The sequence below is a fragment of the Lethenteron reissneri genome, chromosome 64 (genome assembly GCF_015708825.2).
Source record: "Lethenteron reissneri isolate LAM-NWPU_2019-01 chromosome 64, ASM1570882v1, whole genome shotgun sequence".
Classification (NCBI taxonomy): domain Eukaryota; kingdom Metazoa; phylum Chordata; class Hyperoartia; order Petromyzontiformes; family Petromyzontidae; genus Lethenteron; species Lethenteron reissneri.
In genome coordinates, this window is record NC_083842.1 from 1,222 (window position 1) to 72,633 (window position 71,412).

The following is a 71,412-nucleotide window of genomic DNA, read 5'->3' on the forward strand; positions in this document are numbered from 1 at the left end:
TTGTGGCTGGATGGGTGAATTGGTGAGTGGATGAGTGCGCTGGGAGGTGGGTTAGTGGATGGGTTGGAATGTAGGTGGGGTGGGTTAGAGGGTGCGTGAGTGGATGGTTGGGTGATGTAAACTGGTGGGTGGGTTGGTGGGTGAGTGACCAGGTGGGTGGGTTGGTGGGTGAGTGAACAGGTGGGTGGGTTGGTGGGTGAGTGAATAGGTGGGTGGGTTGGTGGGTGAGTGAACTGGTGGGTGGGTTGGTGGGTGAGTGAACTGGTGGGTGGGTTGGTGAGTGAACTGGTGGGTGGGTTGGTGGGTGAGTGACCTGGTGGGTGGGTTGGTGGGTGAGTGAACTGGTGGGTGGGTTGGTGGGTGAGTGACCTGGTGGGTGGGTTGGTGGGTGAGTGAACAGGTGGGTGGGTTGGTGGGTGAGTGACCTGGTGGGTGGGGTGAATAGGCAGACTGATGGGAGAGAAATAGGTGGGTGATGCGGGGTGCTTTTCTGTGTAGGCGGTTGGGCTTCGTGAGCGGTCGGGTTAATGAGTGAGCGAGGTGATGTCGGGTTGGATGAGTGGATGGTTGGGTGCAGTGGGTCTCAGTGGATTTGGTGGGGTGCGTGTAAGCGTATTGATAAGTTTCGAGGTGACTGAGATGATTGGCCAACCCATGGCACCTTTAGGGTCTGTCCGTACCCTGCACCTAGCCTGGCACAGTAGGGGAGCACAGGTGGTGCATCGGCCGGTCATCTCAGCCAGTCAATCCCATGGCACCTGCAGGGTCTGTCCCGTGACCTCCTGCTCGCGGGCATTCGACCACATCACGTGGCACTCAAGGTGCACCTAGCCTGGTACAAGCGCCGTGGCGACGTCACCGTCGCTTTGTGGCGAATGGCAGTTGTTTTTGTGCGGGTGAATGAGTGAGTGAGTCTGTCTGTGTCCACCCGATATTTGGGGAGCGGTGGTGCAGCGGTTAGCGCTGCCCGGCCACCCGAGTTTGATTCCCATTCACGGCCACCGACACCACAGTGATGGCGATTGTCTAAACGGGGTCCTGGGATTCCCCTAGGTCGACTCTGCCTCAAATGAGTTGCCTGGTGCAGTGGTAGTGCAGTTAAACATCGCCACTAGGGGAGAGACAAAGGCGGCCGGGCGTGGTAGTGCTGGCCACCCACCCCCTCGTGTGCCACGTGCTGCTGCTAGTTACTAACAGCACTTGCCCCTATAGCCCTGCTAGAGGTTACCTGGGGAAGCTTTGTGTATATGGTACATAGGCACTACTGGTGCTACTCGCGACTTACAGCACTATCCCCCAACCGATCTGTGGGAAGCAACACGGTAATCTTTGTGTGCTGTTGGGTGTGGATGTTTGTGTAGGGTGCGACGGTGTGTGTGTGTATAACGGTGTGTGTGTCTCCCACACTCTCACTCTCTCCCCACCGTGTCTCTCTCCCCCCCCCCCGTGTCTCTCTCTCCCCCCCGTGTCTCTCTCTCCCCCCCGTGTCTCTCTCTCCCCCCCGTGTCTCTCTCTCCCCCCCGTGTCTCTCTCCCCTCTCGTGTCTTCCCCCCCCCCCCGTGTCTCCCCTCCCCCCCCCCCGTGTCTCTCTCTCTCCCCCCCCGTGTCTCTCTCCCCCCTCGTGTCTCTCCCCCTCCCCCCCCAGTGTCTCTCGCTCTCCCGCCGTGTCTCGCTGGGTGTTGTTCTTGTGGAATGTTCATCATCCCCGCGGGGTTCAAAGTTAACTCCCCCCCACCTCATCCTCCCCCATAGCCCCAGAGAGAGATTGAGGGGTAGAGATGTTCACACAGCGATAGGAGCTCACACGGGGGAGGCTACACGACCGCCGCTCACGCACAGACAACAACAACAACAACCGCCATTCGCCACTAAGTGGCGGTGACGTCACCACGATGCTTGTGCCAGGCCAAGTGCACCTTGAGACCACGTGAAGTGTCGAAAGCCCGCTGGCAGGAGGTCACGGGGCAGACCCAGGTGCCACTGGTCGACTGACCGAGATGACCGAGATGACTGGCTGATGCACCACCTGTGCCCCCTACTGTGCCAACTTGCTGTGCTTTAGCCACCCGGCGCTCCGCTCGTTGTTGTGAGCGTCGCTCCTCCGCCCTCCGTTGTTGTTGGAGGGCGACTGCCTCCAACTGCCCAGTAGCGTCCTTCACGAGCCTCCTCCACTGAGGCCGATCTTGACACACACACACTGACACACACACTGACACACTGAGACACGGAGATTGACACACACACCGCGCCAGGTGTACGATAGAGGAATTGCACCCCGCCCCCTCCATCCTCCCCCTCACCTCCCTCCACCTGCTTCCCCCTCTCAATCCCTCCCACCCCCTACCCCTCCCTCTATCACCCCCTCCACCCCCCCTCGCCCTCACCCCCTCACCCCGTGACCCCCTCCCCCTCAAACCCTACCCCACTCTGCGGGATTTTCCCCACCCGCAGGCGAATTCCTTTCAGATCCGTTACCTGCCGCTCCCCCCACCGTGTCAGATAAGAGGATTTCCCTACATATAGCCGAGTCTGTGTGTGTCGGATCAGAGGGTTTCCCTCCAGATAGCCGAGTCTGTGCGTGTCGGATCAGAGGGTTTCCCTCCAGATAACTGAATCTGGCAGTCCAGGTGGGTGAGTCAACTCTCCTGGTCTGAGGACTCACCTGGTGACAGAAACTCCACTTGAACTCAAACCCACTCGCCTGCTCACCCGCTCGCTCACCCGCTCGCTCACCCGCTCGCTCACCCGCTCGCTCACCCGCTCGCTCACCCGCTCGCTCACCCGCTCGCTCGCTCACCCACCAACTCGCTCACCGACTTGCGAATTCAGCCACTCCCTAACCCACTCGCTCACCCACCCACTGACTTGCTCGCCCATCCACTCGCCCATCCATTGTCCCCTCCATTGTCCCACCTGCCTACTCGCCCAATAATCCACCCACCCATCCACTCACTCACCCACTCACTCACTCACTCACCCACCCACTGACCCACCCATCTACTCACCCATTGACTCGCTCACCCGCTCGCCAATCCACTCGCCCACTTTCACCCATTCCACCCACTGACTTGTCAACTCATCCCACATCTATTACCAGACCATATTTTTGTCTGCATGTTCACCACAAGTATGATTTAATGCAAACATCATTCCTTGCAAAAGGTTTCTGTCTGGCGTTTTAACACTCACCCCTCTTTCCCAATTATGACTCCTTGTGCTGTAATCTTTCTGTGTCACTCCGAGTTAATGATAACCGCGTACGAGTCTGTGCCCTCAACTGACCGCACCTATGGGCTCACCTCGCCTGACCAATTTGCTCACTCCGCCTGCTGCAGTAGCCAGAGCCATTGCATGCACGGGCAAGTCTATGGGTCTTTGTGTGGTGAGTCTGTGTCTCTGTGTAAGGAGTGAGTCTGTGCGAGTCTATGGGTCTGTGTGTGGCGATTGAGTATAGATCATCAGCCACTCGCTCACCCACCCACCCACCCGCTCGCTCGCCCACCCGCTCGCTCGCTCACCCACCCGCCCGCTCGCTCGCTCACCTGCCCGCTCGCTCACCCACCCGCCCGCTCGCTCACCCGCCCACTCGCTCACCCACCCACCCGCTCGCTCATTCACCCACCCCCTCGCTCGCCCACTCACCCGCTCGCTCGCCCACCCACCCAGTCGCTCGCTCACCCACCCGCTCGCTCGCCCACCCGCCCGCTCGCTCGCCTACCCGCCCGCTCGCTCACCCACCCAGTCACCCACCCAGTCACTCACTCACCCACCCGCTTGCTCGCTCATCCACCGTCACTCACCCACCCAGTCACTCACCGGCTCGCTCGCTCACCCACCCAGTCACTCACCCACCCACCCGCTTGCTCACTCGCTCATCCACCCAGTCACTCACCCGCTCACCCGCTCTCTCCTGATGGTGACCAGCGCCTAGCGCCGCACTTCGAAGCCCCAACAGAGTCGAGAGTTTCGTCGCTGCCCATCCCCTAGGTCGACTCAGCCTCAAATCAACGTGGTGGTGTCGGTGTGGATTCTTTGTGTGTCAAATATCAGCACTGGGAAGAGACGAAGGCGGCCGGGCGTGGTGCTGGCCATCCACCCACCCTCGTGTACCACAGCGCCGACCATCAGAGGCGCTGCTGCTACTCGCTACTGACAGCACTTGCCCCCAAACAGTCTGTTAGAGGCTATGTGGGGGATCTTTGTCTGTGTGTGTCTTAATAGGCGCTGCTACTCGCTACTTAACAGCACTTGCCCCTACAGTCTGTTAGAGGCTACACGGGGGACCTGTATGTGTGCGTGTGTCTTTGTTGCATTTCAGGAATGTAGACAGACCGGCTAATGAACTTACGAGAGCGCCTCATTTAATAGGGGCAGGTTGTGGGTGGGTGTAGCGGTTAGCACGCTGCACTACAAACCTGGCGACCCGGGTTCGATTCCCGCTGACGGTCAACACCGGTGATGAGTATCTGGAGCGGTGGCGTAGTGTAGTAAACATCGCCACTGGGGGGGGGAGACGAAGGCGGCCGGGCGTGGTGTTTCCACCTACCCCCTCGTGTGCCACAGTGCCGGCCTTCATAGGCCATGTTACTCGCTACTAACAGCACTTGTCCCTACAGTTTGAAGGCCACACGGGGGGTGCGGGTGTGTGTCGGTGGGTGGGGGTATGTGTGGATGTTTGGGTGGGTGGGTGGGGGTATGTGTGGATGTGCATCTGCCTGTCATCTCTGTCGGTCAACCCATGGCACCTTGGTCTGACCCATGACCTCCTGCTGCACCTAGCCTGGCACAGCGGTCAACCCATGGCACCTGGGTCTGACCCATGACCTCCTGCTGCACCTAGCCTGGCACAAGCGTTGTGGTGAGATCACCGCCACTTAATGGTGAAGGGTGTTGTATGGGTGTGTCTCGTTTTGGGGTGTGGGTGTGTGGGGAATGGTGGTGCAGCAGTTAGCGCTGCGATACGAACCCGGTGACCCGAGCTCGATTCCCGCTCACGGTCACCGACACCACAGTGATGGCGATTATATAAACGAGGTCCTGGGCCTCCCCTAGGTCGACTCTGCCTCAAATGAGTTACGGTGCTGGCGAACCCACCTAGCGTGCTACAGTGTCGGCCTTCATAGGTGCTCGCTAACAGCACTTGCCCCAACCAGTCTGTTCCAGGCTACGTGGGGGATCTTTGTCTGCGTGTGTCTGCGTGGGGTATGGGGTTGTGTTGAGTGCACTGTGGGTTCTGTTTAGAACACAGGACCTCGTATCTGCTGCTCGTCAGCAATGTCACGTTCTGTGCTGCAACGTTAACTGTATGTGTGTCTTGTCGTTTATATTAACCCATGCAATGTTTGTGTGTGGCTTCACCCTGCGTTGGCGCTCGTCAGCATGGCGGACCCCGTGGACCCCGTGTCCCTGCTGTCCGTGAACCGCTCCACAGCCATTGACTTGGCGGCCCAAGCTGAGTGGGCCTCCAAGCGCCTGCTGTGGGTGCCCTCGGAGAGGCTGGGCTACGAGAAGGCCTCCCTCAAGGAGGAGAGCGGAGATGAGGTTAGTGGGTGGTGAGGAGGCGAGTGGTGAGGTGAGGGGGGTGAGTGGTGAGGGGGGGGTGAGAGGTGAGTGGTGTGGTGAGGGGGGTGAGTGGTGAGGGGGGGGGTGAGAGGTGAGTGGTGAGGTGAGGGGTGGGGTGAGTGGTGACGTGAGGGGGGGGTGAGTGGTGAGGTGAGGGGGGGGTGAGTGGTGAGGTGAGGGGGGGTGAGTGGTGAGGGGGGGGGTGAGAGGTGAGTGGTGAGGTGAGGGGGGGGTGAGTGGTGAGGGGGGGGGTGAGTGGTGAGGTGAGGGGGGGGTGAGTGGTGAGGTGAGGGGAGGGTGAGTGGTGAGGTGAGGGGGGGGGTGAGTGGTGAGGTGAGGGGGGGGGTGAGTGGTGAGGTGAGTGGTGAGGTGAGGGGGAGGGTGAGTGGTGAGGTGAGGGGGGGTGAGTGGTGAGGTGAGGGGGGGTGAGTGTGAGGTGAGGGGGGGTGAGTGGTGAGGTGAGGGGGGGGTGAGTGGTGAGGTGAGGGGGGGGTGAGTGGTGAGGTGAGGGGGAGGGGGGTGAGTGGTGAGGGGGGGGGGGTGAGTGGTGAGGTGAGGGGGGGGGGTGAGTGGTGAGGTGGGGGGGGGGGGGTGAGTGGTGAGGTGAGGGGGTGGGGGGTGAGTGGTGAGGTGAGGGGGGGGGTGAGTGGTGAGGTGAGGGGGGGGTGAGTGGTGAGGTGAGGGGGGGGGTGAGTGGTGAGGTGAGGGGGGGGGTGAGTGGTGAGGTGAGGGGGGGTGAGTGGTGAGGTGAGGGGGGGTGAGTGGTGAGGTGAGGGGGGGTGAGTGGTGAGGTGAGGGGGGGTGAGTGGTGAGGTGCGGGGGGGTGAGTGGTGAGGCGAGGGGGGGTGAGTGGTGAGGCGAGGGGGGGTGAGGGCGAGGGGGGTGAGTGGTGAGGCGAGGGGGGGTGAGTGGTGAGGCGAGGGGGGGTGAGTGGTGAGGCGAGGGGGGGTGAGTGGTGAGGCGAGGGGGGGTGAGTGGTGAGGCGAGGGGGGGTGAGTGGTGAGGCGAGGGGGGGGTGAGTGGTGAGGCGAGGGGGGGTGAGTGGTGAGGCGAGGGGGGGTGAGTGGTGAGGCGAGGGGGGGTGAGTGGTGAGGCGAGGGGGGGTGAGTGGTGAGGCGAGGGGGGGTGAGTGGTGAGGCGAGGGGGGGTGAGTGGTGAGGCGAGGGGGGGTGAGTGGTGAGGCGAGGGGGGGTGAGTGGTGAGGCGAGGGGGGGTGAGTGGTGAGGCGAGGGGGGGTGAGTGGTGAGGCGAGGGGGGGTGAGTGGTGAGGCGAGGGGGGGTGAGTGGTGAGGCGAGGGGGGGTGAGTGGTGAGGCGAGGGGGGGTGAGTGGTGAGGCGAGGGGGGGTGAGTGGTGAGGCGAGGGGGGGTGAGTGGTGAGGCGCGGGGGGGTGAGTGGTGAGGCGAGGGGGGGTGAGTGGTGAGGCGAGGGGGGGTTAGTGGTGAGGCGAGGGGGGGTGAGTGGTGAGGCGAGGGGGGGTGAGTGGTGAGGCGAGGGGGGGTGAGTGGTGAGGCGAGGGGGGGGTGAGTGGTGAGGTGAGGGGGGGTGAGTGGTGAGAAGGGGGTGAGAGGTGAGTGGTAAGGGGGGGGGTGAGTGGTGAGGTGAGGGGTGAGAGGTGAGTGATTAGGGGGGGGTGAGAGGTGAGTGGTGAGGTGAGGGGGGGGGTGAGTGGTGAGGTGAGGGGGGGGTGAGTGGTGAGGTGAGGGGGGGGGTGAGTGGTGAGGTGAGGGGGGGTGAGTGGTGAGGTGAGGGGGGGGTGAGTGGTGAGGTGAGGGGGGGGTGAGTGGTGAGGTGAGGGGGGGGTGAGTGGTGAGGGGGGGGGTGAGTGGTGAGGTGAGGGGGGGGGGGTGAGTGGTGAGGTGAGGGGGGGGGGTGAGTGGTGAGGTGAGGGGGGGGGTGAGTGGTGAGGTGAGGGGGGGGTGAGTGGTGAGGTGAGGGGGGGGGGTGAGTGGTGAGGTGAGAGGGGGGTGAGTGGTGAGGCGAGGGGGGGTGAGTGGTGAGGCGAGGGGGGGTGAGTGGTGAGGCGAGGGGGGGTGAGTGGTGAGGCGAGGGGGGGTGAGTGGTGAGGCGAGGGGGGGTGAGTGGTGAGGCGAGGGGGGGTTAGTGGGGAGGCGAGGGGGGGTTAGTGGGGAGGCGAGGGGGGGTTAGTGGTGAGGCGAGGGGGGGTTAGTGGTGAGGCGAGGGGGGGTTAGTGGTGAGGCGAGGGGGGGTTAGTGGTGAGGCGAGGGGGGGTGAGTGGTGAGGCGAGGGGGGGTGAGGGGTGAGTGGTGAGGGGGGGGTGAGAGGTGAGTGGTGAGGGGGGGGTGAGAGGTGAGTGGTGAGGTGAGGGGGGGTGAGAGGTGAGTGGTGAGGTGAGGGGGGGTGAGAGGTGAGTGGTGAGGTGAGGGGGGGTGAGAGGTGAGTGGTGAGGTGAGGGGGGGGTGAGAGGTGAGTGGTGAGGTGAGGGGGGGGTGAGAGGTGAGTGGTGAGGTGAGGGGGGGGTGAGAGGTGAGTGGTGAGGTGAGGGGGGGTGAGAGGTGAGTGGTGAGGTGAGGGGGGGTGGGGGGTGAGTGGTGAGGTGAGGGGGGGGGGTGAGTGGTGAGGTGAGGGGGGGGGGTGAGTGGTGAGGTGAGGGGGGGGGTGAGTGGTGAGGTGAGGGGGGGGGTGAGTGGTGAGGTGAGTGGGGGGTGAGTGGTGAGGTGAGGGGTGAGAGGTGAGTGGTTAGGGGGGGGTGAGAGGTGAGTGATGAGGTGAGGGGGGGGTGAGAGGGGAGTGGTGAGGTGAGGGGGGGTGAGAGGTGAGGGGGGGGGTGAGTGGTGAGGGGTGTGCGAGTGGTGAGGGGTGTGCGAGTGGTGAGGGGTGTGCGAGTTGTGAGTGAGGTGAAGGGGGGGTGGGATATGAGAAGACCTCGCTGAAGAAGGATAACGAATATGAGGGTGAGGTAGGACCTCCTTTGCCAGTACCAAAATATGAGAATATCTTTTCCCCTCTTCTTGGTTCTTTCGGTAAAGGCACGTAGAAGGGAAATAATAAAATAATCAAACATAAAATAAAATTCTCATGACGTTTCGGCCACAACACAAGCAGCCGTCCTCATGTGAAGAAACAGCTGTCAGAAAGATAGCGTTCCAATGAACACTGCTAAGCTTGGCAGTGTATTTAAGCTGGGTGGGAGGAGCAGAGTGCCTTGACAAAGGAGTTTACATATCAACAGAGGAATTTAACATATTGACTCTAAAGAACTGCGACTACCCTACTAACAAGGGCCATACAAAATTTTGAACTTAAAAATGCGTCTGCTATATTTGGTCAAACATTTGATTAACTCGCCCCTAATGTGATGGCTGGAAGAGACCAAATGGGCCGGACGTTCCCCACCCCTGCCCTACAGGATAGAGCGGGGGGGCGGGGGGGGGGGTGCCAGCCTCGGAACGGGGTTCCAAGGGGCCATGGCACTCTGATTGACCCCGGAGGACACGTGATCAACCCCGGGGGGGGGCTGAGGGGACCACGTGTCCAGGTGGAGATCCTCCTCAAGGGTCCGTGAGTGGGACCGATTTCGTTGTTGCCAGTACCAATTTCGTTGTTATGGGATCCACGCTCTCCGTTCTACAACACGGGGACTCGGGCCCGAGTTGGAGTCAAGTCCGCTATAGGCTGCAGTGGTTAGCGTAGATAGCCTGGTGGTCTACCGCCAGGGGCAGTCCCTCCTTGTGTTAGCGTGTTAGTGTTAAATAAACGTGTTGCCTCCAATAGAAGCCTGAGTCTCCGTTTGAGCCCACTACACAAACAAAAAACATAATCTCATCAACGCTTTGTCTTTGAAACTGATTGGTCCACACCAGAGACAGCTTTCTTTTGAGCCTAGTCTTAAAACGGCGTTAGACCAAAGGACGCCACGAGGCGTACAGCTCAAGACAAGCACTATCAGAGTAATGAGAACTTGGGGTGAGCAGCGACATCATGGGACCTCCTATGCCAGTACCAATTCTGAGAATAGGTTTTCACCTTTTTTGGTGTGGACCAATCGGTTTCAAAGACAATGCATTTCTTATCAGTTTGTTTTTTGTTTGCATTCTGACCACAAGCATTGTGGTTAATGCAGACATGATTCCTTGTAAAAGCTTTCAGTTTGGTGTTTTAACATCTCAACACCTGCCATTAAAAAAGGGGAAAATCTATTTTCATGAGGTGAGTGGTTAGTAGGTGATTAGGTGAGTGGTGGTGGTCGAGAATTGGAGGTGGTGGTTGTTGCCAATGGCTGTGGTTGCCACCTGGCGCTCCCCAGGTGGTGGTGGAGTTGGTGGAGTCTCGCCAGCGTGCCACCTTCAACAAGGACGATGTGCAGAAGATGAACCCTCCCAAGTTCGAGAAGGTGGAGGACATGGCGGAACTCACCTGCCTCAACCAAGCCAGCGTGTTGCACAATCTGTGGGAGCGATACCACTCTGGGCTCATCTACGTGAGTAGATCGATCGCTCGTGCACGCACTAGCTCATTCGCTGCTCCACCACTCACTCGCTCCTAACGCCACCACTCACAGCTCCACCACTCAGCCACTCACTCACAGGTCCACCACTCACTCAGCTACACAGCTCCACCACTCGCAGCACCACCACTCGCAGCTCCACCACTCTCTCCACGTTTTAACGGTACTTGGGTTTGTTTCTGCGTGGTGATCAACTCATACAAGTCTGTGTGGTGGTGTCTGTGTGTCCTGTGTGGTGGTGGTTGTTAACGGTTGTGTGTCTCTCTGTATGTAGACCTACTCGGGCCTGTTCTGCGTGGTGATCAACCCCTACAAGGCCATCCCCATCTACACCGACGCCATCATGGACCTGTACAAGGGACGCAAACGGCACGAAGTGCCACCACACATCTACGCTGTGTCGGAAACTGCCTACCGTTGCATGATGCATGGTAACTACCACTACTAGTACCTCTACTACAACACATCTACGCTGTCGGACACGGCCTACCTTAGCATGATGCATGCTAACCACTACTACTACCACCACTACTATCACTCACTACGACTACCACGACTACAACTACTTAGACCACTACCATACCACTACTATCACTACCATACATCTACGCTGTGTCGGACACAGCCTACTGTAGCATGATGCATGGTGACTACTACTAGTACCACTACTACTATTAATCACCACCACTACTACCACTCACTACCACTGCTATCACGTATAATACCACTACTTCTATCAATCACCACTACTTCTATCAATCATCACTACTACCACCACCACTGCTACTACCACTCACCACTCGCTACTACCACTCCTACAACTACTTCCACCACTATCACCACTACTGCTACCACGTCACTACCACACATATACACTGTGATGCATGGTAACTACCACTATTACTACCACCATCACCGCCACTGCCACCACTACTACCATCATCACCGCCACTGCCACCACTACTACCATCATCACCGCCACTGCCACCACTACTACCATCATCACCGCCACTGCCACCACTACTACCATCATCACCGCCACTACCACCATTACTACCATCATCACCGCCACTACCACCATTACTACCATCATCGCCTACACTGCAACCACCACCAATACCATCATCGCCTACACTGCAACCACCACCACTACCATCATCGCCGCCACTGCAACCACCACCACTACCATCATCGCCGCCACTGCAACCACCACCACTACCATCATCGCTGCCACTGCAACCACTACTACCATCATCATCGCCACCACTGCCATATTGCTGCCACCGCGACTGCCATCATCGCCGCCACGCCATGCTGGTTGTGATATCTGTTTGGTCTCTTCCCCTGCCCCTCTGTAGATCGTGAGGACCAATCCATCCTGTGCACGTGAGTGCATTACAAAGACACAGACAAAGATCCCCCAGGTAGCCTCTAGAAGGGATGTAGGGTCAAGTGCTGGTAGTAGCCAGTAGCAGCGGTGTCTATGTACAACAAAGATCCCACGTATAGCCTTAACAGACTGTAGGGGCAAGTGCTGTTAGTGAGTAGCGAGCGCCTAATGAAGGCCGGCATGGCACACGAGGGGGTGGGTGGGCAGTACCACGCCCGGCCGCCTTTGTCTCCCCAGTGGCGATGTTTTTGCGCACCAGGTACTCATTTGAGGCAGAGTCGACCTCGTGGGGGCCAGAACCAGACTAGTTCAGGTAATCATCGCTGGTGTTGGCTGTGAGCGGGGATCAAACTCGAGTCGCCAGATTCGTAGTGCAGCGCAGCGCTAACCACTCCACACATTTATAGCCGAGTTGACCTAGGGGTAGGCACCAGGACCTGGGTGTGAGTTTGCACTCTGTGGTCACCTGATGTTGGTCGTAGGGTGGCAGTCCAAATCGGCCGGTCGTCTCTGCTGGGGTTCGTGCAGCATGCTAACAGCTGCGCCGCCGCTCGTTCACCCGCCCACTCGCTCACCCGCTCGCTCGGCCGCTCACTCGCTCGGCTACTGTCACTCGTTCACTCACCCTCTGATTTGTAAATCGACTCCAGCATCTTTCTTGATTTGAAGCTTTCGTGACTGCAGGAATCCAGACTCTTTGGTGCTTTCGGTAAGGCCACGTGGGTAAGAAAAAAAAATAGATCACGTGCTCTATTATTTTTCTTCCCTACGTGACTTTACCGAAAGAACCAAAGAGTCTGGATTCCAGCATCTTTCTCCTCCTGTCTCTCCACCAACCTCCCCTCGCCCTCTGCTTTCCCCCAGGGGTGAGTCTGGTGCCGGCAAGACGGAGAACACCAAGAAAGTGATCCAGTACCTGGCTCACGTCGCATCCCAGCGTGGACGCCCTGCTGCTCACGGACTACCGGTACTATGACTACTATCACCACTACTATCACGCACGACCACTTTCACTACCGCTCTCATTACCACTACCTCCGATACTATTACCATTACAACTAACACTGCTAAAACCATCACCACTAGTAGTACCACTCCCACAACCATTAACTACAACCACAACAATAACCACAACCACCACACCAGTCAACATCACCACAACTATGACCACCACAACTACTGCAACCACCACTACCACCACTACGACTACCACCACCATAACCACCGCCACTGCTGCTGCTTCTCGTCTTGTCTTTAATGCTACAAATTTGCTTCACTAACGCTTGACGCCCCCCCCCCCCCCTCTCTCTTTCTCCGTGTGTCTCTCTATCTCCGTGTCTATCTCGCTCGCCCCCCGTGTCTCTCTCTCTTCCCGTGTCTCTACCGGTTTCTCTCTTTCCCTGTCTCTTGCTCTCTCTCTCTCTCCCCGCTTCAGCCCGAGTCTCCACGGATCTCGAAGGTAAGAGCCAGTGCCTAAACAATCACGGCTGGGTGGGTGGGTGGTTGGGTGGGTGGTTGGGTGGGTGGTTGGGTGGGTGGTTGGGTGGGTGGTTGGGTGGGTGGTTGGGTGGGTGGTTGGGTGGTTGGGTGGGTGGTTGGGTGGTTGGGTGGCTGGGTGGCTGGATGGCGGGGAGGCTGTGTGGCTGGATGGCTGGATGGCTGGGTGGGTGATAACTCTAACGCAATGTTTTTTGTTTATTCCCAAACAGGCTTCTAGCGCGTTCACATACGTAAGTTACTCACTAACTCGCCCGCTCACTCACTCGCGCAGGATGATGATGACGACGATGATGATGATGATGATGATGTTGACGACGATGTTACCCCGCAGGGTGAGTTGGAGAAGCAGCTGCTGCAGGCGAACCCCATCCTGGAGGCATTCGGCAATGCCAAGACGGTGAAGAACGACAACTCGTCCCGCTTTGTAAGTCTACCACCAACATTACTATCACCACTACTACTACTACAACCTCTAAGCCACTACTACAACCACTAAGCCACTACCACCACTATGACATCCACTTCAATCACAACCATCACCAACAACCATTATCAACCACTCTAGCCATAGTGATCAACGTTCGTGTTGTTAATGTTGTTATCCTTCGTAATGCTGCTCATGATTCTATTGAGGTGGTGATGGTGATATATTGGTGGTGGTGGTAGTGACGTTGTTGTTGTTTCTTCAGGGTAAGTTTATCCGGATCAACTTTGACGTCACCGGATTCATCGTGGGAGCCAACATTGAGACTTGTATCCTGCAACATCGCAGCAGTGGTGGTTGCGAGGTGGTGGTTGCGAGGTGGTGATTGTGGTGGTGCTTGTGGTTGCGCATCGGTGGTGGTGCTGGTGGTGGTGCTTGTGGTTGTTTGTGGTTGTTGTCTTGACCTGGCGGGGATCTCAGACCTGCTGGAGAAGTCTCGCAACATTCGCCAGGCCAAGGATGAACGCTCATTCCACATCTACTACTACCTGCTGCATGGAGCATCACCCGCACAGAGAGGTGAGAAACGGATACTAACCAACTCGCTCACCCACTCACCCACCCACCCACTCACTCAATCATGATGAGTCTACTGCTGCTGAGTCTACTGCTGCTTTTCTTCCCACCACAGAGGAGCTCCTGCTGGAAGGTTTTCCGTCCTACCGCTTTCTCTGCGGTGGGCCCATCGCTGTGCCCGGAGCCCCAGACAAGGAAATGTTCCAGCAGACCGTCGAGGCGCTCACCATCATGGGCTTCACGCAGGAGGAGCAGATGGGTGCGTGCACCCAGCCTGGCATGGAGGAGGCGCCACACTTGTGTGTGTCTGTGTGTGGGAAGTGGTAGTGTAGTAGCGGTTAGCGCTACGAACCCGGTGATCCGAGTTCGATTCCCACTCACGTTCAACACCAGGTGACGATTATCTAAACTGGTCCTAGGACTCCTCTAAGGCGACTCGGCCTCAAATGTGTACCTGGTGTGGTGTGTAGTAAACATCGCCCCTGGGGAGACAAAGGCGGCCGGGCGTAGTGCTGACCAACCACCCACGTGTGTGCCGTGTCGGCCTTCATAGGTGCTACTCGCTAACAGCACTTGCCCCAACAGTCTGTTAAGGCTATACTGGGGATATTTGAATTTTGTGTCTGTGTGATTGGAAGGCTGCTAGACGTTTGTGCAGCCCATGGGCTTGTAATTACCAACACACTGTTCCGGCATCGGCACATCCACACAACATCATGGATGCACACCGGGTCCAAGTAAGAACATCTGCTGGACTATATAGTGACGGAACAGCGGAAGCAGGCCCATGTCCTTGACACCAGGACTTACCGTGGAGCTGATCTGCCCACTGTGACCATCGACTTGTCATCTGTAAGATGTGCCTGCCATTCTTCCACTCTGGTGGTAGGTGTACACCCAGGACCCCATTCAAACCCACAGTGGCCTGGTCTCAAATAGCTGATGAAAGTTGCAAGTGAGAGTGATTTTATTTTTTACCTACGTGACTTTACCGAAAAAACCTAAGAGTATGAATCCTTGCAGTCACGAAAGCTTCAAATCTAGAATGCAAGTGAGAGTTTCATCATCTCTTGCAGCTGGGCTTGGCATCGTCCCCAATTCCTCCTATGCCGAAGGGGAAATGGGCGAGGTTTTGGACTCTGGCTCGTGCAGCTGCAATTGCTGCTTTGGGTGCACAGTCCAGACCTCCCCAGAGACCATGGCTGATGGAGGAGGTGTTCCAGCTGGCTGAAAAAACATGACAGGCCCCCATTCTCACCATCTACAGCATTCTCACATCAGAGAATAAGGAGGCTTACCGCAGCCTTCGCTCGGCGGTTTGGAGAGCCGTATGGCACTGCAAAGATAGGTGGTGGTCGTGGGTTGGCCGACGCGATGGAGTCTGCCTCTAGCCTGTTATCACAAATCATTATTTAACTCCAAAAATGTTAATTGAAGCGCCACACCTATCACGGAACAGGTTTGCAGATTTGCGGAACATTTCTGTGAGGTCTTGGGGGAGGGGAAATACCTCCGTCTGGGAAAACATCATGGGGCAAAGTGGGGATGACTCTGTTGAGGCTGCAGTGCCTCAAATATTGGAAGAAGTTACCCCCTGTGAGTGGCTGGCTGAAATGCCACCTGTTGAGGACGTACAGAAGGCAATCCAGAGACCAGGAAAAGCATCGAAGAGGTGATCTTCCAAGCGAAATGCTGAGAGACTGCCCTACATAACACCATAATAACAGTGGACCACTGGATAGGTTCTGCATGATTGGAAGAATGCCCTGGTGGTTCCGCTCTTTAAGAAGAGTGACCGCAAAGACTAGCAAATACAGGGGAATCGCCCTCCTGTGTGTGCAGGGAAAAGGTCCTGGCAAGGATTTTTCAAGATTGTCTTGCCAGGCTAGCTGAGGAGATGCTCACGGAGCCACAATGTGGTTTCAGTAATGGGCGGTCCTGCACAGATGCCATATTTCCTGTCCGGCTGCTACAGAAGAGGTGTAGAGCATTCCAACAGGACCTGCATCTCTGCTTTATTAACCTGGTAAAGGCCTACGATACCATCCGTAGGCCTGGACTCTGGGTTATTCTTCGTGCTTTTGGAGTTGTAGACTCTGCTCAATCATTTTAAGGACCTTCATGATGGTGGGCAGGCCCGGGTAAAGCCACATGGCTGGGAGTCTGAACCATTCCTTGTTCACCTTGAGGTGTGACAGGAATGTCCTCTGACTCCCACATTATTTAACATCTATTTCGACCATGTAGTTTGTGAAGCCTTTGATAGGTGTACCAGCGGAATTTCCATCTGGTACAGATACAACGGGTGGCTGATCGATGCCCAGGTGTGGTCGAGGAATGGCTGCCTATTGGTCAACCATGTTACATATGCTGATGATCTGGGGATTGATGCTCACTCAAATGAGGAGTTTGAGGTGCTGCTGCTGAACCTGGAGCATGCCACTAAGAGGGTGGAGCCTTACCATCAGTCCCACCAAAACGAAGCACATGCCTGGGTATTTTGTGCCATCAGACAACTCCACCCCCACAACTCCCCATTGGTGATGGGGCAGTTGTTGAGAAAGTGGAGAGTTTCCATACCTGGGCAGTGTGCTCATGCCGTTGTCCAGATTGACAGCAGAGACCTAACTTTGAATCAATCGAGCGGCATTATCTTTTCATCGGCTGCGTAACACTGTGGCAGCTTCCAGGTTTGTCGCTCCACGAAGCTTCGGGTCTTCTTTGCCATGGGCATGCGATTTGTTCTCTCTGCTTGTGAAACGTGGACCCCCTTTAATGGAACATCTTCGCCAGTTAGAAACATTTAGGTTGGCCTGCCTACGATCCATCCTGGGTTTAACCAGGCTGGATTACAAATCTTTGAAAGATCTAAACAAAGTCCTATCGGTGAGCTCCTCCAGCAGACAAGGCTGCATTGGCTGGGTCATGTAGCCCACATGCCCAGCCACCGCATGCCTAAACATCTTTTGTTCGGCCGGATAGAGGGGGCTAAATGGGTGCGACACGGGCTGGAGAAGAAATGGAATGATGTGGTACAGGAGGACATGGAGCTGAGTGGACTTACCGATGACTGGTACCAGCGGTGTCAAGATCGGCCTCAGTGGAGGAGGCTCGTGAAGGCCCTACAGGGTAGTTGGAGGCCGTCGCCCTTCAGTAACAACGGAGGGCAGAGGAGCGACGCTCACAACGAGTGGCGCGCCGGGCGGCTAAACACAGCAATTTGGCACATTAGGGGGCACAGGTGGTTCATCGGCCAGTCATCTGTCCGCTAACCCATGGTACCTGGCTCTGACCCGTGACCTGCCAGCGGGCGTTCGACACTTCACGTGGCTTTAACTTGCACACAGCCTGGCACAAGCACCGTGGTGATGTAACTGCCACATATTGGCGAATGGCGGTTGTCTGTACGTCTTTGTCTTTGTCTGTTGCATATCTAGAATGTAGATGGACCGGCTAATGAACTCGTATCGGCACCTCATTTAATACGGGCAGGTTCACCGTGTGTGTGTGGGAGGTCCTCTGTCTGTCTTTGTGTGTGGGAAGCGGTAGTTAGGCCTCGCCAAGGTAAGGTAAGAGGTAAAAACAACGAGCCTACCTTTACCCTACCTTTTACCCTTACCCCATACAAATTACCCGATTTACAGGGTAATTACTGGGGTACTACTACACATGATAAAGTTTTTTAATGGTAAATGCTAGAATACTCGAGGATTCCAATTTTACACGCTGGTTGTTGTCGTTGTTGTATCCTCAAATCTTGTAAATCAATTTTAACCCACTTCCCAATGTGGTATCGACTGCAAACTTGATATACTTATGTCATACTGATGACAATACTATATTCTATCATAAAAAATGTTTATTTTTTTAAACATTCTTTTTTATGTTATGTTGCGGCTTGGGTCCAATTGTCCACAGTCAACTGACGTTGGTTGTAATTGGCCACGGTCTCTTACGTTACGGTAAGCTTTGCGGTCACTTCCTGGAGTCGTGGAGTTCTGCATTTACTAGTACATTTGTAATAACACGCTGGAGACGGCTTGTAGAATTGGTCCTTTTATTTCACTTCCTTTGCAGTTCACAAACACTCCCCGTTGCTGGCAGGCAATGGGAAGCGGGCAGACAGTCACCAGAGACCCACCACCACGTTGCACCCGGAGCCCCACTCGCGCGTGGCCTCTCCCTCTCTTAGTTCCGTGTCTGACCCCGTGTCTCTCCTCTCTCCCCTTATTTAATGCCTGGGTCACGTGGTACACTCCAGCCAATCAGCCTGCGCCGAATGTTCCAGATCCCCCATCAACTCCCGGGACCACGCCCCCGACTTGCCTTCCCATTGGCTGAGGCCAAGACCAACAAAACCAATCACCTAGCTGACATCCCGTGATCACGCCGGGGCCATGCTCCCAGGCTCTCCCCCCATTGGCTGTAAAGCGGGACCGGCAAAGCCGATCACCACGTGAATCTGACATAGGCTCTTATTACACATTTAATAAAAGCGTGTATAAAAAAAAAAGTTTTTTTTAAATATTACTTATTGAATGGAGGCCACGGACTGCCACGGAGCTTTTAGCGGTTAACAAGGTACCGTATTTACCGGGGAATACTTCGCGCTACCTTTACCCTACCGGGTAATTCTTCCGAGCTACCTTTACCCTACCCTTTACCTTACCCCTTGGCATGTCGACACCTTTACCCTTCACCTTTACCCTTTTACCCGGGAGAAAGGCTAAATTACCTTGCTGAGGCGTAGCGGTAGTGCAGCGGCTAGCGCATTGCCCTACGAACCAGGCCACCCGCGTTCGATTCCCACTCGCGGCCAACACCAGGTGACGATTATCCGAACCGGTCCTGGGCCTCCCTGCGATCGGCTCGGCCTCAAATGAGTCACGTGGTGCAGCGGTGTGTAGTAAACACATCACCACTGGGGGAGACGAAGGCGGTCGGGCGTGGTGCCGGCCTGCATAGGTGCTCACTAACAGCAGGCTATAAGGGGGATATTTGTCCTGTCTGTACGTATGGGTGTATGCACCTAGTCTGGCACGGCGTGCGTCTGTCATTTTAAAAACGGATCTCCCACCCATGTCTCTGTCACACCCGTGTCTGTTTATCTCTCACCCATGTCTCCTGTCTCTCACCCGCATCTCTCTCACTCACTCGTGTCTCTCCCTATAGCTGTCTTCAAGATCGTCTCGTCCGTGCTGCAGTTTGGGAATCTGGTTTTCAAGAAGGAACGAAACACAGACCAAGCCTCAATGCCTGACAACACGGGTAAGAATCTACTGCTACATCATCATCGCCACCACCACTACTGCTACCCACTCACTCATTCACTTGCTCGCCCACCCGGTCTCCTACACTCACTTGCTCTCCTACACTCGCTCACTCCCAATTCATTCATTTACTTACCCACCCAGTCATTCGCTCGCTCACCCAACAGATGAACGATCGTTGATTGCCTGCAACAGCAACACCACGACCTCCTCTCTCCCCGCGTCTCTCTCGACGTCTTTCTCCCCGTGTCCACCTCTCACCCCGTCTTTCTCCGTATCTCTCTGTCTCTCTCTGTCTCTCTCCACATCTGTCTCTCTCTCTCTCTCCACGTGTCTCTGTCTCTGCTGTAGCTGCCCAGAAGCTGTGTCGTCTGCTGGGTATCCCGGTCACGGACTTCACTCGCGCAATCCTCTCCCCGCGCATCAAGGTCGGCCGAGACTTCGTGCAGAAGGCGCAGACCAAGGAGCAGGTGCGTGCCGTGCTAGGGTCCGCTCAGCCTGAACGCGCACTGACACACGCGCACTGACGGTGTAACCACTACACTTAACCTGGTGACCTGAGTTCTATTCTCCTCCCTCCATCTCCATCACCACCACAATCTCTTCCCTCCTCCATCACTTCCATCTCTTCCTCCTCCTCCTCCTGCATCCACCTCCATTCCCTACATACCACCTCCACCACCACTTCCCACCACCTCCATCACCCTCGTCCGCCAGGCCGACTTTGCGGTGGAGGCTCTTGCCAAGGCGTCTTCGGAGCGCCTCTTCCGCTGGTTGGTGCTGCGCATCAACCGGGCGCTGGACCGCACCACGCGCCAGGGAGCCTCCTTCATCGGCATCCTCGACATTGCCGGCTTCGAGATCTTCGAGGTGACCCCAACGCCTTTCCCCCCCCCCCCCCCCGGCCTTGTCTCCACAACTCCAAGGAGTTACCTCCCATGTCTGTCTTTTCCCCCCCGCCACCCCGTATATATCTCTGTCTGTCTCTCTGTCCCTATCTCTCTGTCTCTCTCTTCCTCCCCATGTGTCTCTCTCGCAAATGTACTCCTTCGAGTAGTTGTGCACCAACCACACGATGTTCCTCTGTGTCTCTCTTTGTCTCCTGTCTCTCGTCACAGCTGAACTCCTTCGAGCAGCTGTGCATCAACTACACCAACGAGAAGCTGCAGCAGCTCTTCAACCACACGATGTTCACGCTGGAGCAGGAGGAGTATCGCCGTGAGGGCATCGAGTGGAGCTTCATCGACTTCGGACTCGACCTGCAGCCCTGCATCGAGCTCATCGAGAAGCCGGTAAGAGAGAGACTCTGGGAGACTCGGACTCAATTCACTCTACGCCCCCTACTGGACATGTGCGCCAATGAGCTTCATAGCTAATCAAATTGATTCTCCCCCCACCCCTCTCTCTTCCCTCCTCCCTCCTCCTCATCTCCCCGCCCCAGGTGGGACCCCCGGGTATCCTGGCTCTGCTGGACGAGGAGTGTTGGTTCCCCAAGGCAACCGATCGCTCGTTCGTAGAGAAGCTGCTCCAGGAGCAGGCAGCCCATCCCAAGATCTCCAAGCCCAAGCAGATCAAGGACAAGTGCGACTTCTGTGTAGTGCACTACGCCGGAAAGGTGAGAGCGAGAGAGACGCGGGGAGGGGGGGGGGAAGAGACAGACACGGGGGGAGAGTGAGACACGAGAGATATTTGTTGTGATTGAGCGGTTGACTCCTGGGCTGTAGGTGGAGTACAAGGCCGACGAGTGGCTGCTGAAAAACATGGACCCACTGAACGACAACGTCGCCTCCCTCCTCCACCAGTCCACCAACCCCCTGGTGCAGGAGCTCTGGAAGGACGGTGGGTCCACCTCGCTCGCTCACCCATTCGCCCGCTCATTCAGTCACCCGCTCGCTCGCTCACCCAACCACCCAACTACTCATTCACTCGCTCACCCGCTCGTTCGCTCAGTCGGGCACTCGCTCACCCACTTGCTCATCCGTCAACTCACTCACCCGCCCACTCATTCCCCCACCCACTCAATCATTCACCCCTCCCCCCCATTCACTCAACCACTCGGCCACTCGTTCATCCACTCGCTGGGAGGGAGGGAGGGAGGGAGAGGAAGAGACGGTGGACTCCAAATATACAGCAGGCATCGGCAGGGCTGGGGATTGAAGCCACGACCTCCTGTACACCAGGCGAGGGGAAATAACATCTCTCCACCTCTCTCTTCATACCCCTCCTTCCCCACTCCTCCTCCCAACCCTCTTTCTTCCTCCTTCCACCTTTCTTCCTCCACCTTTCCTCTTCCTCCATCCCTTCTTCCACCTGCTCAGTGGATCGCATCGTGGGTCTGGAGCAGGTGTCGGGGATGAGCGGCGGAGACTCCTTTGGGGGAGCGTCCGCCCCGTTCGGCGGCGGAGGCATGAAGACTCGCAAGGGCATGTTCCGAACTGTCGGACAACTCTACAAGGAGCAGCTGGGCAAGCTTATGGGGACGCTGCGCAACACAAACCCCAACTTCGTGCGCTGCATCATCCCCAACCATGAGAAAAAGGTAATGGGGGACGGGAGGTGGAGGGGGAGTGGCGAGTGAGTGAGCGAGCGGTGGGGAGGAGTGGTGACACATCTGAAGCCGATCCTGGGCCTCCCCTAGCTCAACTCAGCCTAAAAATGAGTTGGCTGATGTAGTGGTGTGAGGTGAGGCGATTGTCGTAGTTAACATTAGCCACTGATGAGTGGGAGAGGTTCGCGGTAATGCAGTGTAGCGGTTAGCGCTGCGCTAACGAACCCAGCAACCTGAGTTCGATTCCCCACTCATGGCCAACACCACTCATGATGATTGTCTGGGGTGGGTTTTGGGCCTCTATTAGGTTGACTAGGCCTCAAATGAGTTAGCTGGTATAGTTGTGTGTAGTAGTAGTAAACATTGCCACTGGGGAGACAAAGGCAGCCGGGCATGGTGGAGGTGCTGGCCACTCGCTCACTCCCTCGTGTGCCACAGTGCCGGCCTTCATAGGGTGCTGCTGCAGCTGCTGCTCACTACATGGTGGTGATGATGATGGCTGGAGTTGGTGATGGTGATGCGATGATGGCTGTGACGATGTTGCTGATGTATATATTGATGATGATGATGCTGTTATAGTGGTGGTTGTGGTTGTTTGTGGTGGCTATTGATGTGGTGATGTTTGTAGATATGGCTGTTAATGTTAGTGGTAGTTATTGATTTGGTTGCTGGTTTTTGTTGATTAGGCTGTGGTTGTTGATGCGGTGGTTGTTGTGGCTGTGATTGTCGTCGTGCGCCAGGCGGGCAAGCTGGAGCCGCACCTGGTTATGGAGCAGCTCCGCTGTAACGGAGTCCTCGAGGGTATCCGGATCTGCCGTCAGGGCTTCCCCAACCGTGTCATCTTCCAGGAGTTCCGCCAGAGGTAACCGGGGAGGGGGACTGTGGGGCGATGATGTTGAGCCCTTGGCTCGGCCTTGCCTGGCCTAGGTGAGGAGGCTTTGCCTCGGTGAGGAGGCCTGGCGCAAGGTGAGGCCTTGCTGAAACCTGGGCCTGGCTTGGGCCTGTTCGAGGCCTGGGTTGGCTCTGCGTGGCTACGCTGTAATCAAGCACCGTGGAGGCAGCATCGAGGGTTGTTCGGTTATGCGCAGGCGGCGGTGGTGGTGGTGGTATTGACGGTGATGGTGGTGATATCCCCTAGATACGAGATCTTGACTCCAAACGCCATTCCCAAGGGCTTCATGGACGGGAAACAAGCGTGTGAGAGAATGGTGAGTCACTCGCTCACCCTCTCTCTTTCACCCACCCATTCACACACCCAACCCACTCAATCTCCCGCGAACAAGGACCAGTGCAAAGATCCCCCCCCGTGTAACCTTTAAGTGCTGAAAAATAAGAATAGGTTTCACCCTTTCTGGCAATAAAACAGGAGGTGTTTCAGATGTCCAAACACCAAATAGACACCTTTTTCAAGGAATAAAATCTGCATTAACCGTACACAGTGCTTGTGGTGAACAAAAACCTAGTCTTATTTTTCACACTATGATACTGGCAAAATGTCCCATGATATGCTGTTTGGTAGCCAGTAGCAGCACCTACGAAGGCCGGCACTGGCACACAATGGGGTGGGTGGCCAGGACTATGCACGGCCTCCTTTGTCTCCCCAGTGGCGATGTTTACTCCACACTTGTACACCAGGTACTCATTTGAGGCTGAGTTGACCTAGGGGAGGCCCAGGATGGGTTCAGATAATCGTCAATGCTGTTGGCCATGAGCGGGAATCGAACTCTGGTCTATGCTGGGTTTGTAGTGAAGCGTGGCGGTGACCGCCACTACACTCCTACTAACTCGCCCATTCAGCGACTCTCCCATGCATTTACTCACTCGCCAACCAACTCGCTCAGTCACTTCCACACACACCCTCACGCTCTTTCCGGCACATCCCCACATCCGCTCAACCACCCACGTGCTCTTCCCCCCCACCCCGTGTCTCCCTTCCCCATGCCTCCTCTCCCTGCACAGGTGAAGAGCATGGAGCTGGACTCGAACCTATTCCGTGTAGGACAGAGCAAAATCTTCCTGCGCGCCGGCGTCCTGGCACAGCTGGAGGAGGAGCGCGACATCAAGATCAGCGACACGATCCTCGCCTTCCAGTCGACCTGCCGCGGATTCCTCGCCCGGCGGTGAGGGGTCGTTTACCCGCTCACTCACCAAGTCACTCATTTCTCCGCCCGCACACTCACCCACCCACCCGCTCACTCACGCACATGCTCATTCGCCCACTCACTCGCCCATCAACCGTCCATGATTATAATCGACGTCGCTCGTTTAAGAGTAATTTGGCTGCTGCTATACATTTTTCCACGTGGCGATGGTGATGATAAGCAGCGCAGGCACTTGGTTGAGCTTCCATTTCTGATGGGCCACGTCGCTTCTGAAAAAGAGCTATGCAGCTCGGTGTGGGAACTTACACCTGGTAAACTAAAATAGTGTTTAGTTTTAGTTCGGAGGTGGTGATGAGTGGAGGTGGTGAAAGGCGAGAGAGGCGGGAGGGCGGAGGTTAGGTGATGGTGATGATGATGATGGAGGTGACGATGTTAAGTGATGGTGATGTGGTAAGGGAAAGTAGTGGTGGAGGTGATAATGATGATGGAGATGATTGGAGGAGGTTGTAAACACAAGGTGAGGCTTTTAATGTGGTGATGAGTGAGGTGAGTGGGTGAGGTGAGCGTCAAAAAAAACTTACACCTGGTGAAATAAACACAGCTGATAGTTGTACAAGTTTATGTGCGTAGCTTAATAGTTTAATATTATAACCCCACACCCATCACCCCCCCCCCCCCCACCAACCCCGCAGGGCATTTTCCAAGAGGCAGCAGCAACTGGCGGCCATGAGGGTCTTGCAGAGGAATTGCTCCTCCCACCTGAAGCTCCGCAACTGGGACTGGTGGAAGCTCTTCACCAAGGTGGGAGGGAGTGTGGACGGGGGTAGGGATGGGTGGGAGGAGAGGGAGGCGGGAGGGGAGGAAAATTTGTGCTGCACATGATAGCCTCACACCCCCCCCCACCCCCCCAGGTGAAGCCGCTGCTGCAGGTGAGCCGCCAGGAGGAGGAGATGCTCTCCAAGGATGATGAGATTGCCAAATTGGCTGACCGCCAGGCCAAAATGGTCTTCGAGATGGCCGAACTGGAAAAGAAGCAGCAGCAGGTGAGGGATGGTTCACTCTAAATCTCATCTCGTCCGTCTCCTCCATCAGTAGGATCGTCAACATCATCACCACCAGTAGGATCGTCAACATCATCACCACCAGTAGGATCGTCAACATCATCACCACCATTAGGATCGTCAACATCATCACCACCACCAGTAGGATCGTCAACATCATCACCACCATCACCAGTAGGATCGTCAGCATCACCACCATCATCATCATCTTCACCATCAGTAGAATCATTCATCATCATCACCATCATCAGTAGCAGTAGGATCATCAGCATCATCATCACCACCACCACCACCATCAGCAGGATCTTCAGCATCACCAGACTCGTCATGCAGCAGCAGCAGCGCTAACCGCTCCACTCACCCCTTGCCGCCACCCCTCCTCCCCTTCGCCACCACCCCCCTCCCTGCCGCCACAGCTATGTGAGGAGAAGCTGCAGCTAGCCGAGCAGCTGCAGGCGGAGTCCGAACTGTGTGCAGAGGCGGAGGACGCGAGGGCGCGCCTGGTGGCCAGGAAACAGGAGCTGGAAATGCTCGTGCGCGACATGGAGGGCCGCTGGAACGAGGAGGAGGAGCGGGCAGCCGCCCTCGCCGACGAGAAGAAGAAGCTGCAGCAGAACCTCCTGGTGAGTCGCAGGCGTCAGGTTGAGGGCGGCCCCCCCTTTCCCCCCCTCACCCCCCCCCCCCGGTATCCGCAATCGTCAGGGTTTATATTCCCCCTGGTATCCGCAATTCTCAGGGTGGCTGTTCCCCCATATCCTCAATCATCTAGATCGGGCACACGCACACAGTGACACACACAACAACAACAACCGCCGCCATTTGCCACTAAGTTGCGGTGACGTCACCACGGTGCTTGTGCCAGGCTACGTGCACGTTGAGGCCACGTGAGGTGTTGAACGCCCGTCGGCAGGAAGTCAAGAGGCAGACCCAGCAGGTGCCACGGGTCGATTAAGATGACTGGCCAATGCACCACCTGTGCCTCCTACTGTGCCAACTCGCTGTGCTTTAGCCACCCGGCACTCCGGGTGAGCGTCGCTCCTCCGCCCTCTGTTGTTGCTGGATGGCGACTGCCTCCAACTTCCCAGTAGTGTCCTTCACGAGCCTCCTCCACAGAGGCTGATCTTGACACCGCTGGTACCAGTCATCGGCAAGTCCACTCAGCTCTACGTCCTCCTGTACCACATCACTCCATCTCATCTCTAGCCCGTGCCGCGCCCGTTAAGCCCTCTCGATCTGGCCGAACACGAGTTGTTTAGGCATGCAGTGGCTGTGCATGAGGGCTACATGACCCAGCCAAGGCAGCCTTGCCTGCCGGAGGAGCTCGCACACGTGCACCGACCTACACACACACCTTACTCGTTGGCTGGCAGATGTCTGGGAAAAACAACTCCACCTATAATTATAGATTGTAATGCCGGTCGCGTAAGCCCTTATGACTACTACTATCACCACTAATTGCTACTAATACTACTACTACTATGACTGCCACTACGACTGCTGCTGATGCTACTGCTACCACAGCTGATGCTACTGTAAAAATTCTGCTATTGCAACTGCTACTACTGTTACAACTTATGCTGCTACTGCTGCTTCTACAACTTCTGCTCCTGCGGCTACTGATGTTGCTGCTTCTGCTACTACTGCTACTGGTACAACTACTGCTAGTGTTACTACTGCTACTAATACAACTGCTGCTAGTGATACTACTGCTGCTGCTACTATTGCTGCGTCTACAGCTGCTGATGCTGCTACTGATGCTACTACTGCTACTGATACAACTTCTGATCCTGCTGCAACTCAGGATATGGAGGACCAGCTGGAGGAGGAGGAGACGATGAGGCAGAAGCTGCACCTCGAGAAGGTGACTCTGGAGTCTCGCGTAAAAAAGGTGGAGGAAGACATCCTCATCATGGACGACCAGAACTCGCGACTCACTAAGGTGCGGGGGTGAGCGGAGGTTACGTGGGGGTGGGGGGGGGAGACGCGTATACACAGGGGAATCGTGAGGAGAGGGATACATGGGGGAATGGTGAGGAGAGGGATACACGGGGGGGGGGCAATGTGAGAGATTGACGGAGATGGTGGAAACGTGATGACGATGACGACTATGATGGTGGTGACCGATGCTGGTGGTGGTGCAGGAGAAGAAGCTGTTGGATGAGCGAGTGAGCGACTTGGCCGAGCGCCTCGCCAAGGAGGAGGAGGCCAACAAGGTGCTGGGCAAGGTGAAGGCCAAGTTGGAGAGCCAGCTGGGAGACATGGAGGGTGAGACGCTCGCACGTCACCACCCTCTGTCGCACTCTCTTACTCCCTTTCGGTCTTTCTCTCCTTCAAACTTGATTTGAAGCTTGCGTGATTGCAGGAATTACTCTCTCCTCGTCTCTATCTTTCCTTGTTCATGTCTTATTCTCGCTCTCTCTCTCTCAGTGTCTCTCTCCAGAGCATCTCAAGCGAGAGGAGAGGCTGCGACGCCGTCTAGACGGGGAGTCTGCCCAGCTCTGCAACCTGGTGTCTCACTCTCTCCGTGTCTCTCTCCAGAGCGTCTCAAGCGAGAGGAGAGCTCGCGACAGGAGGCCGAGAAGCTGCGACGCCGTCTGGACGGGGAGTCTGCCCAGCTCGGCGACTTGGTGACAGAGCTGCAGCGACGAGTCTCCGAGCTCGAAGCTCAGCTCCAGCGCAAGGATGAGGAGCTGCAAGCAGCCCTGGCCAGGTATTGGAGGGGAGATGGGAGTGAGGTTTACAAAATCTCTCTCTACGTCTGTTTTTCCTTGTCTCCACACCATCGTTCTGTCTCTCCTCATCGTGCTCTCTCTCTGCAATGCGCTCCCTATTCCTCCAGGCTGGAGCAGGAGCAGGCAGAGAAGCAGACAGCCCAAAAGCAGCTCCGGGAGTCATCGTCGCGCCTGGCGGAGGCCACCGAGGATGCCGAGGTAGAGCGGGCGGCACGCGCCAAGGCGGAGAAGCAGCGGAGGGAGCTGGCGGACGAGCTGGAGACCCTGAAGAGCGAGCTGGAAGACACCCTGGACACTACGGCCACGCAGCAGGAGCTACGGTGAGAAACGCGGGGAGAAACACTGGGAGAATCACGGGGAGGTTTTGCTACGGCTATGCAGCAGGCGCTACAGAGAAAGACAAGGAGAGACACACATAGACGGGGGGGAGGGGGACAGAGATGGAGAGAGAGACGGGGAGAGAGGGAGAGACGTGGTGATCTCACCACCCTGTCCGTTCCGCCATTGTTCAGATTTGTTGTTCCCATCTGTTCCATTTCATTCCGTCAATGTTCCATTCTGTCATAGTTCCGTTTTGTGATTGTTCCGTTCGTCATTTGTTCTGTCCCGTGGCTGGGTCAGCACGAAGCGGGAGCTAGAGGTGGTGGATCTGAAGCGAGCGCTGGAGGAGGAGGCGCTGGTGCACGCCGCGGCACTGCAGGAGTTGAGGCAGCGCAGCGCCGGAGCCCTGCAGGAGGTCACCGAGCAGCTGGAGGCAACCAAGAAGGTGCAGCGGTGTGGCGGATTGTGCAGCAGTGGGGGGGGGGGGGGTGATACAGTGTGTGGAGCTGTGGGTGGAGCTGTGGGTGCAGCAGTGGCAGATGCAGCAGTAGATGCAACTGCAGTGGAGGAATATGCAGCAGTAGGGGGTGATACAGTGGGTGCAACAGTGGTGGTGGCACCAGCAAGCGGGTCCAGCGGTGGTAGCAGTGGATACAGCGTCGTCACAAGAAGCGCCGGAAGTGTCGCTCCTTTTCTACCTTCTCTCTCTCTCATTGTCCCTCTCCCTCACTCATTCTCTCTCTCTGTGTCTACCCCAGGCCAAGCTGAGTCTGGAGAAGGCCAAGGCTGGGCTAGAGGCCGAGCGGAATCAGCTGAGCCAGGAGGTGGCCGCCATCTCTGCCACCCGCTCGGAGCTCGACACTCGCCGCAAGAAGTCGGAGGCGGCCGCGGCCGAAGCAGCCCAACGTGGCGTCGAGCTTGAGCGAGCGCGCTCCGAGCTGGTGGTCACGAACACCCGCCTACAGGTGAGTCCGCTGCTGTGCTCCTGCTCCGCTTCTGCTGCTCCTGCACGCTCGGAGCTAGCGGCTTCGAAGATCCACCCCCAGGTGATACCGCTCCTGCTCTCTGCTGCTGCTTCTACTGCTCCGGCTTCTGCTGGAGCCGAGCACGCTCGGAACTCGCGGCCTTAATCCTCCGCCTCCCAGATGATATCGCTGTTCCTGTTGCTTCTGCTCACTGCTGTTCGCTTCTCCCTGCTTTTTATCTACTTCTACTGCTCCTGTTGCTCCTGCTCACTTCTGCTGCTTGCTTCAGCTGCCTCTGCTCCGCTTCTGCTGCTGCACTTTGGATTAGCCGTGCAGCTTCTAATTGTTGTGTTGCCGGCTTCAGCTCGACCTATTACCCACCCCTGTGCTTTGCACTCTCTTACTGGACATCTGAAAAGAGAGCTTCATAGCTTATCAGATTCTTAGTCTAAGAACATATTCTGATTTGTGGGTGAGTAAGGTGGGGGTGTGGATGGGGGTGTGTGGAGCGGCGGTGTAGTTGTTAGCACTAAGCTGCACTATGGACCCGGCCAACACCAGTGACAGTTATGGTTCTGGACCTCCCCCTAGATCAATTTGGCCCCAAATGAGTACCTGGTGCAGTGATGTGTAGTCAACATCGCCACTAGGGAGACAAAGGTGCCCACCCCATTGTGTCCCGTTACGGCTTTCGTATGTGCTCCCTAGCAGCACTTGCCCCGTAAGTCTGTTACAGGCTATCTTTGTCTTTGTGGGTGTCTATGTGGGTATAGGGGAAACAGGTGGTGCATCGACCAGTTATCTCAGTCAGTTGGCCCATGGCACCTGGGTCTGTCCTGTAACCTCCTGCCAGCAGGCATTCGACACTTCACGTGGCGTTAAAGAGCGTAGGGCCTGACAAAGGCGCCATGGTGACGTCACAGCTACTTTGTGGCGAATGGCGGTTGTTGTTGTTGTGGGTGAGTTTGGGTGGGTGAATGGTGGCTGTTGGTGATTTTGTTGTGATGGTAATGAGGATTGATTGTGATGTTGTTGTTGATTTCAGGCCGAGCTGGAGTCCGTCTCAGCTCAGCTTGCCCAGGCCGAGAGCAAAATCAGCAACACAAACAAACAGAGTTCCAGCCTGGAGACACAGCTCCACGATGCACAGGTTCACTCGGCTACCCACTCACCTACTCACCTACTCACTCAGCTACTCTCCTACTCAGCCGTTCACTCGGATGTTCACTCAGCTACTCACTCACCTACTCATTCAGCTGTTCAATCAGCAACTCACCTACTCACTCACCTACTCGCCTCATCACTCGGCTGCTCACTTGCTCAGATACTCGCTTGGCTATTCCCAGGCTCAGCCACTCGCCCACTCGGCTGCTCACCTACTCGCTCACCTACTCGCTCACCTACTCGCTCACCTACTGTTGTGGTGGTGGTGATCACGTGCCCCGTGCGTTCTTGTTGACATTGTTGTTAACGCTGCTGTGCAGGAGCTGCTGGCGGAGGAGTCTCGTGTGAAGGTGTCGCTGGGCGTGAGGCTGAAGGCGCTGGAGGAGGAGCGAGCACTGGCGACGGAGCGCCAGGAGGAGGCTGAAGCCGCCAAGGCCGCCTCCGACAAGCAGCTGGCAGCACTGCAGGCACAGGTGAGCGGTGCTGGGTAGTATAATCACTCACCGGCTCGCTCACAGGCTCCTCGAGCCTAATGGCTCACCAGTTCAACTATTCGCTGAATCATCCACTGGCTCCTACTAACTGAATCGCTCACCAGTTCACTCATCGGCTCATTAACTACTGGGCCGAATCAATCGTTCGGCAGCTTGCTCAGCTCACCATCTCATCGGCTACTGGGCCGAATCGCTCACAAGCTTGTTCACTGGCTCTAGCTGAATCGCTCACCAGCACACTCACCAGCCACCTACTCGCCAGCTCTCACTGAATCACTCGCCAGATCTCTCTCCACCCCTCTCTGTGTGCCTGTGTGTGCATATCTCTCTGTGCGTGCCCTTGCGCAGCTCTCTGATCTCCGTCGCCGCTCAGAGGAGCTGGCCTCCTCGCTGGAGGACTCCGAGTCGACCCGCCGCCGCCTTTCCAAGGAGCTGGAGGAGGGGGTGGCGCGAAACGACGCGGCGACGGCGGCGCTGGACAAGTGCGAGCGCACGCGCGCCCGGCTCCAGCACGAGCTGGAGGACCTCGGCGTGGCTCACGAGGCGCTCAGGCAGAACGCAGCCACTCTTGACAAGCGCCACAAGAAGTTCGACCAGGTGGGGGGTTGGTGGGTTGGTGGTTGGTGGTGGGTGGGTGGTGGGTGGGTGGGTGGTGGGTGGTGGGGGGTGGGTGGTTAGTGGGTGGTGGGGGGTGGGTGGTTAGTGGGTGGTGGGGGGTGGGTGGTTAGTGGGTGGTGGGGGGTGGGTGGTTAGTGGGTGGTGGGGGGTGGGTGGTTAGTGGGTGGTGGGGGGTGGGTGGTTAGTGGGTGGTGGGGGGTGGGTGGTTTGTGCAGTATATATTAGTAAAAATCCCCCCCCCCCCGTCTCTCTCCTCTCCTCCCCCACCCCCCCACCAATCTCGCTCTCCCCTCCTCCCTCCCGCGCCCAGCTCCTAGCGGAGGAGAAGGCTGCGTGCGTCCGCGTCGCCGAGGAACGTGACCGGGCGGAGGCGGTGGCTCGCGAGCGGGAGACCCGCGCCCTCGCGCTCGCCCGGGCCCTCGAGGAGGCGACGGAGGGCCGCGCGGAGCTCGACAAGAGCCTGAGGCAGGTCCGGGCCGAGATGGAGCACCTCGTCAGCTCCAAGGACGACGTGGGCAAGAATGTACGTTTACGCCCCCCCCCCCGCCAGCATGGACCAGCATAGCTCGTCCGGTTTACGTAGTACGAGGTCGAGTGACGGCTCGTTCTGACCGGGAGGTTGGGGGAGGGGGGGGAATGTGGGTGACGAAATTTGACCGGCGAGCGATCTCTAAGACCTGCAAGCTAGCTCGAAAGAACCACGACCGATTTGAATGGGACCAACACGGTCTACTACCCCTCTACTGTCCATCGGTTACAGCTCCTGCTCACGACATTTTCACCATACGAGGTCGAGTGATGGCTCATTCTGACCGGGATGATAGCGGGGTGTCCAGTGTCGAAGTTGATTCGCGGGCAATCAAAGACTCTGGTGCTGGGTCATAAAAAGCATCGCCTATATGTATTTGGATTTTATCATTCAAATCGATTTACCACGTAGGCTTTCGTGACCCAGTATCATCCATAATAAAAACCTATTATGAAATCGATGTTTGTTTCCCTCTCTTCCCCCCCACCCCTTCCTCCACCACGTTTCCTCTGGCTACTCCTCCTTCTGCTCCCTCCTCCCTGCCCAGGTGCACGAGCTTGAGAAGTCGAAGCGGGCGCTCGAGCAGCAGCTGGAAGAGATGAAGACTCAGCTGGAGGAGCTGGAGGATGAGCTGCAGGCCACGGAGGACGCCAAGCTGAGGCTTGAGGTTAACATGGGGGCGCTGAAAACGCAGCTGGAGAGGGACACGCAGGGGCGAGAGGAGCAGGGAGAGGAGAAGCGACGGGCGCTGACGAAGCAGGTACGCAGGGGTGGGGAGACTGGGTGGGGGGGGAGAGGGGGAGGGGAGACTGGGAGTGGGGGAGGGGAGACTGGCAGAGTGGGGGGGGTGAACAGTCTATGGAGTATTTCAATGGTTGAGCGTGGAATGATTTGTTGTGGTTGCGAGCGGTTGTTGTGGTTGAGTGATTGAGTGGTGTTCCCAGCGGCTGATGTAGTGTTTGTTGTCCTTGTTGCTCCACCACCCCCCCCCCCAGGTGCGGGAGATGGAGGAGGAGCTGGAGGAGGAGCGTCGCCAGAGATCCACGGCTGTGGCTCAGCGCAAGAAGCTGGAGGGCGACGTCATGGAGCTGCAGGCGCAGGTGGAGAAGCTGAGCAAGAGCAAGGAGGAGTACGGAAAGCAGGGCAAGAAGATGCAGGTGAGATGCTCGCTCACTCGCTCAATCAACTGCTCAACCATCCACTCACTCGCTCAACCAACCATCCATACATTCAGTCAGTCACTCACCCACTCAACCATACATAATCATTCCCCCACTCAACCATTCAGCTCCTCTCCTGCTCGCTCACTCGCCCACTCAATCAGCCATACATTCGAGCACTCGATCGCTCACTCAATCATCTATACATTCGTTCGGTCACTCACTCACCCACTCAACTGCTCACCCACTCAATCATTCACCTAATCTCCCGCTCGCTCACTCGCTTAATCATCCATACATTTGCTCGCTCAATCGCTCAACCTTCCACACATTAATTCAGTCACTCACTCCCCTACTCTCTCTCTCGCTCGCTCATCCATACACTCGGTCACTGACTCACTCATTGGCCCACCCGTTCACTCGCTCACCTACTCACTTGCTCAATACTCTGTCTTGACTGGCTGTTCCTGCTGATGGTGCTGATGATGATGATACTCATGATGCTGCTGCTGATGGTGATAATGCTGCTGCCCGATGCTACTGATGACGCTTCTTATGGTGACGCTGCTGATAATGCTGATTATGCTTCTTATGATGACGCTGATGATGATGATGATGTTACTGATGGTAATGTTGCTGCTGCTGCACAGGCTGCTCTGAAGGACGCCCAGAGGGAGGTGGAGGAGCTGCGGTCGGGGAGGGAGGAGCTCATGGGGCAGACGCGGGACCTGGACAAGAAGATCCGGAGCCTGGAGGCAGAGCTGGTGCAAGCCAATGAGGTGAGGCAGATGGGGGGGGGGGGTGAGGCAGAGAGGGGGGTGGGACACTGAGGCACTAAAAAACTAAAACTTCTATAAATTGGCGAAAAATAAGAATAGATTTGCATAGCCTTTCTGGTTAATAATAAAACAGAGTTGTTAAAATGGTCAAATGCCAAATAGATGCCCAGTATTGCAATTCCTGCTTTATTTAGCCAGTAAAGGGTATGATCACATTTTATTTTTAGGTTTCCTCATGTTGGATAACTGCCAAAGAGGTCACGCACACACGGGGAGATGCTGTAAATTACCCTTTATTGTTACCCGGGGTAAGGCCTCCACCTGAGCTCTTCAGCTCTCTTTCTGAAGCCAAACCTGGCCATGCCAAGCGATAGCTCGGCAACGTGGCTCGTCGCACAAGGCAGCGTGAAGTGGGGCTATATAAAAACGGAGTTTCACTTCTTGTCACTTATCACGAGGAGCAATTTCTAGCAGCAGCCAAATGCTCTTTAAATGCGTAATGAAAATATTCTTCTGCAATGTGGAGGGTGGGGTGGGGGAAACTAGAGGGCCCAGAATGAAAAATCTACGCAGTGACCACCACGATGGGGAGGGAGAGACGTAAACTCCATATACACCGGCTCGGGATAGAACCCACGACCTCCTGTATAGCAGGCGAGGTAGTGAATATTTCACTACCGTGGTTCCAGGATGGGGAGAGAGACACACGCGGGGAGAGACAGAGAGAGACTTGCATGGTTCTCTGCTCCAGGCGCTCTCCACGGCAGAGCGAGTGAAGCGTCTGGTGGAGACTGAGAGGGACGAGCTTACGGAGGAGATGACGGCAGTCAACTCTGCCAAGTAACCACAACATCCACCACCACCACAACATCCACCAGAATCACCACCAACCACTACAACCACCAACACTTCAGCAACCACCTCCACAGCAACCACAACCACCACGAACAACCACTCTCCTGATGCCAGAACCAGTCCACCAGGCCACCTGTATTCCCAAGGTCCAGGCAAATATCCAGTTTAGCTTCCCGATAGGGGAACGGCAGCCTCTCTTTGACACACCAGAACCAGTCCACCAGAACTCCTGTATTCCAGAGGTCCAGGTGGTATTGGTCCAGCTCCCAACAGCGAAATGGCAGCCTCTTCTATATACACACACACATGATGTAGTGAGTTCAACTGAGTCGCAGACGTACTCTTTGAGGCAACACATTTATTAACACCAACACAAAGGGGTAACTGCCGCTTAACAGAATAACAACCTATGGTAGTGACCACCAGGCTAACAACACCAATTATACCGTAACCAGCTACAATGGACCAGGACTAACAGCTCGGGTCCAGGTCCACGTGTTGGAGACTCTGTAGAACGTTGGATGTAGATTCCTTCAGGATGAACAACAGCAGCCAGTCCCTCTGGGGGATCCGGTTTTTATCCTCTGCGGTGTGGCTGGCTCTGCCCTTAGCCACGACCACCTTCGAGAATCCTCGAGCAGGATATCCACCCTTACACATGACCACCCCTAACCCCCACTTGGGGGTCCTGTGTAACTTAACTGGTCACGTGTCCTCTGGGATCAACCAGAGTGCCATTGCCCTTAGTAACTCCATTTCCACGGCTGGCACTCTTGCACCCTGCACTGCACGCAGAGCGTGGTGCCATCCACCACTGTCGGTCAGCGCTCAACGAGCCCCTTTAGGGCCGGTACTGCACCCACATCCAAGTGGTGTCTGCGATGTCACTACACTGCACGCCGTGCCTCTCTCGGGTCGGCATTACACAGTGACATCCCGCGATGTCACTACACATACACCAGAACCGCCTGTGCAAGAGAGGTGTCCAGATGGTACCGTTCCAACTCCCGACAGGAACGGCAGCCTCTCCTTGACAACCTTCGCCGTTGAGTTTGCAGCGTCCTGACGCTCCCCCACCCCCAGGGCTCAGCTCCTGGACGAGAAGCGACGCGTGGAGATGCGCATGACCCAGGTGGAGGAGGAGCTGGAGGAGGAGCAGAGCTCCATCGAGATGCTCAGCGACAAGCTGCGCAAGGCCACGGCGCAGGTGACCGTGGGTGGTGATGGTGATGATGGTGGTGGTGAAGATGATGCTGGGGATGATGATAACGCTGCTACTGATGACGACACTGTTGCTGCTGCTGCTGCTGATGATGACGCTGATGGTGCTGATGATGATGATGATGATTAGGACGACGCTGCTGCTGATGATGATGATTAGGACGACGCTGCTGCTGATGATGATGATTAGGACGACACATGATGATGCTGATGCTGATGATGCCGCCGCTGATGATGATGATGATGATGCTGCTGCGGATGATGACGATGACATCACTGCTGCTGCAGGTGGAGCAGCTGACGCTGGAGGTGCAGGGGGAGCGCAGCGCGAGCCAACGCGCCGAGACCGCCCGCTCTGCCCTCGAGCGGCAGCTCAAGGACGCTACGGCTCGCCTGGCGGAGGCCGAGGCTTCGGCCCGTACCAAGGCCAAAGCGTCAATAAGCCAGCTGGAGGCGAAGCTCTCGCTACTCGAGGAGCAGCTGGAGGCTGAAACCAGGTGGGGGGTGATGGAGTGGTGGGTGGGGGTGCTGGTTTGGGGGGGGGATCGTGTGAGTCGATTGTCTAGTAGTTGTGGGTAGTGGTGGTGGCTTGCGGTTGGTTCTTGATGGTGGTGGGGGGTGATGGTGTGTGAGTAAATTGTTTAGTAGTTGATTGGGTTGTGGTGGTTGGTTAGTTGTGTTTGGTTGGTGGTTGTGGTTTGTTGTTGGTTGTTGATGATGGTGCTGGTTGTAGGGAGAAGGGGTCATCGGCTAAGCAGCTCCGTCGCGCCGATAAGAAGCTGAAGGAGATGGCACTGCAGCTGGAGGAGGAGCGGAGACAGGGGGAGGCTCACAAAGACTCGGTGAGCTCACGTTCACGCTCGCTCACGCACTCGCTCGCTCGCACTCGGGCCCGGGCCCAGGCTCCGATAATTACTATCTCACCCGGCGTTGGTAGCCGTGAGGCAGGAATCCAACTCTCTTCCACTCCACCCAAATAAACCCCCACCTCTACCCCTCTCTCCCCCCTCACCCCCAAGGCTGAGAAGACCTCGGCCAGGCTGAAGGCGCTGAAGCGTCAGCTGGAGGAGGCTGAGGAGGAGGGCAACCGCGGCGCCGCCAATCGCAGGAAGCTGCAGCGGGAGCTGGAGGAGATGACGGAGCAGGCGGAGGCCACGCGCAGGGAGGCCGACGGATATAAGAGCAAGCTGCGGTGAGGGGAGACACGGAGGAGACACGGGGGTGGGGGGGGAGAGAGAGAGAGACACGGGGGAGAGAGACACGGGGGAGGGACACGAGGGGGGGGGGGGGGGAGAGACACAAGGGGGGGGGGGAGAGAGACACGAGGGGGAGAGAGAGAGAGACACGAGGGGGAGAGAGAGAGAGACACGGGGGGGGCGGGAAGAGAGACACGGGGGAGGGGGAGAGAGAGACAAGGGAGAGAGAGACACGGGGGGGAGGGGGGGAGAGAGAGACACACGGGGGGGAGGGGGGGAGAGAGAGACACACGGGGGGGGGGGGGAGAGAGACATGGGGGGGGGGGGGAGAGACACGGGGGGGGGGGTGAGAGACGTGGTGGTGGTGATGAGCTGTCACTGTCTCCGTCTTTCAGGGCGATGCCTGTCTCCCAAGAATGAGGTACAGCACACACACGCATGTGTGTGTGTGTCTGTGTGTTAGTCTACAATGCATGCATTGCATGGTAGTGTCCATGTGTGTTGGTCTACACGTGTGTCCGTGTCATGCAGTGTCTGTGCTCGTGCATTTCATGTCAGTGTATGTATATGTTCGCCTACATACTTGTCCGTGTGTTATACAATGCATGGCAGTGTCCATGTATGTTGGGCTACATGCATGTCTGTGTATTATGCAATGCATGGCAGTGTCCGTGTGTGTGTGTGTAAGTCTACACGTGTGTTCATCCACGTGTTTGTCTAACATGCGTGTACCCTAACACAAGAAGTGCATTGCTATACGTGCATGATGGTGAACATGCGTGTTTGTAGAACACGTGTGGAGTGCACGAGGGGGGAGGCTGTGTGTGCAAGTGGTGCCAGGTGAGAGGGAGTGGCATGGGCTGTGAATTGTCCTGATGCACGCACCTGTGTCTCCGTGTCTCCCTCCTCCTCGCGCCTCCCTCCTCCGTGTCTCCCTCCTCCTCCTCCCTCCGTGTCTCCCTCCTCCCTCCCCCTCCGTGTCTCCCTCCACAGCATCGCCGCCACCTCCTCCTCTTCTCGCCGCGGGGCCCGAGGAGCGGCTGGAGGTGAAGATCTCTCCGACGACGAGAAATGATTGACCTCCTGACCCTTTGAACCCTTCCCCCTCCCCTCCGAGTCACGTGACTCTTGGACCAAAAAAAGATAATGTTGAGCTTTGCAAACCCCCCCCCCTCCTGCCCCCCTCCTTAGCCTCACCTCCCTGCTGTGACCCCCCCCCCCCACCCTGGGTGCTGAACTTTGCTTCTGGCCCTTGAGGGTTTAATCTCCGTGCCTTGACCTTTGACCTTCACCAGCACCCCACCTCTCTCTCTTATCATTGACCTTGAAATGTTTGAACACTCCCACAGAAGTGATGGAGGTGGTGGTGTCGCAGATTGTGAATGGATTATCAATGATGATCGTGAAGAAGATATTGATAATGACGTCACTGGTTGATGATGATGGTGGTGGTGCTGGTGATGTTACCTGGATTTGAACTGTGAAATATGACCTTGTGGTGATGGTGGGTATATCCATTTATGCTTCCTTGATGGTGATGGTGGTGGTATCGCCTACGTGCATTCTTGTGGCTTATATTTTTAAAAGATTCTGCATTCGCTATGAAAACAAAAGAGAAAAAAAAATTAAAAATGTAACCTTTGGAAACCAACGCATGTCGTCCGTTTTTCTGGTGATGTGATTAGCCCCTAAATCTCTCCACACTGCACCATAGATTCCCACTGCACCGTAGACTCACACTGCACCATAGACTCGGCACTACCCATAGACTCAACACTGCCCATAGACTCACACCGCACCATAGACTCACACTGCACCATAGACTCACACTGCACCATAGACTCACACCGCACCATAGACTCAACACTGCATCATAAACTTCTACTGCACCATAGACTCAACACTGCCCGTACACTCGGCACGACACTAAACTACACTATACACTACGCTAACGTTTACGTGACGAACCTTCCTGGCCGTGTCGGGTGGTGGAGGGTTACGACATACTTGCAGTGATCTAATCCAAAAAAAGATTTCTTACAAAAATTATGTTGCTGTTGTTTCAGAGAAGCCCACTTTAACAGTGTGTGTGGTCGATGTGCAATAACAACTTGTTTTCTTATCGTACGTTTACATATAGCACATTGCCCAAGGTGCTGCATGATTAACTAACCATTGGTACGTATTTGTCGATCCCTTATCACTGCCTACATTTATGACCATACCAATTCCGGGCGTATTGGCCACTCCGTACCCCTTAAATCTCAACGTTCATCGTACAAAGTCCCACCACAAAGGAAAAACGCAACCAAATGGACAATCACCACATAAAACACTCACCACAAGTACACTTGTACTGACTTAACTCGGAGACACTGAGTAAGAGGCACTATATATTAACCTTCACAAGTTACAAGGGATAACGACAACTCTCGGTCAGGACAGCTGGCGGACTGACGATGCCGAGAAGGGGAAGACGTTGACGAAGACTCCAGCAGCCCGACGGGATTCCACTCCCAAGCAACAGCCCCGAGCTTTCGCTCGGGGTCCCCTTTTATCCTCCTAGTGGGGCCTCGCTCCGCCCTGGCCACGCCCCCCTTCTACGACCTACTTCCGGGTTCCCAGCTTGCCTCACGTGCCCCCTCTATCACTTTTTCCCTACATCCCTCTCTCTGGATTATCACGTGACCTGCTGACGGACAGGGCTGCTGCAACCCGTGCTATGCTGCGTAGTGACCCATTCCACGTCACTCCACGCTCGCCACTACATACCTGTCAACCCTTATCAGTGCCGACCTTATCGCAGACCTTATTGGTCACCGTGCCCCTTGTATATCTCAACGTTGATCCTACAAAGTCCTATCACAAGCGAGAAACACAAATCGACAAAACATTGTTTTGCCCATATTGAAACGGTTGTAACGCCGTATGGACCTGATAACTTAATTTCCCCTATACAAGAATACGAGCAAATTGTATGGGTTGACCGGTATGGACCCAGCTTGACTGCGGTGCCAGGCTAGGTGTACCAGGAGGAGGTCACGTCACAAACCCACAGACCTGTCAACCCCTTATCAGTGCGTACCCTATTACAGACCAATTCAGACCTTATTGGGAAACCCCGTGCCCTTATAAATCTCAACGTTCATCCTACGAAGTCCCATCAAACAAATAGACAAGATTGTTTTGCCCGTATTGAAACGGTTGTACGCCGTATGGACCTGAACTCAATTTCCCCTGTATAACAATACGGGGTAAACCGTACGGGTTGACAGCTACGATGGCACATGGTGGTTGGCGAGATGAAACGAGGTGAGTAAGATGGGATACGTGCGTGTAGAATGAGGTGGCGGCGATGTGTGGAGGAAGCGAACATGTAAAATGAGACGAGTGGATTGATGGTGGGTGACCATTGGAGAGGAGTTGGGGGACGGGTAAAGCAGCGTTGGTCCGAGTGGGGAGGACAGCAGTGGGGTTAGGGGCCGTCCATAAATGACGTCACGCGATTTTGAACGATTTTTGACCCCCCCGTCCCAAAAAGTCAGACCCCCCCCCCTCAAATATGACGTGACAAAGCTCTGCCCCCTCCCCCCCCAAAAAAAACATGCTTTGAAATCGCTTAACTATTGTCATTGTAGTGCTTATTTTATGTGGCGCTGCACTCTCATGTTGTAGGAGAAAACATTTATTAAAAAGTCTATTTAATTAAGTAGAACGTGTTGTCTGTATTTATTTAAAGTTGCGCATTTTGATTTTGATGTGCGTGAGCGAGGGCGATTGCTTGACGTGCCAGGGCAGTGTGCTCCAGCGACGAGGGGGCAAGGAGAGCAAACGAGCGAAGCCTGGAGGAGGAACAGGAGGCATTTTGCCCACTGTGCTTAAGAGGAATGAGTGTTGGGCACATGATGGGAAATCCAGCTGCGTTTTGTCTCGACTCTGTAGAGGGTGGCTCGTCTCATTCGCATTTTTGAAAAACAACGGTTACAGGTGTATTTGCAATGTAAACGCTCGCTGTTGCCCGAAGTGATAACATTTAACTTGACTTTCTCAGCTCGGGTTGCACGCAGTCAGAGGCGTAGCTAGGGGGGGGCATGGGGGGTATATAAGTCCCCGGGCGCCAAGGTAAAGGGGCGCCAAAATGAGGCTTACAACGTTACATTATAACTTATTGCGGCGGGCGCGGCAGCCTGAAACTACTGCACAAATCTACACCTCAACCTAAAAGTTTATATATCCCGCCACACACAGCCTGCATGTCATGTAATTACATTTTGGTACGCGCGCCTATTAAGAACGTACATGGAAGAACGTCCCAAACAACAGACAGGCGCAGTCTTTCAGCCTTAGTCACTGGCCTGTTTTTTGGTGGCGGAAACTACGACGGCCTATTTTGAGTTCTTATTAGTGACACCACCACGCTCCAGGCGGCTGCAGCAGCCGGAGCAGCCCACGCACGTCAACATAGCGTGGCCTTCATTTAGCAGCATTTGCTACAAGGCTCACTTACACGTGTACGTCGCTCATACTTTATATTTGAATACTCGCCTGTATTAAATTTCTGGTTTCACAAAATTTGGCACTACGTGGCCATGAGGAAAATTTGAATGCGGATGAGGATAAAAATGTTGGAAACTTTCTCGCGCTGATCAAACGCGTTGCTCAGTATGACCCATTGTTAGCAAAACACGTACAGCACGCAGGAGAAAATCCAGGATCAGTTTCTTATTTGTCACCGGAAATCCAGAATGAATTTATCCACATACTTGCGTCGACTGTAAAGAACCAATTGTTGAGTGATATCAGGAAAAACAGGTACTACGGTATCTTACTTGACTCAACTCCTGATCTAGGACATCGGGAACAGCTTTCTCAGGTCATAATATTTCTGGATGTGGATTTTCAAACTAAAAAAGTAACTTTCAAAGAATCATTTTAGGTTATATCGAGATACATGCAAAAGATGCAGCAAGCCTAGAAAGAGTCATCGTCGAGAGATTGAAATCTGACAACATACCTCCAGCCGACTGTCGGGCACAATGCTATGACAATGCTGCTGTGATGACTGGGCATATATCCGGCCTTCAACAACGAATGTGACAACAATCACAGAGCATTGTCAACTGTGACAACCACAGCTTAAACTTAGCAGGAGTACACTCAGCTAAACAGGATCCACTTATCGTCACATTTTTCGGAACAGTTGAAAGTATATATTTGTTTTTCTCTCGTTCAACAATTCGTTGTGCCCATCACAGTAAAGCGGGAGTCTGAAACACGCTGGAGTGCACGATCAGAAGCTGTTAAAGCTATCTATGAAGGACTGGATGAACTAGTAGGGCTGCTAGACAAATTATCGGAGGACGTAACTATGACGCCTGAAACCAGAAGTGATGCAGAACAGTTACAGGCATGCGTATTAAATTTTAACTTCATAGTTTTATTACATTTCTGGAATGTCATTCTTGGAAAAATTGTTCGTGTTCAGAAGCGCTCACAAGATCCTACTATGAATTTCAAGGAAGCAGCAACTGATATTGAATCTTTGGAGCATGAATTTGTCAAGCTTCGTGATGATTTGAGCCAAGTTGCTGTAGAAAACGCCAAAACAAGATGCACAGCCTGGGGGATCGATGTGGACAGAAGAATTAGGCGACGTCGGAAGATGCCAGGAGAACTGGTAAGAAATGCATGACTTTCAGCAGAAGAACAAATTGTGCGCGTTATGAAGAGCGCTTTTTATCGACTTCGACAGGAGATGTCAACACGGTTTTTACGACTATAAGACCTGAACACGAAATTTTGATTTCTGCTGGACGTCAAAACTCTTCTATCCGACACAGATGTCGATGCAATTCGTCGAAATTGCACAGATTTTGGAAATTCTATGACACCGACATCAATGGCCACGAACTTTTCACAGAAATTGGAGATTGCAAAATGCTGCTCAGTAACCGGAATGAAGTTCTACCAGAAACTCCTTTGGATCTTCTTGGTTTTATTGTGTTTTATGGAGACGACATATTTCGAATTTGCGAAATTCACTGCAAATTGTATTAACAATAGCAGTTTCAATTGCAAGCTGTGAGCGGTCGTTCAGCAAATTGAAACTTATTTTGTCGTATTTGCGTGCTTCAAAGGGACAAGATCGTCTCAGCGATCTTGCTCTTCTTAGCGTTGAAAGAGAAACATTGGAAAAAACTGATTTTGATTACGTGATTGACCAGTTTGCGACAGTGAAATCAAGAAAAATTAATCTTTTGTAGACTATGTCAACCAGTCTACGACAGAGACTGAGTGAGCCATGTAATATAATTTCTGTAAATTTGCTTCTTTAAATACAATGTTTCATTAAAATTTAAATTGTTATTCCTTATTCGATGTAATAGGAAAATGTGATTAAACGGGGGGGGGGGGGGGGGGCGCCAATTTTATAGTTCGTCCCCGGGCGCAAAATATCCTAGCTACGCCTCTGCACGCAGTTTGAACGTTTAGCTCCCTCTCGACTCTCTTTGTCTCTCTCTCTAAGTCTCTCTGTCTCGCTCTCTCTCTGTCTGTCTCTTTCTGTCTCTACCTCTCTTTTTTTGTGTTGCGATCGAAACATCGTGATCTATTAATTTTCTATCTATGTGACTTTACCAAAAGAACCAAAGAGTAGTATTTCGTATTGTTGCTGAATGCCCACCGTTGGTAGATAAGATAGAAAGGCCAATAACATGATGAGGTTTTTGCTTAATTAGAACACCATCTTTTCAAAGGTCGCTCACAACATCGCCATCGAGTGGCAATGTCACGAGCCGCCATTGGTGTAGAGACTAACTCCTGGGGTAGCGCTGTGGAGAGTTCTGGTTGGTGGTTTGGGAGAACGTAGCGACGGGTGGTCCGAGAGGACGACCGGTCCTGTGGGCAGTGTGGATCCTGCTTGTCATTCCTCCCTCCTCGTTCGTACCTATACCCGTCAAATAATCACCCCCACCTCACTCCATCACCCCACCCCCTCCCCTACTCTTTGAGTGTGAGGAGAGAGTCCTTTGCTGAAAGATCGCGAAGTCACCAATAGTGGGTCAAGCCAGCCTGACTGCTGATGAGACACCCAGTGTCTCACCAAGTGTCTCGTCAATAGTGTTAACAATCCAATAGATTTCACCATCCAAGACAAACAGTTTAATCACCCCGCCAGAAAACCGATTTGGACTTCACCCCCTCTCCATCTTAAACTAAACGTAAAATATATTTTTATTTCACCCAGAGACCCACAGAAATGCAATGTTTGTTTAGAAACGTCCTGGACACAAATTATATCAGCCCAACGAAGTGGTTGATATCACATGGGATTTCATAGCAGCCAAACACTCTCGACGCATGTTTCTAAATGTGGTGGGAAAGACCAGAGGACCTTGAGAAAAATTCACGCGACCACGGACACAGAGAGACGCAAACTCCATTTATACAGCAGGCGTCGTCAGGGTCAGGATCGAACCCACGTCCTCCTGCATACCAGGCGAGGTAGTTAACATCCTCCCTGCATCATTAGACCTCCTTTGTCAGTAAATATAATAATAGGGTTTTTCCCCTTTTTTCTGGCAACAAAACTGAAACCTTTTTACAAGGATTCATGTCTGCATTGATCACAATACTTGCAGTCAAAATGCAAACAAAAAACACTGGTAATGTATGCATTGTCCTTGAAACTGATTAGATTAGCAAATCGGAGGCATTTGCCTCTTGCCCCCTTTAACTGCGGACGCGTTGGTCACGCGCCATGGATTGGATCCCAGTTGTCGGACTTTGAGAGGCGTTAACCTCTCCCTCAGCAGACAAAGGCTCAAGTTACAATTTGGCTGGCAATGCCCTCGCCGCGAGGAGTTTAATGCGAGACGCACAGCCAAGGTGCACCCACTCATCGCTCCATCCGTGGCTGCACGGAAATAATATTTTCTTTACTTCTTTACGTGTTAACCCTTTGGAGTAAAATTTTAAAGCGTTCATACATCAGCTCTGTCTCAGAGACCCATACAGGCCCATAGAGACCCATAGAGACCCACAAAAACCCACAAAAACCCATACTCATAGAGACCCATACAGACACACAGACCCATACTCATAGAGACCCATACAGACTCACAAAGACCCATACTCATAGAAACCCACAGCGACCCATACTCATAGAGACAGATACAGACCCACAGAGACCAATATTCATTGAGACCCATACAGAACCACAAAGACCCATACTCATAGAGACCGATACAGACCCACAGAGACCAATACTCAGAGACCCATACAGACCCACGGAAACCCATACTCATAGAGATCCATACAGACCCACAATGACCCATACTCAAAAAGGCCCATACAGACTCACAGAGAACCATAAAGTCCCACAGAGACCCATATTAAAACTCAACTTTTTATTTTACCAGGTAAAGCTATGAGCTTTCTTTAGGGGCATCCTGGCCACAAATGATAGCTCAATGAAGTGGCTTGTCATCACGTGGAAATGTATTGCAGCCAAACACTCTAAACGCACGTTTATTCTCAATGTGAAGGGAAAAATTGTAGGACCCGGAGAAAAATCCACACGGCCACGGGGAGAGAGACGCAAACTCAAATGTACAGCAGGCATCGTCAGGGTCGGGATCAAATCCATGCCCTCCTGTATACGTGGTACCCTCGAAGCATTCACTCTCGTGGCACAACTGGGACTGTGGAGCTCTCTAAGCCTTCACTCTCGTGGCTCTGCTGGGACTGTGTGACTCTCTAAGCTTTATCACTACCTGTGAGATTTGCACTCAAAACTGCTCTTGAGGAGCTGTATACCCCCTGCTGCGACAGCTATGCTGAGTGGCCTGAAATTAAATGCATCACTCCGGATGTCCGCTGCAAAGTATGATTTAAAGTTTTTATTATCGTGTGCTGATCTTAAAATGTGCATTGATATAGTACGATACTACTGCTGATATTTGTGCTGTTATGGAATAACTCATGCTAGTGGCTATGGCTACAAAGTTTGTATTGTACATGTTATGGATATTGTTTATTGTTCAATTTCAATCAGAGTTCATATGATCCCTGTTGTTACATTGTTTTTATAGTTTTATTTTGATGATTTCAGAAACGTTATGAATAAGCCATGTTTGTTTGTTGAAGTACTGAGTTAGCCTGATAACTTTCATCTAAATTGTCTTTTGGTTATTATTTTTTACTTAAATCCCATTGGGATTTTCGCACACAGTCTTGTTCTACGATAGTTTTTTTCTGTAAGATTTTGCTGGTTTTGCCTGGATGTTTTTGTTGCATGTCATCATTTTAAGATGCTCTGTGTTCATCTTTTTGTTTGTTGCGGCTACACCCGAGTCAAGAGCCACATTGCTCACAGGGCAATACCTAATAAATAAGCTTGAAACTTGAAACTTTCACTCTCGTGCCACCACCCGGACTGTAGAACTCTCTAAGCCTTCACTATCGTGTTACCACTGAGAATGTGGAACTCTCTAATCCTTCACTTTGGTGCCACCACCCATACTGTGGAACTATCTAAGCCTTCACTCCCGTACCACCACCCGGACTGTGGAACTCTCTAAGCCTTTGCTATCGTGGTACCTTTGGTGCTACCGCAACGGAGCAACTCTGCCGGCACTGCCATCCCCTCGCACCCCTCCACACGAACGCACACACACCCCCACTAAACACACACACGCACCCACGTAGGGTCTCGTGGGGGGGTCACCTGGGGATGTCCCACGGTTTCCCAGTGCCAGGAGATTAGCCGACCCCTCCCCAGGCCAAATTGCATTGCGGCCCTCGTGAATTGGCTTAAAATTGTATGGGTGCAATGAAGCTCACCGGGCTAACCGCAATAAGACACTCACAGCACAGGGAGATAGGGCCTCGAGGGCAAACACTCCGTGAGCAGCACATAAGAGGTGGGAGGAAAATTCCTGGAGCGACTGCAGCTGTGTATTCCGCGGACGGTCACCCTGACCAAACCAGTTTTGGCCGGGGTGGGGAGGACGGGGGGCATAGACAATGGGTGAAGGCGCACCGGAGGGTAAAGCTCCAGGTAAGGGCGGGGCATCGGTTTAAAATCGAAAGGTAGGCACCCGATTGGCCGCGCAGGATAACACCACGTGACCCTGGATCTTCGGATTCCGAGGGCATAAAAGGAGGGAGGGGAAAAACGTTGAGCAGTTCTCCTCCAGCCGTTCAGCTGCCCGGTCCGACTCCCAGCCGCTCGCAGGGTCCGGGGGATGCTGGCGGCCCCAAGCAGAGACCTCTCATACCCTCATCCCTCCGACTCTCGCCGCGTCTGTGCTACACCGTGAGTGCGTCTGCGAGGTGAAAAGTAGGGTGAGGGTACACCCAGGGATTGAATAGGGATAGGCTAGGCGCTGCTCGCTGAATATTTACTCCGGGCCGCACAGGGTTTCCTATAGACGCGCCATTAATAAACTTCAGTTCAGAAGATCAGTGTAGTGTGATTTGTGTGTGTGGGGGTGAACTTCGGCGTGGTGTCTGTGTTTTTTTGAGTGGAGCGACTGTGTGCGGGGTGGGGTGCTTGAGAGAGCGAACGCGTGGCTGCAGGGTGTCATCGCGGGGTTGGTGTGGGAGGTGCGCATCTATTACCATCTATACGACAGTCATTGTTCACGCGGGCTTGCGCTCGCGTGCGTGTTTGTACAGCGGATTAAGGCCGATCCACAGGAGGGGGGGGGGGGGCGTGCATATTAATATGGCTATTTTAGCGCTAACCGTCGTGGGCGACGTGCGCTTGCACGGGCACGCGCGTGCACACAGCCACCTCCTCATTAGTGGTGGTGTAACTCCGGGTGGTGGTGAGCCAGCCACTTAGCCATGTCCCTCAGAGAGGACGCTGGTGCGGGGGGGGATCACCAGATCGGTGAGGGCCTGGCGAGAAGTGGGCGAGGACGAGGGGGGAGTGGAGGAGGTGGGCGTCACCCGCCATATACCCACTGGGACTGTGGAACTCTCTAAGCCTACACTCTCGTGCTACCACTCGGAATGTGGAACTGTCTAAGCCGTCACTATCCTGGTGTAATAAAAGACTCCGTCAGGCATTGCTGGTCTCCGTTGGTCTTTTATTCAAGTTCTTCCTCCGCACCCCGATGGTCTCCTCCGTGGACCAGCGTCGTCTCTCGCGCGCCCCGCACGCGCCCCCTCCTCAGCGCCTCCACTGTTCCTCACACCCCGCTGGTCCTGACAAGGGACCAGCGTCTCCTCTCGCGTGCCGCGCATGCTCCTCCGTTAGCTCCTCCTCGCGCGCGCCCCGCACGCCTTCACTCCCATACCACCACCCGGACTGTGGAACTCTCTAATCCTTCACTCTCATGGCTCCACTGGGACTGTGGAACTTTCCACCAACAGCTAAGTCATAAAGTCTGGCTCGGTTCGGATCTTCAAGAGCTTCAACCGAAAAAAAAATCTCTGTCAGATGGAATCTCCTGTCTTGACTTGGCCACTTCTTACCTTGACCACCCATCACCCCCCCCCCATACCCCCCTCCCCCCAAACCCCATTGTCATCGATGCAAAGCACATTCTGCTCCATCCGGTACGTAGCTTGGGGCTATGTGCTCGGGAAAATGGAATGGGTAAGATCGGGGATGAGAGTGAGGTAAAGAGACCTCTTCAGTGATTGACTCGAGGGCGTTCTTGCAGATGCGAAGAGGCCGGGCAGGCAATGCGTTTAAGGGAGTGGTGGAGAGCAGACGAGGTGGCCAGGTGAGACTCCAGGGCTGAACATCGTCTCCTACAGATCCAGATCACTCACCAGGACCACACGGTACAGACTCTCACTACAGACACCCTGCATCATCTACTACAGATCTAGATGACACACCAGGACCTATGACAATAATCAACCACGGCTGAGGTATTGGTCCTATCGTGTTTCAGATCTGCCTTATGTTCACAAACACGGTCCCGAGACATGTCTCTTAGTTTCCGCAGACACAGCGTAGTTTGTAGACGCCGGGGTATTGCAATGACAGGGAATTTGAGCATGGGGGCGAGTGAGGCTGCGCGCCGTAGTAAGCCATTACCTAGTAATTTGAGCATGGGGGCGAGTGAGGCTGCGCGCCGGAGTAGTCTATTGCCTACGCCCGCGTTCGGGGCAGCAGCCGCGCTATTTTTAGTGCGAGCCGGGGTGAGCGACGTGGACCGGCACGGGCACGCGCGTGCACATCGCCATCTCCGCATTGGTGGTGGGTTACGTGAGGAGTGTGTGGGTTAACCCGAGGTGGTGAGGAGCCAGCCATGAGCCATGTCCCACAGGGAGGACGCTGGTGTGGGGAGGCCGATCACTCGATCGGCGGCAGCCCGGCGCGAAGGAGAGGAGGTCCAAGGGGGAGAGGAGGAGGGCATCAACCCCCAAGACATCATATTTACCTCCTCTATTTAAGACCGAAACAGGTGGATTTCTACACAATTCTGGCTGTCGCCTGATGATGCTGATTGTAATTACTGCCAAAACGTCACGGTACTCGAATTGTAAATGTTGTTGTGGGTTTACTCTCCAACACTCTGGTTAGTGCTGAACTAGTAATGCATTTAAATGTTTTGTTTACATGACAAACCATACTAATGGACTATGTCGGCTGGTGACGAGTTTGATGACATTTATATTTACGTGATCTAACCCAGAAAACCTCTATTACGGGTGTCGAATAAGGTATGCTATCTGGAACACGGGTAAGCTGTTTAGGCTACATGTGGTTTGACACTGTTAAGATTTTTAATCTTAGCATCTCCACATCAACAAGTAGTGCCGTGAGAGTGTTGCATCTGTAGGAAGGTGTGAATGAATCGACTGCGAGCATTCTTTATTTACAACTAGCGGTAAGTACCCGGCGTTGCTCGGGCGAAAAAGGCAGACACACACATGGACTTACACACAGACATTGACCCACACACATAGAAACACATTGACTTAGACATACAAACATATATGGTTAAACCCAGGATGGATCGTTAGCAGGCCAGCCTAAATGTTTCTAACCAGCGAAGATGTTCCATTAGGGGGGTGCACGTTTTAAAAGCGTAGAGAAGGGAGGGAATTACCGTGGCCGAGAAGACCTAAAGCTTCGTGCGGAGTAACAGACCAGGTATCTTCCACACAGTTGTAGGGCTGTTATGGAGGGGCTGTTTGTACATAAGATCAAACGGCGAACAAACACAGTGGGCGGAGCTCCGGGAGTAAGCGGGGGGGGGGGGGTGCCCGCAACGACGTCCGCATCGGGCAGCCTGGGGGTAGGGCTGCCCGGGGTTGTGATCCTGGAGGGGGTATAAAAGGGGATGACAGAGAGAGCTCGGGGCTCAGTATTAGAACAAAGGAGGGAAGATTGAAGACCCGGGTAGCTAGAGCCCTGGACTCCCCTGAGACGCCGCCTTTGTCAGGGACGCGCAGAACCGAGCCAGCGGCGTGGTCCCGTGAACCAGAGTCAGCACTCTGGGATTCCGGGTACCGTAGCCCGACTCACCAGTGTCGGGCCAGACAGCCTCCCCTAGCCCGTTAGTGGAGGACTCGGGGTAGGTCAGGGATAGCTAGTGGTGTATCCCCAGTTATACGGGTGAGGGGGCCGATACCCCCTCTAGTGCTGTCCTGTCGTGACGACTTGTAAAATAAATACACGTGTGCCTCAACCTCGGTGTCAAGCGTCCTCACCGGTACTTCAACTGGAGTCAGAAGTACTACGAACATGGAAACGCGCAATACAGCTCGGGCCAGAGTACCGCAGGAGGAAGACACTGCTGAGATCGTCGAGCCTGAGACGGCTCAACAAGACATGGTGCAGCCGGGGCCTGACGCCTTCTTACCGGGGCATTGGAATGAAGAGGGGCCGCAGCCAGACGCGCTACGGCTGGCCCACGAAAGGCTGGCGGAGCTGCTGTATGCCGCTGCCGCCACGATGGAGACCATCACGCGATTGGGGGCTGGTGGTCCACCACGGGGCGAGGGGAGCCGACGACCGGGGCGCCTTCCCGCCATTTCAGAAGAGTCGAAATTTGAATTTCCCGCCATCGACGCGGCGGCTGCTCAGGGCGTGGCCAGCTTGAACATCGGCTCCGACATCGGCCTCGCTGGAGCTGCCGCGTCATCACCGGCGGAGGGTGCGTCATCGCAGCTGCGACAGGCGATGCCATCGGCCGTTCGCGCCGAACCACAGCCGAGTCGTGGTGACAACAACCTGCGGGGTTCTACAACAACCGCTGCGCTACACCAGAGACTGCCCCCGCTTAAGGAGTTTGTCGGCGCGGAGGGAGACTGGGGCGGCTTTCGGCGACGCTTCCTCGCCCACCAAGAAATGGCAAACTGGTCGGACGATGAGGCTCTCTGCGCGCTGCCGGCGCTCCTCGACGGCGACGCGCTCGCCACCCTCACATCGGCGCCGAGGGAGAAGCGTTCTACGCTACCGATGGCGCTACAGCTGCTGGGCGGGGTCTATGGACCTTCAGCTGAATGCCGACAGCAGTTTTACGATCGCAAGCGGGGTGAAAAGGAGTCGCCCCTGGCATACCGGACCAGCCTCCTGGCGATGGCGAAGACGGCCTTTCCTCGTATGGACGACGACGGCGTGGACGCGATGGTCACGGAAAAGATCCTCCTCCTGGCAGACGACCTCGACATCGCTGTCGTCGCACAGGAGGACGCGGAGATGACTTCTCTCCAGGCTGCGCGGCTCCTCCACGCCAACCTTCTGTCACTGCGGCGGAAAGCCAGCAGGGCATCGGCCGGGCGTGCGGTGGCTGCAGCCACCCTTCCGACGGAAGAGCTCTACGCCGTCGACCACCGACGGCAACAGGCGACAGGAGCACGGTCGGGCCGGGACGGGTCGAGCCGCTTCGACCGTCCATCATCTCCGACGGCGCTCCCGCATTGTTTCAACTGCGGCGTCCGGGGCCACGTCGCCTCGGGGTGCCGCTCTCCTCGACAGCGCGGGACGACGCCCCGACGGGACGCCGGCCCTCCTCCCAAGTTCCAGCAACATGATCCGGCGAGTCGTGGCACCACACATGTTTGGCCAAAGCACTCACCTGTCGCACACTCTCGCACCACAACGAACGGGGGGCCGATGTTGCGCTGCGACGGGCCAACACGGATCACTGCGGGGACTCAAATCGAGCCCGAGCAGTGGTCCGTGTTAGCCCATCGCGTGGTGGCCACGTCGTCGGGGTCGTCGGCCGTGGTTGGACACATTGACGGGGTAGAAGTACGCATCCTAGTCGATACGGGGGCATCGGCGACAATCATTTCGGAGCTAATTTACAATATTCTACCTGTACAGAGCCGTCCTTTACTGCCGGTTAACGTCCCATTCTATGCCGCTAACGGGGGCTCTCTCGGCATCATGGGACAGATTCGAGCGCAAATTTCTATCGGGGACATCAAATTGTCGGGGCCGATTTTTGTTTCCTCCTCGCTGGCGGTTCCGTGCCTGCTGGGGACGGACTTCTTAGGCAAAATGCCGATTCGTATTTTGATCGACCAAGGATGCATTGAGCTTCCGTCGGGGCGACGCATGGCGTTCCTGCCTTCCCCTGCTGCGGCTCGGACGGCGTTCGCAACAGTACCGGCGTTCGTCGTTAAAACAGTTCGTGTGCCGCCGGGAGCTCAAATGTTAGTGCCTCTGAAACTTCGTAGGCCCTTCGCTAAGGGCGTTGGGGATCAGGGTGTTATGCTGGGACCGTCTAGGGCCGGGGTTAATGGACCTCATTTAATTCCGGCCCAGACCGTCGTAAGAGGGGACGGGGACCCTTTCATCGCGGTCCTCAATGTGGGGTCGCAGACAGTAGTGGTTCCTCAAGGGACGGTGCTCGCTCACGCGACGCCGGTGCCCTGCGAGGAACCTGTCGCGAACCACGTTGGCACTGTTTCCCGGATGCACCCGCATTCGGACAGCGATGAAGGGTGGCTTGACGCGCTTTGTGCGGGATCGACGGACCTGTCCAATTCAGAGCGCCAACAGCTTAGATCGCTACTGAAGGAATTTTCCGACGTTTTCAGTCGGAATAAATACGATTTGGGTTGTACTCACCTGCTGCGTCACCATATTGACACGGGTGACAGCGCGCCAATTCGCCAAAATCCGTTTCGGTTGAGTCCCGCCGAAAAGGACCATGTCAAATCGGCTGTCGATGACATGTTAGCCGCCGACATCATTTCTCCCTCCACCAGCCCTTGGGGAGCGCCGATTGTCCTGGTTAAAAAGCAGGACGGCTCGTTGCGGTTTTGCGTGGATTTTCGGCGCCTTAATAAAATTTCGGTGGCCGACGCATACCCGCTCCCACGGATGGACGAATCGCTGGACGCCTTGGCGGGAGCGCGATTCTTCTCCACACTAGATTTACTTTCGGGATTCTGGCAGCTTCCTCTGGACGATGATTCAAAGCCTAAAACTGCTTTCCGTACACCGCACGGCCTGTTCCAATTCAACCGGTTGCCGATGGGCTTACACTCAGCGCCGGCAACTTTCCAGCGATTGATGGAATTGGTTTTGGCTGGATTACAATGGGAGTCGTGCCTGATTTATTTGGATGACGTTATTGTCTTTGGAAAAACTTTTGACGAACATCTCCAGAGGTTGCGGGCGGTTTTCCAAAAGATGCGGGCTGCTAATTTGAAATTTAAGCCCCAAAAATGCCATTTGTTTCGCGAGTCGGTGCGTTATTTGGGGCACATCGTGGGGCGCTTGGGTATCGCTACCGATCCCGCCAAAACGCAGTGTGTCAGCTCCTGGCCGACTCCCACCTCGGTGGGAGAGGTGAGGAGTTTTATTGGCTTCGCGTCGTATTACCGACGCTTCGTCGCTAATTTTGCGACGATTGCCAAGCCCCTACACGCTTTAACATCTAAAGGGGTTCGGTTCCACTGGGGTCGGGATGAGGATGCTGCTTTCTGCTCCCTTCGGGACGCCCTGGTGAAAGCTCCTCCCTTGATTTACCCGGATTTTTCGAGGCCGTTTTTGCTCGACACCGACGCGAGCAACACGGGTATTGGAGGCGTGCTTTCCCAGGTGGTTGACGGCGTGGAACGGGTGGTTGCGTACGGCAGTCGGGTGTTGTCTCCAGCGGAGCAAAGATATTGTGTCACCCGTAGGGAACTGTTGGCAATTGTCTATTTCATCCAACAGTATCGCCCATATCTGTACGGTCAGCATTTCACCGTCCGTACAGATCATGCGGCACTGCAGTACGCCCTGAAGGTTCAACAGCCATCGGGACAATTGTCCCGATGGTTGGAGGTCTTCCAGGATTTCGATTTCGAAACCACCTACCGTAAGGGCGTTCGCCACACCAACGCGGACGCTCTGTCACGCATGCCAACCGCCTCCGAATGTGCATGCCTCCTGGGGTCGGGGCGTTGCCAGCAGAGGACGTGCCGGTTCCAGTCCTGGCGGCCGCCGCCGATGATGAAACATCGCTCCCCGATGATATCGCGGAACAGGGAAGAGATTCCCTGCTTGGGTTGCCCGTTAATGAATGGGGGCGCCTCCAGATGGAGGATACCTCCCTCCTCGCGTTGCGTCGTCGCGCCGGGGAGAGGGGGCGTGGGACGGGTGATGCCGACGCATGGGAAATGCACGCGGGGTTGCTTATGCATTGGGACGGAAAATCCCACCGTCACCGGCTGGTGGTCCCTTCTGGGTTACGGGGTAAGGTGGTGTGGGCTGCTCATGAGCGCCTCCTCCACCTGGGTACCCAAAAGACCCTCGCCTTGCTCCAGCTTGATTTTTTTTGGCCGGGCATGACACGGGATGTCACGGATCTGTTGGCAGCATGCCCTCGGTGTGCGCAGCGCAAACCACCAGCACGGGAGTCGAACCCGCCGTTGCAGTCCATCACAGTCTCCAGGGTGAACGAACTTGTAGCGCTGGATATCCTGGGCCCATTTCCCGCCACCCCTAGGGGCAATAGATATTTGTTAACAGGGGTTGAGTACTTTACGCGCTGGCCTATGGCCTGGCCCCTGGCCAATCAGTCGGCAGCAGCCATCGTGGACGCCTTTGTCCAAGGCTACGTCATGGACAAAGGTGCTCCGGAGCGGCTGCTGACCGACCAGGGTAAAACATTTTCCGGGAAACTCCTCAAACAGGTCTGTGATCTCCTGGGAACGAAGAAAATTCGTACCTCTCCCTATCACCCGCAGACTGACGGGATGGTCGAGCGTCTGCATCGCACCATCACGTCTATGTTGTCGCACCAGGTTTCGGAGTCACAGACCAATTGGGACTTGCAAATTCAAGGGGTCCTGGCAGCATATAGATTGGCCCCCCATGCTGCGACGTGATTTTCACCCTTCTTTCTTATGTATGGCCGCGAACATGACCCACCTGTTCGGGCACAGCTGCAGATCCCCGCGCCACTGGGTAAGACAAAATTGGACGAACACGTTAAATTTAACCTTGAAAAACTCACGGAGGCACGGGATGCTGCCAGGCTAAATTCCGACAGGCGTCAAAAGGCGAATGAGCGCCTCAGACTGGCACGCGCGCACGTGCTGCAGTGGAAGCCAGGGGACAGGGCATGGCTGCACTGTCCCCAGGTACCACTCGCGACCTCCTCGAAGCTGGTGCGGCCGTGGCGAGGCCCCGTCGAGGTGGTCGAGGTTTTGCGACCTCAGTGCGTTCGTATCAAGTGGGGGAAGCGCCGGTGGTTCGTTCACCCCTCTAGGCTGAAACCCTTCGTTGCGGTGCGAGGCCCCACTCCACACACGCAGGGCCAAACATGTGGGGGGTCGACCGACTCGGAGGGTCCGTCTCTGTTGCGCTCGCCTGACGTCTTGCCGGTTGTTCCGCCCCCAGGTACATCAGGAATGACGGGCTCACGCCCAACAACCCACACGAGGGATGCCGAGGGTCTCGCCACTTCAATCGCGGACTCACCTCGAAAGGGACAGCTGCCACCGGATGGCCCGCCATCTGGGGTTGGCCCATGTGACGGGCCTGCGGCAAGGACGCGCGCAAGAATGCGCAGACTCTTGTAATGCACAGAAGAAAAAAAATTGTTTTTTTTTTGAATATTTTCACGTGTTATGGTTACTGTGCGCTGAGTTGGTGGGGCGCTCCTGGCATGTTGTTGTTGTGTGTGTGTGTGTTGTGTGTGTGTTGTGTGTATTGTGTGTGTGTTGTGTGTGCGCTGGGGGTTCCTGGCGAATGTATATACTTTGCTTTTACGGATCTCGTATTTATTCGGGGGGGGGGGCGCGTCGGTTTATACTCCCTTCAGGGGTATGGTTATTGTTGTTGTTCAATTCGCGTTCTGTTGAAAAAAAATGAGGCACACACGAGGGTCAAGGGGTAAAGGTACCTTTATTGAAATTGTTGCAGCCGGGACGGCTGCGAGCTATGCAGGGGGGGGTGATGTAGGGCTGTTATGGAGGGGCTGTTTGTACATAAGATCAAACGGCGAACAAACACAGTGGGCGGAGCTCCGGGAGTAGGCGGGGGGGGTGCCCGCAACGACGTCCGCATCGGGCAGCCTGGGGGTAGGGCTGCCCGGGGTTGTGATCCTGGAGGGGGTATAAAAGGGGATGACAGAGAGAGCTCGGGGCTCAGTATTAGAACAAAGGAGGGAAGATTGAAGACCCGGGTAGCTAGAGCCCTGGACTCCCCTGAGACGCCGCCCTTGTCAGGGCCGCGCAGGACCGAGCCAGCGGCGTGGTCCCGTGAACCAGAGTCAGCACTCTGGGATTCCGGGTACCGTAGCCCGACTCACCAGTGTTGGGCCAGACAGCCTCCCCTAGCCCGTTAGTGGAGGACTCGGGGTAGGTCAGGGATAGCTAGTGGTGTATCCCCAGTTATACGGGTGAGGGGGCCGATACCCCCTCTAGTGCTGTCCTGTCGTGACGACTTGTAAAATAAATACACGTGTGCCTCAACCTCGGTGTCAAGCGTCCTCACCGGTACTTCACAGTGTAACGCAACCGATGAAAAGATAATGGCGCTCGACTGATTTGGAGTGAGACCTCTGCTGTTAAACCGGAGCCAATCATGAGCACACTGGGCAGGTATGGGAATCTCGGCAATCTCTCCACAACTGCCGCATCACCAATTGTGAGTTGTGGGGGTGGATTGTTCGATGGTACAAAATACCCAGGCAGGTGCTTAGTTTTGGTGGGGCTGATGGTAAGGCCCCACCTCTTAGTTGCAAGCTCCAAGTTCAGCAGCAGTGCCTCCAACTCCTCTTCTGAGTGAGCAGCAATGACCAGAGAATCGGCATACCTAACATGGTTGAGCAATAGGGAGTCATCCCTTGACCGCACCCGGGCATTGATCAGCCTCCCATTGTTTCTATACCATATGGTAATTCCTCAGGTACAGCCATTGAAGGCTTGACGAACTACGTGGTCAAAAGATATGTTAAATAATGAGGGAGCCAGAGGACATCCCTGTCACACCCCAAGGTGTACAGGGAATGGCTCTGACTCCTAGGTAGGTAGTTTTACCCGTGTCCGTTCACCATCATGAAGATGATTTAAAGCTTTCGTGACTGCAGGGATTCATCTTCTTGGTTCTTTCGGTAAAGTCACGTAGAAGGGAAGTAATAAAATAATCAAAATAAAACATAATAAAATTATTCTCACGACGTTTCGGCCACAACGCAAGCAGCCGTCCTCAGGTGAAAACCAGGTCCGTCGAGGCGACAGAGTCTGAATTCACCTGAGGACGGCTGCTTGCGTTGTGGCCGAAACGTCGTGAGAATAATTTTATTATGTTTTATTTTTATTATTTTATTACTTCCCTTCTACGTGACTTTACCGAAAGAACCAAGAAGATGACATCATGAAGATCTTTGATGATCATGAGCAGCTGGTCAGGGACTCTGAAAGCATGAAGAACAACCCAGAGGCCACGCCTACTGATGGTATCATAGGCCTTGAGCAGGTCAATAAAGCACATTCATATTCTTAGGTGTTTTCGGGGGAGGGGAGGCCAAAAGAGAGTTTGGGGTGTACCGAGTGTTAACATCCCCAGTGTTTAACAGTACTCTCTTCATTGTTCAGCCAGCACTGGTATAAACATGGGCATTTTCGTTATTTTCTATCATGTGTATCAACAGGTGCTTGTACACACACATGTCCACGTACACTTACACCCCAAACTCTCTTTTGGCCTCCCCTCCCCCTCTCTGTCGAATGCGTTGGCGTGTGCAGCAGTAGTTGCTTGCGCACAACCACGTCCACGCCGCCGCTCTCGTGTACCACGTCGTGCATTCTTTTGGCCCCGCCCCCCTCCCCCTCCCGATGCGTTTCATTCATTGGCTACCACATTCTGATGAGCTCCCCCCGCCTCTCCTCCCCCCTCAACTTGCTTTTAAGGGATTACATCTTGAATCATTGCCTCATTTGATGCAGCAACTCTGGCTGTGACGGTCCCACCTGATGACGGAGACTTGTGTTGCCTCCGAAACGTCGTGATTTTTATTTTATTTTACTTTTATTAATTTTAATGTTTTACCTACGTGACTTTACCGAAAACACCTAAGAATATGAATCCTTGCAGTCACGAAAGCTTCAAATCTAGAATTAAAGCACATTCAGTCACACGCACACATGGACCTACAGACACGCAAATAAATAGACTTACACTGACTGACATGGAGCCACGCACACAAAGCGACTAACACAGACGCCCATGGACTGACACACACAGACATATCGACTCACACACACAAACACATGGACTTACACACATACATATGGACTCACACACGCATAGACATGCACTTTATATACACACACATGGAGTTACACACACATATATCGACGTACACACATACAGCAACTCACACACACACATCGACTCACACACAGACATACGTGGACTGACACACACATTGACGTAAACACACATGTACTTACACACACACATATCGACTAAGACACACACACATGGACTTACACACACATACATAGACTGACACACACATTGCCCTACACACACATAGACATATGGACTGTGACACACAGACATCTACTTTAGATACACACACATGGATTAACACACACACATCGACTGACACACAGACACACAAACGCACATTGACTTGCACGCACATCGACTCATACACACGGATTCACTTAGACACACACACAGCGACTGATACGCGCACAAATGGACTGACACACACACACACAAACACTTGTACGTACGCACACATGGGGCGTTGTCCATTTGAAAAAGACAGACACACACATGGACTTACACACAGACATGGAGCCATACACATAGAAACCCATCGACTCACATGCACAAAAACATTATCATTGTAATATTTGTAAACTTATTTGTTTAATAATAGTAAACAATAAACCTTCAGTTCTTAGCTAAAGATGAAATAAAATTGTACTTGACATTGGCGTGCTGACGCGCCGTCCCGTGCAGAGCCCGCGGCCTCGCCTAGATTGGCAAGCCGGAGGAGGTGAGACATTGCCAGGCTGCGGGCTGGGCCGCTACTCCCGCCCCCCCCACCATCCCCCCGCCCTCATCCCCCCGCCCTCGCCAGAATAATACTATGTATGCGCTTTAATAATATTAAATTAATATCTAAGGACTTTATAGCAGTGACTGCACGCATTGGGGTGGGGTGGGGAAGAGGACATCACACTGTGAAGATAAATGGGCAGCGTGATTTGTATATTCCATGTTAAACACGTAAAATAAAATGTCCCCGTGAGCTGGAGCGAGCGCGCTTCACTTGGCAGGGTCCGCCCCCCCCACGCAATTGTCGTGAGTTGGTACAGTCGATGTCGCGCAATAAGTAAATAATTAAAATAAGAATGGCACTAATTCGTTAATTAAACGACTTTTAAATTTACGGACGTGAAAACGGAATAGCCTATTCCCACCATGGGGCTTAGGGCGTGCCGGCTGCCAAATTATTTCGGTCTTAAACCCCACCGTCCGAGAGCCAAATCCCCCGCAAGCGCAAGCGCGCGGAGACTTTTATATATAAAAAGAAAGAGAAGAGAAAGAGAAGAGAAGAAGAGAAGATGTATGTTCTAGTGTGATAATGCAACACATACTCAACACACACAATGGCACATCACAAATGTTCATATTGGCGAATGCATTGAGCAGTCCACACGTTGAGAACATCGTCAGTTGGACACACAGATGGTGAATCATCGACAAGCCCACGGACGTCACAACGCCACCGCAAATGTTCACAGACATTGCCACATGCATCTTGCCATCATGTCGTTGAGGGCATCAGTTATATGGACACCTTGATGGCGAACCATTGACGTTCAAGTGACATTGTTGGGGAGAGCATCTGGGAATTCAGTGTCAGGGGCGAGTGTTGGGCGTGAGTGCCGTGGTACGGGAAGTGTATTCTAACCTATCCTTCGATTTGTCAAAGGGATGGATGCGTTCTTTAAAAAAAAACGCATTAAACAAAATTTCGTGGATCGGAATGCCTTTTCTCTTAAACTTCATTCCAAAAGTTAGGGATCTGTTTTGGACAGTCATTCCAACTGTTACTCTGAACCTAAAAATGCACACCTATATCGCTTTTCACACAAAAAATAAAGGCACATGAAGATGTAAAAAAAGATTGAATAGCAATTAATTTAAACGAAAAATAATTAACCTTTTCATAAAACTGGCCAAAAGATCTGCATGTTGGAATGAGTGGAAAGGCGACGTGGGGACATTACCGTTGCGCTGTAGGATACTGTGACACTACTATAATGTTTCTGTACTGTTTTAACGTTCTTACTCGCCCCTACTGGAAATCTGTGAAAAAGAGCCTCATAGTTCATCAGATTCCTCCGGTATAAATAACTATTATAATTTTGATTCTGTTGCGGAAAGGATGACGCAGCAGCAGTGTTTCTCAAAAATTATTTGGTCCGCAGACCACCCAGACCCCCACCGCTGGTGACAAAACGCAATCACTTATCTCTACATACCACTAATAGAACATTCATATTACCAGAACATAAGCATTTCGATTTAAAGCTTTCGTGACTGCAGGGATTCATCTTCTTGGTTCTTTCGGTAAAGTCACGTAGAAGGGAAATAATAAAATACTAAAAATAAAACATAATAAAATACAATTATTTTATTATGTTTCATAAAAATTAAACATAATAAAATACAATTATTTTATTATTTTTTATTATTGTATTATTTCCCTTCTACGTGACTACCGAAAGAACCAAGAAGAGAACATAAGCAGTTGTTTTTGTATAGAGATATATGTTTATTTTGGTTGAGAGAGGGAGGGGGCGTTCAGATCTCAGGGTTAGGGTAATTTAGTCAATGTAGGATCGTCACAGACCACACTGGTGATCTGGATACCACACTTTGAGAACAACAGCATGAGTACAATAACGAGGGCCGAAACCACGTAGAATTAGTTCAACAAAGAGAGATGGCCTTATAATTTTAGACCCAGGAACACAACCCTATTTTTCTCCAACAAGGTATATATATATTTTTTACGCAGTTTGACGAACAGTTTGAGTTGTGCGCCTTTTGGCGTCATCTGGTCCAACCCATATGAGACTAGGCTCGAAGGAAAGCTGTCTCGGGTGTGGACCAATCAACTTCAAGGACAGTGCACATTATCAGAGTTATGTCTTTTGTTTGTATTTATGACTGCAGGTATTGCGGTCTATGCAAACATGACTCCTTGCAAAAAGGTGTCAGTTTTGTTGCCAGATAGAAGGGTAAAGAACCAATTATCATATTTTTACTGGCAAATGAGGTCCCCATAGTGTAGATGCTTGCCCCGAGCTCTCATACTCTGATGGTGCATTGTCCTTGAGTTGTGCGCCTTTTGGCGTCATCTGGTCCAACCCATATGAGACTAGGCTCGAAGGAAAGCTGTCTCGGGTGTGGACCAATCAACTTCAAGGACAGTGCACATTATCAGAGTTATGTCTTTTGTTTGTATTTATGACTGCAGGTATTGCGGTCTATGCAAACATGACTCCTTGCAAAAAGGTGTCAGTTTTGTTGCCAGATAGAAGGGTAAAGAACCAATTATCAAGTTTCCATTAATTATAACTAACCGAGTTCGGCGAGGTACGTCTGTATTTACACATGGTCTGGGTCATTTCGTATCCAGAAGCCTATCTCTTTAAACAACTACGCTGGGTTGGTCGTCTGCGTGCGTGTCTGGACGTTTATTTATTTATTTACGGACCCGCCCAAACAGCTCGCTCTGATTCGATAAAAAATAAATAAAACAGCCGGCAAAAAGCCACAGCTCACTTTCATTCGAAAAATATAAATAAATAAACCTGCCGCCCGAGAGCGTCTCTTCGGTCAACAATTGCACCTACTTTCACGCAACACCATATTCAGAGTGATGGTCGCAACGGAAAATCTACTGTAGGTACAGTGTTGCAGTTGCACCCGCCGAACACTGCGTCCTCGTGGCGATATCTCCCCAACGAAGAACGTCCGCGGGTGCAACCAAGAACCCTCCACTAATCAGATAGCCACATACATTTTCAATTCCAGAACTTTCAATAAAATCTGTTCATTATTGGTGGGGTTCGGTTCGACGGCCCAATGGACAAAACTGACCACTCTTTCGTATGCAGCTCCATCAATATTGCGCCCATTCCCTTGAAACCACTGAGCTTCATCTTTCATTGGGCCGAAACAAGTGTGTGCAAAGTGGCCCTGCACAGTTCCCGGCCCTACATATCAAACCAGCGCTCGAGAAATTCTGTCGGTGTCGCCTTCAATCTCATTGGACTAATTCATTATCCCTTACATTTAATTGCCTCAAAGTGGCCTGCGTGCTTTGTGGCGGCAGCACGCGTCAGTCAGTCAGTCGTCCATTTCCAAACATGCAGAAGCACACAGAAGGTAAGCGCTGTGTGATAGCATAGGTCTGCCAAGGTCTGCGCCGCAGTGCTGCAGTGCACTGTGGGCGCAGACCCTGCGCTGTGTGAGTGTGGTGTGTATGCAAGTGTGAGAATGGTTGTTACGGTTATATACGTATATTTATGTATATACGTATTTTTCTGTAAAAATGTGTGCTGCGTGCTGCGATTAGTGGAGTCCCCAAACAACTTTAACTTACGAGTAGGCAGGGCTCGCTATACGCTGAGTCTTCGCGGACTGAGCTGCCAGCTTCACCTGCCGGGACCACGGCCAGTTGCGTAGCGCCCCCTACAGTTTCGGGACTTTCGCCCATGGCTCAATACCCCCATGGGGCAACCGAGCTCACTGTTTGATGGGAACAATGGTTACTTTTCGCTTCATCCGGCTTATTACCATTTATATGTATTGACGTTGATCACGTCTCCATGGACGGCATAACACCGACAAATAACATTTTCGAAATAAAAAAACAGCTGGCCCCATAGCGGATCTGTGTGTGTACATACAGACAGAGGATGCAGGGGCCAACCTGTGTGCGACCGGAACGGTGCCATTGCTGACCAATGTCACTGTGGCTGGCGCACGCGCTCACGCACACCGGAGCTGTGTCTTTGCAATGCAAGGGCATGGTGGATGGTGGAGCGCATATCGATGCTGCGTTACGAATTAAATAAAAAAAACGCTGCATCTGTAAGTGTGCCAGTGTGCGCTTATGGTGGATAGTGGTGCGTGCGGAAGTGAGGGTCATCTTTGGGTAAAAAATACATTCTGAACGCGCAAGAACATAGCTGGCGGTCACGTAGGGACTTGGTAGCGAGCAGGGTAGAGGCACTGCGTGTATTATATCTGTCGTCACAACGTTTGTGCGTCAGTCGGGGGGACTTTATCTGCCAGTAACCGTGCGCAACAGTACAGCGAGATATATATTCTACAGTGCTTCAGATGTCACGGACTGAGAGGCAACGCGGTTTACATAGGCTTTCTGTCTAACGCGTCACGTTTGTGTACGCAGACTTCCAGATATCTCACCACAGCCACTACGATTACTACAAGCACTGGTCGTGGAACACGGAGAGGGTGCCTAAGCTGCTCAACCATTTCATACTCACCCTCACCTAGGATAATGCTTCATCCAAATCCCTATAGCAAGCGAAACAGAGACACACGAGAGGAGCTCGAGGACGCTTTGCACAAAAACCAAATCGTACATGCAACTCCTGCCGCCTGCGAGCCCAAGGAGGTCAAAGATCGTCGCTGCAATCGCCGCCGAATGAAGCGATTTCGGTTCAATAAGCCAAAGTAAGAGCTTTACTTGGGGAATGCTATTGATGAAGGGCGCATAGCAACCAACGCTGGCAACGACGCAATGGATCAACCAAGTGATATGCAGGGTGTCCTCATAGACGTACACGATCATGTCATTTCTCCCGGCGACTTCCACGTGGACCTTGAAGAAGGTAAGCAAGAAGAAGACGACCCTCACTTTTTCATTGCTCTAACCGCAGCGCGGGAGGATCCACAACTCACACTAGGCCTTCAGGAGTTGCGTCGCTTAAAGCGACGTGCTGAGCAATCTCCATTTCAACAAGATGCTGAGCGAGCGCATCGCACTGCGCTGGAGGCCCAGTGTCGTTCGAGAATGACTGCCGAGCGACTACTGCATGAACGATATCGTCGCAGTAACTCGGAAGCTGAGCGGCGCCGAAGGTTGACGGAACAGCAGCAAGACGAAGAACGACGTCGCCACAGTGTGCTGGAAGCAGAGCGCCGCGGGAGATTGACGGAAGAACAGCAGGAGGAAGCGCGTCGACGCCATGCTGAGCTGGAAGCTGAACGTCTCGCCAGGATGATGGAAGAACAACGAGAGGAGATGCGACAGCGCCAGTCCCAACGGCAAATGGAGAGGACAGAAAACGTGGTCGAGGAAACGCTGGAACAGCGACGCATTCAACGGCGAACCAAGCGCTACAAGGCCACCCTCGCCAACCAAGACGAATTTGAAGTCTCGGGAGTTTCGGGGAAGAATATCATCGCAGGAAGACACAAACTACCAGAGCCAACTTCCGTTTGCTCGAAGTGTCGAGCATGGAAGTGGCCGGGCGAGTCTTCGATCACATGCTGCATTGGCGGCAAGGTCGCTCTTCCGCCACTCCAGCCTGCACCGGCCATTCTACGCAAGTGGTACCAAGATGATGAGTTTCGAAAGCAGATACGCATGTACAATCAAGTGTTTGCATTTACGTCGCTTGGTGCGTCTTTCAGCAATCGCCGCTTCGACCCAGTAGCAGAAGATCAAAGTGTCCAAGGGCAGAGAGGCGTGTATACATACCGTATCCAAGGAGCGATGGGCCATTTCTTGGGATCTTTGTTACCATATACGGATCAAGCCGGTCAGACAACAAAGCCCAAGTTTGCGCAGATTTACGTGTACGATCCAGATGTGGAAGCACGAGTGGCTCGCCGACAGGAGATTTTTAGCGGCCTGAACAGAGTCGCGCTGTTGGACTTGGAGCACATGATGGAGACGTGCAACCCGTTTGCGCACGAGTTCCTTACAATGGGTCAGCGGATGAGAAGCAGGATCGAAGCCGGCGACAACCCCGTCAACGTCGTGTTTCGTCTGCGTGCAAACAACTATGCGGGACCCTGCATGCACAATCTCCCCACCGCCACGGAGGTTGCTGCTGTGTTGGTTGATGACGGCAACACGGCGAATAACCGAGACTTGCTTCTCTTCCCATGGTCAGGTGGGCTTTTGCGACTGTTCGAAACCCATTCCCTCTACGTTTCACTTCAATGTCCTCTCTTGCTCCCTCTCGGGGAACTGGGTTGGACGTACACGGATGAGTACACGAACGGCGCTACGTATCGGAACAAGACGCGAATGGCGCTTCGCAAACATGTTGCGTACCGACTCTACCAGAAGGAACACGACCAGTCGGTTCTCCACCAAGGCGGGCGACTGTTCCAGCAGTGGGTGGTTGACCACCGTGCCAAGTGCGAACAGGAGAGTCTGCGCTGGGTCGCGGCAAACCAGAAGACACTTCGAGCGGATCTTTACAAGGGAGTTCTGGATGCGTACCTGCATGAGGGCGTGGTTGCATTAGGCGAAAACGAAGGCTTAGTGTCGGAATACGATCGTGACACAGGCATGTTAGTGCATCCAGAGCCAAGCCGCCGCCGTCACTTCCTTGATCAAGTCGGACAGCGCGTCGTACTTCCAGCGTCGTTCACGGGTGGTGAGAGATACATGTACTCGCAGTATCAGGACTCCATGGCGATGGTGCGCGAGTTTGGTAAGCCGGATTTGTTCATGACTGTGACGTGCAACCCTCATCACGGCAAGATCCAACATCAAGGCGCTTATTGAGGGACCTGACGACGAGGAGGAAGACGGAGTGTACACGAAGAATATCGTGTGTCGCCAGATATTTAAATAAGTTGCATTCTATATTTCAATTACTTGCATTCTTGAATATTGTCGATTGAGCGTCTCATAAAAATACATATAACCTCACAAAAATAAACATTCAACAATCACCAAAGCATGTATATTGTGTCCAGCCACTTTCAACTCCCCACCAACCAAGCATATACACACCGCCCGCGAAGCGGGCGGCAACTGCTAGTGCTGAAATAATTGTGGATGTGGTTGAAGAAAGTTCGGGTGTACGGTATGAGTTCAGTGGCAAGGTCAGCGGTGCCCAGCTGAGGAAAATCCAAGTGAACGTACAGCACAACCTCCTGAAGGCCACGACCTTCACGCTCACTAACGGGAGAGCAAAAATCGTTCTTGTACCCGTCGGTAAATTCATAGATTGAGTTCCAACCGGGAGAACGTCTAACCTCTCTGTGTGTGGAAAGTCGAGACGCCATTAGGAACGCGGCTGGCTGGAATCAAGTTCAGAACAGATTACGGTAGACGGTTCACAGCTACGATTAGCAATTGGGTTGGGGTAACAAAGCACAAAGTCATTGTCCACAATGGGATCTGCTTGGGAGTTCAGGGGATGGCAGGGTTCGATTAGAACAGCATTGGCTTCCAGTTTGCTCAAAAAAATTGGGCAAGACCATTGAGATCACGTAAGCTTGTTTATTGAACACATTCATGATGACAACTGGTTAACAATTTAAATACATAGAGGTGGTTATATATTGTTAAATATGCATGTGTGCTTAGGAAAATGTTATTAATTATCAGCATGCATCACTCTTCAAAATCGCTTTGGTTGATTGACATATGTAACGTGTAATATGTTTGTGATGGTTTGCTTGGTGACTTGGGGGTTTGGAGTGTGGTATCAATATAAAAAGGCATTAAAACACAACGTTGTGTTGTTGTTGTTTCTTCTCCTGTGGGTAATGCAGGGGTTTATTTTATTCACTTACTAGTTTTACTATACGGCTTGACCCGGGACTTGGATTCACCACGCCCGGCCGCCTGTGTCTCCCCAGTGGCAATGTTGACACACCACACCACTTACTCGTTTGAAGCCGAGTCGACCTAGGGGAGGCCCAGGACCGGTTAAAATAATCGTCACCGGTGGTGGCCATGAGCGGGAATCGAACTCGGGTCGCCGGGTTCGTAGCGCAGCGTGCTCAGCACTACACATGCATGATAGATTTGACGTTACAGCTCACTTGCCGTGCAAAAATATATGAATTATTGAGCTCCCCCGCCAAAAAAAAAGAAATAAGCGTATTTTTTAAAGTTTTGCATGGTGTACAGTCTGGAAAGTACCCACATGGCAAATTTCAAGTTTGTTGCATGTCGGGAAGTACGCTAAACATTTTGAACAGACACACATAATCACAACTTTGGAGATTAATTACATTAGCCATACACACATATATGTGTGTGTATATATATAAATTCGTGTTAATATGAATTAAATACTAATCGTCAAAAACATAGTATGTCTCTTCATACGAATCAGAATGATGAGGACACTTATACAAATTAGTTAATGGTTGTTTGAGTATATATGTTCTCTTATTATGGGAACTTGGCACCACAGACAGGAGTCGAACTTGATTTGAGAGCTATATAACAATGAGAACCCTGTAGGAAGGCCTTGAGGTTGGCCGATAACGTTCCGGAGACATCCCCTACTCCAGGTGCTCATTGGAGTTATTAGCTGCACTGCATCAGGAATGGAACACGAGGTCACCCGCACATCAACTCCATTAATTTTGGACAAATGATAGATTGATGTCAAAGCTGTAGAGGTCCAATTACATTTGCAAGGTCTCCATTGTCTCACAAGAGAGAGAGAAAACACTTCTATATCTCACTGGAACGGTCAGATAAGTTGCTTAAATTCATCGGTTCATTCATTAAAATAATTTAATCATGGACTATCTTGAGGTGATGAAGAAGATGAGGCCAGGAAAAAGGGTGCCAGAATGAAGAGAACGACTGGAGGAAGGCCAGAGCCCAGAGAGCGCCCAGAGGGGCCAGGGGCCAGGGAACCGATCCGAAGATACTAAAAGCAAACCTTCAGACTGGCAGTTTTTCCTTACGATTCCGTTCATATGACGTACATGTACGTCATCAATCATATCTTCAACGAATCAAATAATACGTGCGTATACGTCATCGGAAAGGAACCGGAAAAAAAACCGAAAATAAAATAACTTTGATAGGAACCGAGGCTCCCACAAGGCCATGTGGGGAAGGGCGTGTGGCACCGTTTTGGCGCCAGCTATCTAGAGTTTGGCGGTCGTGTCGCTACGGTTCCCTGCGGTAAGTAACAATGTTTTTAACAAAAACATCGCTGCTACTACGCCTCGGTAAACAAAAATAACGCTGAGCCGATTGGACGTTCCGAGATTCTGCAGTGAACGGGACACCCCACTCTGCAACTTGCTGTCGTCTCAATGGCAAAGGATTAAAAGTTACTCCATGGGAGTGTTAGAGAACAAATATTGGAGGAAAAAGAGAGGCGATATTTTCCTGCTGGAGGAAAGGCATTACACTGAACTTTGCTATAAGGTCGTGTGCCATGTACAGCACCAGTGAAACCAACCAAAGGTGACTCTTAAACCAACAATCCTATGAATAGTTATCATGACGGAGTCGAGCGTCTGTACAACGGATATTGAAGAAATAAGTAATATTTAAAAATACTTTTTTTTAAACAGGCTTTAATGAAATGTATCGTATGAGTAATGGCAGTACTCCACGACTCCATGAAGTGGCCCCGAAGCTTGCCATAACGTAAGGGACCGTGGTGATTTACAGCCAACGTCATTTGAGCGCCAACAATTAGACCCAAGCTGAAACATAACATAAAAAATGTCGTTTAAAAATCGATATTTTTTAATTTTTAATGATCGAATATAGTATTTCATCAGTATGACATACGTATGCCAAGTTTATAGTCGATACGACATTGGGAAGTGGGTTAAAATTTAGTTACAATATTTGAGGATACCACAACAGATTGAGTTAATAAAAAGCGTGTAAAAAATGTTTTAGAACATATGTTTGTTTTATGCTAGAATATAGTATTGTCATCAGTATGCCATAAGTATACCAAGTTTGCAGTCGATACCACATTGGGAAGTGGGTAAAAATTGAGTTACAATATTTGAGGATAAGACAACAACATAGTGAGTTTAACACGTAGGCTTTCGCGACCAATGTTATTCATAATCAACGTTTTTGGGTTTAGATCGCGTTTATTTATAAATGTGTCGTAACCCTCCACCACCCGACACGGCCAATCAGTAAAAATGTGTCACGTTGACAAAGACAAATAGTTCACTGCTTTAGCCCACCGGTGTGTTGAAGCCACAATATTTACAATTTGAGTACGACGTTTCGCTGGTAATTGCAACCAGCATCATCGGGCAATTCGCCAGAATGGTGAGGCTCTGCTGTCTCCCGTTCTTATATAGAGCAGCAGCAGGGTGACGTCATCATTAACTCATCAACTCATCAGGTGCAAAGATTCAAGGGGGGAGTGATTGTAATTATATACTAGATTAGTAATCAGGCTATTGTTACGATGCGAGTTGTAGATTAGTAATCATTTGGAATGTTTTTTTTGTGATTATGCTACATTAGTAATCAGTTAGTGGTTGTTTCCCTTATAAGTAATTGTAATGTATCTTATTTAATAATACGCTTCCAGGCCGCACTAAGCCTGTAGCCGTCTGAGCGATTAAAGTTATTTCTGTTTCTCTCAATTTCAATCGATTCTCTAATTAGTCTTTGCCAGTAGTAACTAGTTTTACACAACACTTCCACGTTGTCAAAATCAATTGAGTGTCCCTGTTGGCATGCATGTTCTGCTACTGCCGACAGTTGTGTTTGTGATAGTTTAATATTTCTCTGGTGTTCTTTTAGTCTTACACTAACGTTACGCCCTGTCTGTCCAATATAGCATCTGCCACATACACAATTAATCCGATATACACCTTCTGTTGATAATTTAGGTAATTCGTCTTTAGTGCACGTTACTAGTTGTTGAATTTTGTGTACTGTACCAAATCTTACTGTAATGTTTTGCTTTTGCAAAACACGGGCTAATTTATCAGTTACTCCTGAGATAAATGGTATTTTTATTGTTTTAATAATCTGATCGCTTTCAGCAGTGTTGCTTTGCGATCGTGATTTGGCTTTTAGTGCTCTGTTAATTTGAGCATTATTGTAGCCATTCTGTCTTAGTGCTTCTTTAACATGTTTAATCTCTCTCACTAGACTTTCACCATCTGACACTGTTTTAGCCCGATGTATGAGCGTCTTGATAAGAGATGATTTCTGAGCTGGGTGATGATGCGAATCTGCATTCAGATAGGCATCAGTGTGCGTTGGCTTTCTGTAAACGCTGTGTGTTATTTTACCGTTTGGGCCATGCCCAAGTAAAATATCCAGGAACGGGAGTGTGTTATTCACCTCCATTTCCATGGTGAACTGAATGGCCGGGTTTTGTGCATTGAGATGATTTACAAAATCGTTAAGTGTATCTTTACCATGTGGCCAGACAACCAAAGTGTCATCCACATATCTAAACCAAAAGGATGGTTTTAATGTGCTCGAGGCAAGTGCTCTGGTTTCAAAGTTTTCCATGTACAAATTTGCTATAGTAGGAGATAAAGGAGAGCCCATTGCTGCTCCCTCCCTTTGTTTAAAGAATTCGCCTCTCCATAAGAAGTAAGTGTTATTTAAACAATGGTCTGCGAGTTTCGGAATATCTTTTGGTAAACCTGTATTCTTTACCAGTGTATCAAGTAATTTAAGCGACTCGCTCACTGGAACCTTAATTTTGTTGTATTCTATTTTGTCCATGATGACAGTGGCATTGCCTTTGTCGGCTGAGAGGATGACAATTCAACCGCCTCTCAAACAAGAAACCGGACCCACACATTGAAAAGCTAGATGTTAACAAAGTCGTAATTAATCGCAGTAACAGTCCTATTTCTGAAGGTTTGAAATCCGTTTTAGCTAAAGGACTAAACTTTGCAGTCACACCTAGACACATACCAGTTAATGATATAATTGCTCGAGTAGATGTAGCTCTCAAGGGCTTGAGTCACATCGCTGCAGACGTAGCAAGATCTGAAATCTCTGTAACCCTCAAAAACGCTAAGATGCCAGCTAGCAACA

General features: G+C 53.1%; 1 protein-coding gene across 3 annotated transcripts; it reads left to right on the forward strand.

Annotated features, from left to right (window-relative positions):
- Positions 1-5,353: 5,353 nt before the first annotated feature.
- On the forward strand, positions 5,354-38,585 carry LOC133359133 (myosin-9-like). Of its 3 annotated transcripts, XM_061577529.1 has the most exons (44): positions 5,354-5,541; positions 9,829-10,002; positions 10,304-10,460; positions 11,388-11,415; positions 12,284-12,386; positions 12,855-12,878; positions 13,129-13,149; positions 13,251-13,343; positions 13,609-13,672; positions 13,824-13,922; positions 14,035-14,178; positions 19,092-19,187; positions 19,541-19,659; positions 19,907-20,059; positions 20,308-20,481; positions 20,631-20,804; positions 20,914-21,028; positions 21,508-21,728; positions 22,478-22,599; positions 22,876-22,945; positions 23,697-23,857; positions 24,532-24,640; positions 24,751-24,882; positions 25,317-25,523; positions 26,702-26,839; positions 27,042-27,165; positions 27,439-27,610; positions 27,740-27,952; positions 28,254-28,398; positions 28,712-28,918; positions 29,964-30,068; positions 30,403-30,555; positions 30,925-31,173; positions 31,505-31,717; positions 32,271-32,483; positions 32,719-32,880; positions 33,534-33,662; positions 34,414-34,502; positions 35,601-35,724; positions 36,027-36,235; positions 36,472-36,580; positions 36,758-36,930; positions 37,330-37,355; positions 37,928-38,585. In XM_061577529.1, exons 1-43 carry the CDS (start codon positions 5,380-5,382, stop codon positions 37,352-37,354), a joined length of 5,874 nt encoding a protein of 1,957 aa, XP_061433513.1. In that variant the 5' UTR covers positions 5,354-5,379; the 3' UTR covers position 37,355; positions 37,928-38,585. The 3 variants fall into 3 exon arrangements, with proteins under 3 accessions (XP_061433513.1, XP_061433511.1, XP_061433512.1); XM_061577527.1 differs by lacking the exon at positions 37,330-37,355; XM_061577528.1 differs by lacking the exons at positions 12,855-12,878; positions 37,330-37,355.
- The last annotated feature ends 32,827 nt before the right edge of the window (positions 38,586-71,412 follow it).

Bases quoted from the DNA above. Each gene is read 5' to 3' on its own strand.
- LOC133359133 (XM_061577527.1), top strand. From the start codon at position 5,380: ATGGCGGACCCCGTGGACCCCGTGTCCCTGCTGTCCGTGAACCGCTCC. The intron at 21,729-22,477 runs GTAATGGGGGAC...GTCGTGCGCCAG, and splicing joins TCCCCAACCATGAGAAAAAG to GCGGGCAAGCTGGAGCCGCA. The intron at 32,484-32,718 runs GTACGCAGGGGT...CCCCCCCCCCAG, and splicing joins GACGGGCGCTGACGAAGCAG to GTGCGGGAGATGGAGGAGGA.